The 72089-nt window shown below is 44.8% G+C and overlaps 1 long non-coding RNA gene across 1 annotated transcript; it reads right to left on the bottom strand.

Moving 5' to 3' along the window:
- Window positions 1-24085: 24085 nt before the first annotated feature.
- LOC129654882 (uncharacterized) lies at window positions 24086-55528 on the bottom strand. Its single transcript, XR_008715643.1, has 4 exons — window positions 55157-55528; window positions 53568-53670; window positions 52738-53013; window positions 24086-24427 (listed from the first exon to the last, which is right to left on the bottom strand). It is a non-coding gene; the product is annotated as an uncharacterized LOC129654882 (long non-coding RNA).
- Between the last annotated feature and the right edge of the window lie 16561 nt (window positions 55529-72089).

Here is a 72089-nt window from a genome sequence, read left to right as displayed (position 1 = left end):
GGGAACCCATTCCCAGAGTAGTTACAAGGAAAACTGGGGCATGTGTGTGCACGTGCACATGCGCACACACACACTCATCCACACATACATACCATGTGACTGCAAGCAACTTAAAACAAAAAAATTTTAATTGAATTTCGGGGCCTGGGGAAGATCTGAACCTATAATTATTTCTTAGCAAACTGCTGAACACAGGGTTTCTCTCCTCTGGGACGAGATGAGACGGGTAGCATAATGAACCCTCTTTAATTAAAAAATAAAATGTTTAAGGATAATCATATTCTTCCAAGCTACATTATTTTTTTTTAAAGGAAAGGAAGGATGATGAGAAAATGCCCATTTTCAAATGCCCAGTGTTAGGCTGCCACAGATGGCCTCATTTCTCACTCAACCCTCTAGATTCAAAGTTAGGTCCTCAAGGGAGAACTCGAGTCTCTGCATTATTCCCAGGAGGAAGCTAACTTCTTCATCCCAGCTTTATTCCCAATTCTCTTAAAATCAACAGGCAGATTCAATGCCAAATTGATTCTAGCCAAGGAGAGCTGCAGGAGGGGAGCAGAAGTTGAGACACCAAAACAGAGACTCTTTGCCCAACAGCCCTCTGACCTAATTTGATGCGATTCTCCAGGAAAGAAGTGCACTTTTCCAGACTTATGGAAAAGGGGGTGGGGGAGGGTTGGGGGAGGTGCTAAGAAGGAGAGGGTGGGACAAATGGAGAGAGTAGCGTGGAAATATATACACTAACATGCGTAAAATAGACAGTATGGACAGTGGGAATTTGCTGTATGACTCAAGGAAACTCAAACCAGGGCTCTGTGACAACCTAGAGGGGTGGGATAGGGTGGGAGGTGGGAGGGAGGCTCAAGAGAGAGGTTACATATGTACACCTATGGCTGATCCAAATTGATGTATGGCAGAAACCAACACAATATTGCAATTACCCTTCAATCTGTTGCTAGTTGCTGTCGTCTGACTCTTTGCAACCCCATGGACTGCAGCACACCAGGCTTCCTTGTCCTTCACCATCTCCTGGAGTTTGCTCAAACTTATGTCCATTGAGTCGGTGATGCCATCCAACCATCTCATCCTCTGTTGTCCCCTTCTCTTCCGGCCTTCAATCTTTCCCAGAATCCTTCAATTAAAAATAAATGAATTAATTAATTTTAAAAAAGAAGTGCACTGTTCATGTTTTCCACCACAGAGTCCTTCCCCAGTTCCTTAGGAGAGAGATATTTGGAATGTGGATATACAGGCAGAGGCAGGGAAATAGCAGATCCTGGGACTATGGAAGGGGCTGAGGGAAAGGCGGAGGAAGGCGCATGCTCTAATTAACAGAAAATGCTTCTCTTCAGAAAAGGGAACAAAACAAAGATGTTCATAGAACTAGACGCCTGAGTTCCACCTCTCAATGGGATCTGAGTTTATTGGTGGCCTTGGGGTACAGTCAGTGATCAACCACCGGGATAAATATGAGACATCCAACTCAGGATGTTGTTTTTTAATTTTGTTACTTTCATTTTCTTTGAATCCTATTTTCTCTTCTACTACTTCTGGGTCCAACACCCCTAATGCTTTAATTTCTGCATTTAATGGAGATCTCTTTATTCGAGGTAATAAGTAATACACTGGAAAAACTAAATGAAAATTCTATTTTTCCAGAACTTTTCCTACCCCTTTTCCCTGAAGAAAAAGTAAAGGTATAAGGTTCAGATAGAAAAGAATCCATCTGCCAATGCAGGAGATGTGCCAATGCAGGTGGAGAAGATCCCCTGGAGAAGGGAATGGCAATCCACTCTAGTATTTTTGCCAAAGAATCCTATGAACAGGGGAGCCTGGTGGGCTACAGTCCATGGGGTTGCAAAAAGTTGGGCACGACTGAGAGACTAAGCACAACATGCACAGTACATAAAACAGCTAAAACCTATTACTGTTGCTGATTTCACATCAAAAATGACTGGTGACAGGATGTGTCTGTACTTCCAAGCGCAGCAGGTACAGTGGCTACTTGCACAGCTTCTTTAACCACTTAAAATACATTACAGCCCTTTTCCTAGGCAGTGCAAACTTTTATTCTCATAGCTAAAAGGGGAACATCCACACTTGAAACTACATGTAGACACACACACACTGCTGCACCAGAAGCATTCACGCCGTGGCTGAACGAAGTGCTAAAGAGCCTGGAAAGCTACCAGTGGGGAGGGACCTCTCAGTCAACAGCCTAGAGAGCTTTGCCCTGGCCAGGTCTGCACCTGCCCAGGGAGAATTTTGGTAATTTTAATAAAACCAAATTAAATCCTAAAGTAAGACCAGTTGGTGATTCAGTAGAAATGGCCCCAGACCATTATGGAGTGACTATAAAATAAAAATTATAGATGGATAAGAATAGGAGCAAAGCAAATAAAATCATGTTAATGGAAGAGAGAGGGACCACGGCAGAGAGGAGGAAAAACTGCCAAGTGTGGAGATGGGAGCTGTTGACAGGATTCTCCAGGTGAAGAAGCTTCTGAGATGCGAGCCTGAGAAGGACAGAGAAGAGAATTGGCACTGAGCTTGGGATTCATCCATTTGAGAGGAAAGGCTGGGCGGGGGTGAGGGGGAAGGCTTGAGGGAAAAAGCCTCCCAACCAAGCATGGAAGGGGCAGACGCGTGAGGTGATGGAGGAGGTGGAGGGATGTGGGGCGGGGAGGGGAGAAGGCCGCTGAGATCCCGGCTTTCAAGGACCTTCTCTTTACATCAGGGCGACAAGTTTGGCTATAAGACACTCTTCTGGGTACTTGATGTGCATGTTTTACTCTGTTCTCATGACATCTTGTGAGAAATAGTCTATTATTCAATTCAGATTTAGAAAGTGAAGTTCAAAGAGTTACATAACTTGCCCAAGGTCCAAAAGCTAGAATGATCAAGTCTAGGATTTGAACCCAGGCTGAAGCCCACTTCACCATACTCTTTCTAATGCTGTGACAGAGACTGACTTCAATGCCGGTGTTTCCCAGAGAGATGTGGTGGGTCTGGAAGGATGCTCAGCATTAGGCCATCCAACTGACTGCTGCTCATGCTAAATCCTGCCCTCCCTGGACTCCTTCCCTCACCTGAGAACTTCCGTGGGCAGGGCCTCTCTGGCTGAGGTTGGCCTCTCTCTCCCCACCCCCACCCCTTCACAAGAAGAAGACATCAAAGATCGCAGCAGGGCCATAAAGAGAGGGAGGGTGTTAGAAGGGAGCCACCCTGGACTCATAAATTGGGCGGGGGTGGGGGTGGAGACCCACCCATTTGTCAGGGACACTGCATCTCACTTTCCCCAAAAACTGAGATGTCAGCTTTTGCTTGAGGGCAGGGCACTTAAGCAAAGTGCAGATGGCTGCAGCGAGAGGCGGGGTGGGAATAGGGGTGATGACTGGAGTCATTCTGACATGGAAACGGTGCCACCTCTCCACCCCGACCTTGTGAGGCCAAGACACTTGGCGGGGGGGCGGGGGGGGTCATTTGAGACCTGAGTTGCAGTTTCAGTTCCACTGCCCCGTGGCTGTGAGGAACTTCTTCCTGTCTCCTCAGTCTCTTTACCTTGTTCTGGGGTTGATCTTCGCTGGCACCCCCCTTTACCTTGCTGAGAAGTTCACTGGAGACCACACAGTGGAGGCAACGTACAGAGCACAGCTGAGTTCCCTGTGCCACAACCAGGCTACACATGTTGAAGGACAGCTAGAGACCCCAAGAGTATCAGTGGTCTCCCAGTCACCACCTCCTTCTACCATCACAGTCGACCAGAACCTCCAAACTCTTGTTGGGTGGTGTCTGAAACTGCAAGTCATGCAAATTCAGTTAAAAAAAAAAAAAAAAATGCCTGTGTCTTAGAGCTAAGTGCAATCTCCTCCATTAGCCTAGGAGCGTCTCAAGGACAGAAATCAAGTCTTGTTCCCAGATAATTCTTTCACTAAATGGAGAGCTCTGCACACAACGGGGACTCTTGAAATGCAGTCAGCAACATCTACATGGATCAAGAAGTCCATGTTCTCCTAGGCACACTGGAGAATCACAATTAAAATTCTCCCTTCCTCCCAATCACATTCACCATAGAACTGCTTTTTTTTTCTGAATCACCGTAATTATCAACAAGCTTTTATTAAATATGGTGCTGTGCTTGTTGCTTGGCATGACAGATATCACAGGTCCTGCCACCAGGAGACATGATATAGACATCTAAAAATATACAGAGTGTTGGGAGAGCTTGAGTTCTGGGTTGCAAATGCCTGGGTTCAAAGCTCAGCTCTGCCTCTTTTCAGTCATGAAACACTGGACAAGTTCTGTAACTACTCTGTACCTTTTTCCTCATCTTTGAACAAAGAAGACAAAAGGCCCTACCACACAGGGTTGATGTGGTGAGTAAATTAGATGATGCGCACAGAGCACTTAGGATAGTATCTGACACATAGCAAGCATGCAACAAGGTAACCATGGGAACCAGTTTCTGAGCAGAAAAGTGGCCTGATTAGGGCCATGTTTTAGGAAGACAAATCTTGCAGCAGAGTTTAGGATTGTTACAAGGGAGAAAATTGTTTGCTTTTTACAGCAGATAAAGCTTTTACAGCAGATAAAGCAAAAAGGCAAGGACAGCCTGAATCAGAGCAGAAGGAAACAACAGCTCTTCTTACTCTTGGAGCCTTGACCTCCCAGAGAGACCAGGAGCAACCACTATTATTCAAAAGCTGATGTGAGAAGAAAAGGCCAAGGAAGTTGGTAAAGAAAAGTATGAAACCTGAAAAGTATGAATTCTGTTTATAAACTCATGAATTGATGTTACACTGGAAGTTTCTAGACAGCTTTCCAAATCACATATAGCTATATAGATACAGATATAGATACATTGATAGGTAACCCCTACCCCAACTCCCACTAACACAGAACTAGTTGGGATGGTAGCAAAAGAGATTATATTAGGCCTAAGATCTGGGTTCGATCCCCTGGAGAAGGGAATGGCTACCCACTCCAGTATTCTTGTTTGGAGAATCCCACAGACAGAGGAGCCTGGCAGGCTATAGTCCGTAGGGTCGCAAAAAGTTGGATATGACTGAGCGACTAACACTTTCACCTTCAGTTCAGTTCAGTCGCTCAGTTGTGTCCGACTCTTTGCAACCCCATGAATCGCAGCACACCAGGCCTCCCTGTCCATCACCAACTCCCAGAGTTCACCCAGACTCACGTCCACTGAGTCAGTGATGCCATCCAGCCACCTCATCCTCTGTCATCCCCTTCTCCTCCTGCCCCCAATCCCTCCCAGCATCAGGGTCTTTTCCAATGAGTCAACTCTTTGCAGGAGGTGGCCAAAGTACTGGAGTTTCAGCTTTAGCATCATTCCTTCCAAAGAACACCCAGGGCTGATCTCCTTCAGAATGGACTGGTTGGATCTCCTTGCAGTCCAGGGGACTCTCAAGAGTCTTCTCCAACACCACAGTTCAAAAGCATCAATTCTTCGGCGCTCAGCTTTCTTCACAGTCTAACTGTCGCATCCATACATGACCACTGGAAAAACCATAGCCTTGACTAGACAGACCTTTGTTGGCAAAGTAATGTCTTTGCTTTTCAATATGCTATCTAGTTTGGTCATAACTTTCCTTCCAAGGAGTAAGCGTCTTTTAATTTCATGGCTGCAATCACCATCTGCACTGATTTTGGAGCCCAAAAAAATAAAGTCTGACACTGTTTCCACTGTTTCCCCATCTATTTCCCATGAAGTGATGGGACCAGATGCCATGATCTTAGTTTTCTGAATGTTGAGCTTTAAGCCAACTTTTTCACTCTCCTCTTTCACCTTCATCAAGAGGCTTTTGAGTTCCTCTTCACTTTCTGCCATAAGGGTGGTGTCATCTGTATATCTGAGGTTATTGATATTTCTCCTGGCAATCTTGATTCCAGCTTGTGCTTCTTCCAGCCCAGCATTTCTCATGATGTACTCTGCATAGAAGTTAAATAAGCAGGGTGACAATATACAGCCTTGACATACTCCTTTTCCTATTTGGAACCAGTCTGTTGTTCCATGTCCAGTTCTAACTTCAAGATAAAATAAATGACAGACATGGAATAGTTCAGTGGGCTTCTGCTGCTCTGCCATCTTTGAGCACCAGTCATCTAGCCTCATGTTGACAGTACGGCCCACAGGTGGGGGCCTGGAGAGAGTAGCCTCTGGAGTTTCCTTCTAAACCAGACTGCTTAGAACATTCAATATTTCATCAACAAAATATTATCAGGTTGGCATATCTTTCCCAGTTTTCTTAATATTTTCTTATCCTTGCAGTTAGATTTAGGTTTTTTTAGACCTCATTTCTTTCTATTTTTTTTAGATCATGCTGTGTGGCATGTGGGACCTTATTTCCTCACTCAGGAACTGAACCCATGCCCCCTGCATTGGGAGTATAGCATCTTAATCATTGGACCACCAGGGAAATCCCCTCTACCTCACTTCTTTTGGGGCCCATGCCAAGACCATCTTATCCTCAACCATTCATAAGACTTCATAGGAAAATCTGTATTCCCCACCCTGGGAATTCTTCAGAAAGGACTCTCTCCTTTCTTTCCTTGTTGGACACAGATTTTCAGCCCCCTCATAATGGCCACTAGACTTTAGTCAGATACCACATGTGTCTCTGTCGCTAACGAGTTCTATACCCTTGAGGAAATCACATTAACTGCTCTGTACCTTGGTTTCCTCCTCTGTCAAACGAAGGTTAGAATTCCGTTACACAAAGCTATTGTATGATTATAAATGAAAGCACTTTGAAACTGTAAAATGCTATTAATATTTAAATGTTTATTATTACTACAATATTTACCCATTACAAGACAGAAAAAAGAGGGAGCTGGCAGGGACTCTGACCCCAACCCTATTTTTTTTTAATTAATCAATTTTATCTTTGGCTGTACTGGGTCTTCACTGCTTTTGCACGAGCTTCTCATTGCAGAGGCTTCTCTTGCTGTGGAGCACAGGCTCCAGGCATGCAGGCTTCAGCAGTTGTGACCCACAGACTCAGCACTCCACAGCATGTGGAATCTTCCCAGAGCAGAGACTGAACCCGTGTCCCCTGCATTGGCACGCGAGTTCTTAATCACTGCACCACCAAGGAGGGCCTTCTATTTTTTTTTAATTAAGTTTTATTTTTGGTTGTGCTGGGTGTTTGTTCCTGGGCAGGCTTTTCTCTAGGTGCAGTGAGCGTGCCCTACTCTTTAGCTGCAGTGTGAGGGTTTCTCATTGCTGTGGCTTCTCTTGGGGAGCACAGCCTCTAGAGCACAGAATCCAGTAGTTGAGGCACATGGGCTTCAGTAGTTGAGGCTCTCAGGCTCTAGAGCACAGGCTCTATAGTTGTGGTGCATGGGCTTAGTTGCTGCATGGCATGTGGGATCTTCCCGGATCAGGGATCAAACCCGTGTCTCCTACATTGGCAGGCAGATTCTTTACTACTGAGCCACCAGGGAAGCCCGCCAACCTTATTTTTTTTAATTTTATTTATTTTGGCTGTGCTGGGTCTTCGTTGCTGTGTGGGCTCTTTCCAGCTGCCTTGATAGGCGGCTTCTCTCTAGTTGGAGTATGCAGGCTTCCCATTGCAATGGCTTCTCTTGTGGGGGCACAGAGGCCCGTGCTGGCTTCAGTAGCTGCAGCTCCCAGGCTCTGGAGCACGGGCCCAATAATTGTGTCACATGGGCTTAGTTGTTCCGAGTCACGTAGGATCTTCCCGGATCAGGGATCAAACCTCTTGCATTGGCAGGCATATTCTTTACCACTGAGCCAGGGAAGCCCCATCCCAACCCTCTTTAGACTTGCACATTTTGTCATTTTTCTAAATCAAACTGCCTTTTTTAAATCCTCAGAAAACTGGAACACTGATGTTTTCCAAGAGGGTAACACCTATGCGACTGGTAGACCGGGCTAAAGCAAGTATTGTGTCATCTAAGAACAGAGATTTAGGGATCTTTTGTGCACCAGTATGTTTGGAGGATCACAGGGCTTCCCTGGTGGCTCAGTGGGAAAGAATCTGCCTGCCAATGCAGGTGTCGTAGGTTTGATCCCTGGGTCAGAAAGACCCCCTGGAGTACAGCATGGCAACCCACTCCAGTATTCTTACCTGGAGAAGCCCATGGACAGAGGAGCCTGGTGTGCTACAGTCCATGGGGTCGCACAGAGTGGGACACGACCAAGTGGCTGACCACCACCACACGCATCTGTATGTGAGCTTCTGCCATTGTCACTTCCTAGCTGGTTTGAGAGGACTTTTAGCCTCCACACTCTGTGCAGGAGGCTGGGACAGGAGCTATATCTGGGATATGAGGGAGTGTAAACTCTGCCCCAGGATGTGCAAATGAGGCCTAGAGAGAGTAGATCAGAGATCCGGGCGCCGTGCTTTCTCCCCCAGTTGTAGTTACAGTAGGATTGGCAGATGTGGGCTAAGGAGAGAGGGGGAAGGAGTAGAGCTTCCAGGAGCCCTCAGGGCAGTGACTGTGTTGAACTACGTGTGTTTAGAGTCAGGCTGATGGTTGTCTGGCTTCCCCAAGGAGTAAACAATAATAACCCTGATCATCTTCAACATCAGGAAACGATCATTAGTGTCCAGCTCCTTTTCTCCCTTCCTCAAGAGTAAGGGTCCAAGCTGCTCCCATTTTGTAGACAGAAAACTGACTCATTGTGAGCTGGGGAGAGGTACCAGGTTTGGAGAAAAGTTTCAGGTGTTTCTAGTTGTTATTTTGTCCAGAGGCACAGGTTTAGCCCCATAAAGATCTCTATCCAGCCAGGGTGGATGCCTGTCTGAATTTTGGCAATGGCAACAATGGGAGGAGGCGGAGCAGCACGTGGGCCCTGTCATGAGAGGGCACAGGGCAGAGTGGAGCAGCTCGGCATCCCCAAGGGGGTGACACTCGGTGGATTGGAAACTTCTCCTGTTTGGAAAGCTTCAAGACTCTGCATTCCCAGCGACTTCTTTCTCCACAATTTTCTTGCAACCAATGACAAAGTACCAAGTCTTTCCTCTTGGTAAGGAGTCTCATGAAATCTAAAAGGAAAGAAAGAAGGAACCTCAGGACAGCACACTTCTCCCTTTTCCCCCAAATTAGGGAGAGGGACAGAAGGGAAGCACCTCATTCAAAGCAAGCCTGTTTACCAGCTGCCAGCCCAGACACACCCCCAACAAAATGCCATGGAGAACGATGTCGTGACTCATGGCTTGGCAAGTACCGAGATCATGCCCCGGGCTCCCAGATACCACACTGGCTCCTCCAGGTCGCTCTGGCTGGATCTCCTCCTCCTCCTTTTCCCCAGAAGCATTCCTCATCTTGCCGTCTCTTCCCAGCCCCTCCTCTCCTCAAATCATTCTCTGCAGTGAGAGGTGGGGGTGGACAAGCAGAGGTAGAACTGGGATTCGAGTTAGGGTTAATTTCAGGATCAGGATTAAGGATGGGATTAGGAATGGAGTTAGGGGCTTCCTTGGTGGCTCAGACGGTGAAAGAATCTGCCTGCAATGCAGGACACCTGGGTTCGATCCTTCAGTCGGGAAGATCCCCTGGAGAAGGGAATGGCTACCCACTCCAGTATTCTTGCTTGGAGAATCCCATAGACAGAGGAACCTGGTGGGTTACAGGCCATGGGGTTGCAAAGAGTCAGACATGACTCAGTGAGTAACACTAGGGATGGAGCTACTTTGAAACTGGGTTTAGTCAGTGGACTTTTGTCGGTAGAGACAACAAAACTCTACTAACTTATATGCATTAATGTCTTGGGGTAGCAGAGGGTTAGATGTCTTGGCCAGAGGTCCACGTTCTTTTTTCTTTCTTCTTTTTTTGGCCACACAGCATGCGGCATCTTAGTTCCCTGACTAGAGATAGAACCTGTGCCCCTGCATCGTAAGGGTGGAATCTGAACTGCTGGGCAGCTGGGGAAGTCTCAAGGTCTGCTTTCTTTGAGATCAGACTAGAAGAGTTAGAATCTGGTTTAGAAGGAAGGAAATGTCAACACTTAAACAAAAATGTACTCAAGAATCACTTCCTAGGAATCTGAGCAAATGTTTCTGGGAATCAACTTCATCCCTAAGGATTGTAGGTACCATAAAACCACTACATCCGTTCTCCAGGCACTGGGCAATATTCTGTGACTTCACCTTGATCTCAAACTTACAACTTTCTAGTACACCCAAGAGTCTTTCTTGGATTTCTTCTCCTAATCCCCTCCTGCTGCCGCTGCTGCTAAGTCACTTTAGTTGTGTCCGACTCTGTGTGACCCCATAGATGGCAGCCCACCAGGCTCCTCTGTCCCTGGGATTCTCCAGGCAAGAATACTGGAATGGGTTGCCATTTCCTTCTCCAATGCATGCATGTATGCTAAGTTGCTTCAGTCATGTCCGACTCTGTGTGACCCTATGGACAACAGCATTCTCTAGGCAAGAATACTGGAGTGGGTTGCCATTTCCTTCTCCTAATCCCCTCCTAGTCTTATCCAAAGAATTGTTCCACTGTCCCATAGTCTCCAAAGCACCAGGGCCCTGACATTTGGGTACCTCGGGCACTGTCTTGGCAGTGAGGCACAAAGCATGCTGGGGCTTCCCAGACTGAGACATCTGTCAGCAACCTCAGGAGGCTCCCCTTGGGCGAAGGACAAGACGCATTGCAAGTTCTAAGCTCAGTTTTCAAAGACAGGAAGAAAATAAAGTAGGAACAACTAGTGGGCAGTAGCAGGGCACGGAACAGGAGGCTTCCCAGGGGCTCCTCCAGGAGAATTTGGTCCATAAACTGATGCGATGCCACTGGGTTGGATCGCTAGAAACCTACACACACGAATACACACCAGCACCTTTTTACATTGCTCAACCCAGAAAGATGAACTAGCAAGCAGCCCACCAGTGCTACGCAAGCAAAATCTCTTCCATTTCATAGGGGCCTGAATTTGTCTTCTTTCTCTCCAAACTCTCCTCCCACATCTGGCCCCTTAGGTGCTTGGAGATCCTCCCGCAGAGGGACGAGAGGGTTCGAGGCTGGCACAAACCCCACCTCAGCCCTGCCCTCCCCATGAGCAGCAGCAAGACGGTGATTAGCTGCTCTCCCCAAGGCTCCAAGGTAAGGGAATTTTTTTCTTTCAAACATGTCACATCTGGCACATCTGCTTTCCTAGCAATGATGCATCCCAAGGGGTATAATCAACAGTTGGGGCGGGGCTGGGAGGCAGGTCTGTACTGACAGAAGCCTGAGCTAGAGATGCCAAGAGCAAAACATAAGAACAGCCACTACCCCCACTCCCATTCTACCGCGGGGGCTGAAGATGAGTCCTATCCCTGTGCATCTTCCTGCCTTACAGCCAGGTGCCCTCCTCACAGGACAGATCTATTTTAGGACACAGAGATCACGCATAGAGCACTTTGCTTTGGAAAATTATATAATCTTTTCTCCTGTCCACTCCTAAACTCTCCTATTGGAATAGGAAGGGAAGTGGAAGAGAACTGGTCATCCATCCCCCTGCCACAAGTTCAGAAGCCCTGGTAGTGGCTCCCACTCTTCCTCCCCTACTCCTAGTAGCCACCTTCATCTCTTCTCTGCCCACCCTAACTCCTTATTCTTTCTAAGCCCAATTCCTCACTGCAGGGAAAATCTCCCTCCCCATCCAGGATGTAGTGTTTCAAGGGGCTACCTAAATGCCTCCTAGCAACAATTGGATGAAACACCATCAGCACTTTTATCCTTCTGCCCATTGGAACAGCCCTCTCCTCCACCCCCCACTTCCCTATGACTTCTTCACTTAAGACACTGCCTGTCAACTTGGCAATCTGCTACCTTCCCTGCAAATGTCTCCCTTTCTACCTTCAAGGTCATTTTTTTCTTTCTTCAAAGACATGGTCCTTTCCTTTCTTTCTGGTCCTAATCCACCTCTCCCAAACAGTCCCCCACAGTCTCTCCTGAAGGAAGTCCTCTGTCAGTAAGTCAGCCATTTTGCTTCTAATGGTGTCTCTCCATCCTCCATCACTACCTAGACCTCACCCTCATCTTACTATGTCTGCGTGTTTGTCATTATCCTGGGTATCACAGTGTTCCCATCACACCTAGAGTCTCCCTCTTGTGCCCTGTATACGCCAGTTTCTTGATGCAGTAAAGGAAGGTAACTGAGCAAGAGAAAGGCATAGGGTCTAATACCTACTCTGCTCACACAAAAAGACATAACCAACATATATACACGTACACACATGCATACAAATACACATACATACACCAAGTCATCCCAAAGATGACTGAGCTTGTCAGGTATAAATCATGTTTGGGTTTCAAATGCAACAGTAATTACACAGTATCTTAACTATCTGTGCGAACTGTCAGAGAAAATATATTGGCAATTCAGGGGAAAGAGGAGGGGAGGTTTGGGGCATCCATTGAACACCACCCTCTCCTTCTCTGAAGTCATCTGGAGATAGGACAGCACAGAATGGCAGAGACGTGCTGGGGCCAGTCCCAGCGCTTCAGAGCCTAATGATTTTTTGGGTGAGTTGTGCTGTCACAAGCTCCCAGGGAGGAGGGGACAATTCAAGATGAATTGTAGGCATCCCCAGTCTCTGAAGGTATTGCAAGCAGCAGCAGGAAGGATTTAGGCTAAATTTTCTGAAGACAGTCTGACAAAACAGTGGCCCCAGAAAGACTGAGTCCTTCCTCTGTGAGTTTGGGGATCATCTGAACCCTTGGCATCCAGGCAGAACTAGATCCAGACTATTCCAGAAGGGGAGTGATATTTAGAACATTCAATTTTATCTTTTTTAAAGGAATGAATTGGTTTAAACATTTATTTATTTATTTTGGGCAGTGACGGGTCCTCATAGCTATGCACGGGCTTCTCTTGAGTTGTGGCAAGTAGGGACTACTCTTGGTTGCAGTGCATGGGCTTCTCGTTGCAGTGCTTTCCCATGTTGCAGAGCAGAGGCTCCAGACATGCGGGCTCAGTAGTTGTGGCTCACAGGCTCTTGAGCACAGGCTCAGTAGTTGTGGCGTACGGGCTTAGGTGCTCTGCAGCGTGTGGGATCTTCCTGAATCAGGGATCAAACCTGTGTCTCCTGCATCAGCAGGCAGATTCTTCACCACTGAGCTACCAGGGAAGCCCCCTAGAACACTCATTTTAAATGTAAAACATATTCATATATGTAGGAAGTCTCCGTGTCTGAGATTAGGATTACATTACTTCTTCTTAGTTGTAGCTACAATTTGGGGCACTCCTCCCCCAATTATTTTCTCTGCGAACACTCCTCCCTGCCCCAGACTGACATTTGCTTGGGCTCCTCTTTTCCTAGAAGCACTGCTTACCTGTGTCCAGCCTACATTTCATACCCATCTTCCTGCCAGTGGTCTTAGGGATAGCAGACTGATAAGTTTCAGAAGGAGAAAATGTATGTAGGGACAGTGCAGGGAGTGGGACATGAGAGATGGGAACCAGACTGAGGAGGGAGAGGCAGATTGGGGGCAGGAGTGCAGGCCTAGTGTTGAAAAGCTCATTGCTGCAGGGCAGAGGGGGTGACAGGGGCAGGCGGAGAATGAAAGAAGCAGATTTCTCGTGGCTCCTCTAGCCCACCTCTTGCCTTTGGACAGACTTCACACACACACAATTGGTTCCCCACCAACGTCAAGCCAGGGAACTGTGTCATCTAAAGCTGAGAAAAGAATACTGTATCAGGAGCTGGTTTATGAACATTTCTACTGTGAGTGTGTGTAGGTGTTCCGGTGACTTTGTGGGCAAGAGGAGAAGGAAGCTGCTTGGACAAAAGGCTGTCATATATGGCAGCAGAGGGCAGGGCCTTCTTCATCAGAGATGTAGGAAATGCCGATGGAATGTGTCTTCCCAGAATGATTCTGGATAGTCTATTTTTATATGTTCCCAGATCTTCTTGACCTAACCAACTAATAAAACAACACACATACACACACACACACAAGTACATTGTATTATTACAAACTTGTATAAATAGTAACCCCCAATTCCCTAGTTGGCATCTGGATGAATCCCATTTGGTTCAACACCCCAGCTGTCCCTCTAGGCCACAAGTTTCTCTGTCAAAGGAATAAGATCCTCTCCATTTTTCTCACCTGGGGACTTCAAGTTCACAAGCCCTATTTTAGTCTTGGTCTTACTATCAGTATCTCATTGCCCTAGAGTGGACATTTTAACTATACTGTAAATGACCACTCTATTTAAGGAACAAAAGTAGTATGACAGTCACACGAGCCACAGATTCAGGACAGACCCTAATGGCCAGAACAGCTTTCACACTTCCTCGGTAGGGTTATTCATATGCTGCAGGCAGGCAACTAGAGAAGAGAGAAGGGATTGCTTTTTTAGTTTGTGGAAGAGAGCTCTCCAACCCAGCCCATTCTCCAAATTCCTAGATTCCTAAAGATTCAGCATTCCTGAACTCCAAACACTGGAGTTTGCAGTGCTGAGATCTCCTGACCTGTCCCCGCAGAGCCGTGAAATTCAGTTATAAGGCAAACAAGGCCATGTTTGTCCCATAAAACCACCATGTGCGAGCTAATTAAATGACACCATAAAACAGAGAGATAAACGCAGGCGGCAGGGAGCTCGCCTAGAGATGAAGATAGGATCCGATGTGTGGCTGAGATAAAAACAGGCAGGAGAAGAGCTGTGAGTGAATATCCCCAACCCCAACCTCAAGATTCTTCAGGAGCTTCCATGCACAAGTGAGGGGCGAGGGAAAGGAGGGTTTGAAGATAGAGAAAAATTACACGAGGCCTAAACGGAAAGATGCTAGCAAAGGATGTAAAGTGGGCTACACAGATGTGGACCTCCCCATCCTGATACCGTCACTCATGGAGACTCTTACATATTATAGTTAAACGGATTTGCATATATACATGAAGTCATATGTAGAGATACAGATACACATAAGGAGTTTCATAAAAACACCTTCTACACAAGATAATTCTCCATTTCACCCCCAAAGTGAGTTAAGCATCTTCCACTGCAATGCAGGGATGTGTAAGTCATGACCGCAGGGATGTGTAAGTCATGACCACAGGGATTTCCTCCAGCCCTAAAAGAGTCTTTGACTTTGTGATCTCTGAGCACACTGAGAAAGAACATTTTAAAGTGACATATGATCACTGCTTCCCCTAAATAGTAACCCATTGAGAATGTCACAGAAATGATGGGTACCTAGAGAAAAAAAAACTCACGTTTGTATCTGGTCACATGGCCTCGAGTTCTGCTGTTTGCAACAGCAGAATGGATGAGGGCTATCACTGGGCAAGGTGCCTGTCCCAGAGGAATACCGTGGCAGGTGAGGTTCAGGAACTCACAGAATTCTGGAAATAAGCTTCAAATTTAGCTTCCTTCATAGATCTTCTTAGACAAGTAAGAGTGAGTCTCAGGAACTTCTTCCTCCCTTCTTCCAGGCCTCACTGCTCCATCCAGGCTCACATCTCATCCAGAGAAGTTCAACTAAAAGTTCAATTCCTCATGCCTGTGCCCTTTCCCAAAGATATTCCCATTAGAAGGAAAAATTGGAAGTGAGGGAGATACCAGATCAGTAAGACAAACTCAGGGATAAGGGCCTTCTATACACCAAGCACAACTGGAGAAGCAAAAATGAATGACCCTGAAGAAGTAAAATTGTCACTATTTGCAGATGACCCGATACATATATTGTTGCTGTTCAGTTGCTAAGTCATGTCTGACACTTAGCAACGCTGTGGACTGCAATATGTAGGCTTTCCTGCCCTTCACTATCTCCCTGAGCCTGCTCAAACTCATGTCCATTGAGTGGGTGATGCCACCCAATCATCTCATCCTCTGTCACCCCTTTCTCCTGCCTTCAATCTTTCCCAGCATTAGAGTTTTTTCCAGTGAGTTGACAATTCACATCAGGTGGCCCAAGTCTTGGAGCTTCAACTTCAGCATCAGTCCTTCCAATTGATATTGTATGTAGATAACCCTAACATTTCCACCAAAAAACTATTAGAACTAATAAGTGAATTCAGTAAAGTTACAAGGCCGATATATAGAAATCTATTGCTTTTCTATACACTAATAGTGAGCTATCAAAAACAGAAAGCAAGAAAACAATCTCAATTAAAATTGTTTAAAATTGCATTAAAAATGAGTAAAACACCTAGGAATACACTTAACCAAGGAGGTGAAAGACCTATACTCTGAAAATTATAAAACAGTGATGAAGGAAATTGAAACTGATACCAAGAAACAGAAAGATATCCCATATTTTTGGATTGGAAGAATTAATATTGTTAAACTCTTCACACTATCCAAAGCAATCTACAGACTTAATACAATCCTTATCAAAACACCCATGACATTTTTCATAGAACAAATAACCCTAAAATGTATATGATAATCTAAAAGAGTGGATGCATGTATATGTATAACTGATTCACTTTGCTACACACCTAAAACTAACACAACATTGTAAGTCAACCATACTCTAATAAAACTTTTTTTAAAAAATCATGGAACCACAAAAAGACCAAAATCTCAAAGCAATTTTGAGGGAAAAGAACAGCTGGATGGATCATGCTCTCTGACTTCAGACTATACTACAAAGCTACAGTAATTAAAACAGCATAATTCTAGCTCAAAAATGGAGAAGGCAATAGCAACCCACTCCAGTACTCTTGTCTGGAAAATGTCATGGACGGAGGAGCCTGGTGGGCTGCAGTCCATGGGGTCGCTAAGAGTGGGACACGACTGAGTGACTTCACTTTCACTTTTCACTTCCATGCATTGGAGAAGGAAATGGCAACCCACTCCACTGTTCTTGCCTGGAGAATCCCAGGGACGGCGGAGCCTGGTGAGCTGCTGTCTCTGGGGTGGCACAGAGTTGGACTGAAGCGACTTAGCAGCAACTCAAAAATACATATATGGATCAATGGAAGAGAATAGAGAGTCCAGAAATAAGCCCATGCACCCATGGTCAATCAATCTACAGCAAAGGAGGCAAGAATAGACAATGGAAAAAAGACAGTCTCTTCAATAAGTGATGCTGAGAAAACTGGAGAGCTACATGTAAAAGAATGAGATTAGAACATGTCCTCATATCATATACAAAAATGAACTTAAATGGATTAAAGATCTAAATGTAAGACCAGAAGCCATAAAACTTCTAGATGAGAAGATAGGCAGAATGTTCTTTGGCATAAATCATAGCAATATTTTTCAGATGTCTCCTATGGCAAAAGAAAGAAAAGAAAAAATAAACAAATGGGACCTACTTAAAAGGTTTTGTAGAGCAAAGGAAACCATCAACAAAATGAAAAGGCAATCTACTTAATGGGAGTTCTTTTGCAAATGATGTGACCGGTAAGGAGTTAATACCCAAAATATAGAAGAAGCTCATACAACCCAATATCAAAAATAAAAAAAACCTGATTGAAAAACAGGCAGAAGACCTGAAAAGACATTTGCCAAAGAAGACATACAGATGGCTAAAAAGCACATGAAAAGATGCTCAACATTACTAACCATTAAAGAAATGGAAATTAAAACCACAATGTTACCTCAACCTATCACCTGTAGGAATGGCTATCATCAAAAATTCTACAAATAACAAATGTTGGCAAGGGTATAGAAAAAGAGAAACCTGTACACTGTTGGTGGAAATGCAAATTGATGCCACCACTGTGGAAAACAGTATAGAGGTTCTTGAAAAAAAATAAAAATAGAACCACCATACGATCCAGAAATTCCACTCCTGGGTATATATCTGAAAAAAACAAAAGACTAATTCAAAAAGGTACATGCACCCCAATGTTCATAGCAGCATTATTTACAATAGCCAAGTTATGGAAGCAACCCAAGTGTTCATCAACACATGAATGGATAAAGAAGATGTAGCATATACATACAATGGAATATTATTCAACTAAAAAAAATGAAATTCTGCCATTTGCAACAATGTGGATGGACTTAGTATTCTATTTAGTGAAAGAAGTCAGAGAAAGACAAATGATGTACAAATCACTTATATATGGAATCTAAAAATAAAATGAATGTATGTAACATAACAGAAACAGACCCACAGATACAGAAAACAAACTAGTGGTTACCAGTGGGGAGATGGAAGAGGGAGGGACAAGATAGGGGTATGGAATTCAGATGTACAAATTACTATGTATAAAATAGATAAACGACCAGGATAAATTGTACAACACAGGGTAATATAGCCTTTATTTGGTAATAACTTTAAATGGAGTATAATCTATAAAAATATTGATTCATTATGCCATAAATCTGAAACTAATATAATATTGTAAATCAACTATACTCTAATAAAAAAAAAGACCCTGATCCTGGTCTTGAAGCATACACCTCTCCTTGGGCAAGGCTATCTTTGTCAGCGATCCAAAAGGAGTCCCATATTCCAAAACGCTAGCCTCAACTTTCACCATTCTCTACTGAGTTCTTTTTTGTGCTGAATGTGCAGAAAACTGGAGCCCTGAATCACTGGCAGTTGAGGAGATGGTCTCCCTGGACACTTAGGTTCCTTTCCTGGCTCCACCCTGTCTCCCTGGGCAGTTCTGGACAAGTCATGGACTCAGTTTCTCTGCTTGGAAAGCGGGGGAGGCTCCCACTGACTAGTTCTCAACTTCACAGAGCAGCTTGGTGATTAATGGGTTAATGTCCGTGGGAGGCTTTGAGCTCTTGGGATGAAAGACACCCTAAAGCCCTGACTCTATTGGAAACTGCCCAGCCAGCAAGATACCCTGAAACCAGAAAGGGGGCCTTTGATCATATATTAAGGGTTGTCTTTGGAAGAATGAACTAGAGGGGATGAGTTAAAACAGCAGCAGAAATTAAAGTAGCATGAAAAAAAGAGGACTTTCTGGCTCCTGGGTGGAGTACCTTGCCCTGGAGTTGTTTTCAGATTTTTCACTTGCCTATAGAGGGGGGTGGTCTGAATCATTTCTGGAAGCTTTTTTTGGACATCCTATAGCCCACTCCATGTTAGCTCGTCTCTGACAGATATTTAATATTTAAGGTTAAATATTTAACCTTAATGTCTCCCTCCATTCCACATATGAAACTAGCCACCTCTCCCACTGCACAAGTTGGTAACAAGCATAAATAAGAATGGTCCACTTACTTTAAAAATTGTTTTAATCATTTTAAAAAGTTAAACGGGGACTTCCCTGGTGGTCCAGAGGCTAAGACTCTGTGTTCCCAATACAGGGGGCATGGGTTCTATCTATGATCAGGGAACTAGCTCCCACATGCTTTAACTAAGAGTTCACATGCTGTAACTAAAGATCCTGCATGCTGCATTGAAGATCAAAGATTCTGAGTGTTACAACTAAGGCCTGGCATAGCCAGAAAAATAAATAAATACCTTTTTAAAAAGTTAACTGTATAGAAGAATTTTGCTATAGAATTTATCCAAAATCTCAAAATACTCATTATCAGGATAAAGCATAAACATTGAGATTTCAAGCTTGGTTATGGGGTCAGGCTTAAGTTTAAACACTGGCATTGCCATTTGCCAGTTATACAACTCTGAGCATCAGTTTAATCAACTGTAAAATAGCAATAATAAAAATTCTAACTTCGTATGATATTGTAAGGATTAAACTGGAAAATTCTGAGACTACTAAGAGTTGACAAGGATGGTAGAACAACAGGAACTCTCAGATAACTCTTTTTAGAGTGAAAATTGGTACAAATACTTTGGGAAACAATTTGGCATTACTGAGTAAACTTGAATATTCACATATCCTCTAACCCAGAAATCCCACAACGAGGTATAGACCCTCCAAAACATGGGCACATTTGTACTAGGATACATGTTTAAGTCTGTCCAAAGCAGCATTGTTTTCAATTGATTAAAAACTGGAAAGGATGCAGAGCTCTGTCAACAGTAGAATGGACTAAATATCAGCTATTCACACACAATGAAATATGTATGGCAATAACAATAAACTACAGCTAAAAGCATATTCAAAAGCAGAGACATTACTTTGCCAACAAAGGTCTGTCTAGTCAAGGCTATGGTTTTTCCAGTGGTCATGTATGGATGTGAGAGTTGGACTGTGAAGAAGGCTGAGCGCCGAAGAATTGATGCTTTTGAACTGTGGTGTTGGAGAAGACTCTTGAGAGTCCCTTGGACTGCAAGGAGATTCAACCAGTCCATTCTGAAGGAGATCAGCGCTGGGATTTCTTTGGAGGGAATGATGCTGAAGCTGAAACTCCAGTACTTTTGGCCACCTCATGCGAAGAGTTGACTCATTGGAAAAGGCTCTGATGCTGGGAGGGCTTGGGGGCAGGAGGAGAAGGGGACAACAGAGGATGAGATGGCTGGATGGCATCACTGACTCGATGGACATGAGTCTGGGTGAACTCCGGGAGTTGGTCATGGATAGGGAGGCCTGGTGTGCTGCGATTCATGATTTGCAAAGAGTCGGACACAACTGAGCGACTGAACTGAACTGAACAGCTAAAAGCAATGATGTGAATGACTCTCACGTATAATATGCTGAGTAGAAAATGTAAGACGAAAGAACACTCACAGTGTGAGTGTATTTATATAAAATTCAAATGGGACAAAACTTTGTTGTTTGAATATATGTTGTTATATAGTAGCTAAATTGTGTCCTCCTCCTTGGACTGTAGCCTGCTGGGCTCCTCTGTCTACGGGATTCCCCAGGCAAGAATACTAGAGTGGGTTGCCATTTCCTTCTCCAGGAGATCTACCTGACCCAAGGATAGAACCTTCATCTCCTGCATTGACAGGTGGATTCTTCACCACTGAGCCACGTGGGAAGCCCCTTAAGGACACATACATTGGTACTAAAACCATTATGAAAAGCCAGAAAGCTATTATTACTAAATACAGGATAGTTACCTTTGGGAAAGGGAAGTGAATGTGATCAGAAAGGGGGCTTCTAGGGTGGTGGCAAAGCTCTTTCTTTTCATGAGTATTGGCTCCATGACTGTTTCTAGGTGCCACAGTATGCATTAAAATACACATATGCTCTTTATACACTTTAATGAATATGTGTCATATTTTACAATTTAAACATAAAAAAGATTTAATTAGATTACATATGTAGAGTGATTAATAAAACGTGTAGTGAATACTAAGCTCTCAGTGAATGTTAACTATTATACCCATTATTTATCCACCACTAGTTCAGAAATTGTCTGTACTCTTTCCCCCATTAAGCGTGGTAGATATGTGGGTTTGTGTTAATCACATTTAGTTGCCTACTATGTGCTGGGCTTCCCTGGTGGCTCAGTAGTGCAGGAGATGCAGGGTTCTATCCCTGGGTCAGAGGAGCCCGGCCAGCTGCAGTCCCGTGTGTGTGTGTGTGTGTGTGTGCTCAGAAGCTTCAGTTGTGTCCGACTCTTTATGACTCTATGGACTGTAGCTCACCAGGCTCTTCCGTCCATGGGATTTTCCAGGCAAGAAGACGAGAGGGTTGCCATGCCCTCCTCCAGGGGATCTTCCCGACCCAGGGATTGAACCCACGTCTCTTATGTCTCCTGCACTGGCAGACGGGTTCTTTACCACTAGTGCCACCTGGGAAGCCTGGCTACGGTCCACAGGGTTGCAGAGTTGGACGGGACTGAATGACTGAGCACGGACATGCACACGCACGCACGCACGCACGCTATGTGCTGCACACTGTATGAAGGAAAGATGAACCAGAGAGCATTCCCATCCAAGATGCTCACTGCACTGATCTGACTGCACCCAGACAGCTCCTGCTTCCCAGACTAGCAACTTCTCTTTCCAGCTACCTGGGTCAAATGTCAACTTCTCAACGATGATGAAATCACAAACCGGCATTTGTGTCTAGAAAGAAATCTCCACTTCAAACCACCCCTCCTGCATCCTTACCAATTGTATTACTGCCCCAGACAGTGGGTATCCACTCACCCCGCTACACACACACCAGATGCAGTCATCATCCCATCTGCCACACCCTCCACTGTGGCAGAGAAAAAAAAGAGCCATGACCAAAAAAATCTCCCCAGTGTCTGCACTAGCCTCCTCCTCATGGCTTCCCACCCCAACCCCACCACCCCAGCTTCAGGGCACAAAATACATTATGACCCGGGGCCTTCGTTTACATGTAACAAACAGAGGTCAATTTATTTCTAAATCACTTTTTTTACGGCTCTATTGAACTATTTGCCACATTATTTATACGTTAATGGGCCAGGCCCCTCTGGGAAGCTCCCCATCTAATAAATAACGTGCCAAATCATTAAGCAAGGTGATAAAATCAAAACCATTTAAAAATACATCAACCTGCGTTCCCTTCCAGTGAAATAAGCTCCAGGGGACCAGAGAAGGGACGGGGGAGGGGAACCATCTTCTATTACTGAGTTTGGTCAGGTGTAGGGTTTTTTTTTTTCCTCCTCTGGGCTGGAGATAAAAATCAGAGCTGAGAAATCTAGATAACCTGGCCGCTTACCCATATCCCTAGCAGCTAAGAGTGAGAGGAAGCGGAGAGGTATTCACTAGGGATGGCTTCCCGCCAGAGGAAGAAGGGGCATCAGATTCTACCTCCCACCTGCCCTGTAGTCTATTGGAGGTAGACAGAGGAGCCCAGCTGGGCAAAAGAAGTTACATCTTCTGTCTGGGAACTAGGAGTTAAAAAGAAAATCCACCGAAGCCCTTTGCCTTTCTACCTGTTTCCCATCACTATAATTCTCTCTTATGAATCTCTGTATTTACAATTAATCTGAGTCACAGAGAACACTAATAATAACAATTACTCTGGCTACCCCTCCCCCATTCTCCACCTCTCACCCTAGAGGGCTTTCCACACCCTTCTTTACCACTAACCCCCTCAGAAAACCTGTCCCAAGCTGGCATAGCAGTGGCAAGAAAACCTAGGCTAGAAGACTTACTCCTGAGCACCCTGAGGATTTGACCTTGAGTTCCCAAGGGACTTGACCTTGAAGTTCTTCCAAGTAGTCCAGAGAAAAAAGGCACAGGGGAACTCTTCAATCTGTCCCTACCCTGAGGCTCCCTGTGGGTAGACCCCTGCCTTAAGTGTTATAAGGAATGATTCAGCTAGATCATGCCCCCATTGATGAGAAAGATAAGACCCCTCCTCAGGACTCTGAAAACAAACAGCAATACAACTGAAGGAAATACAGGTTGAATATCTAAGCAGAGAGGGCAGGCAAAGCAAAGACATTATCCTTTGAATAGGAGAGGTTTAAATAAATATATAAGTCCCTTTTTCAAGGAAACCAAACATTGTTTATTTTGATCATAACAAGAACCTTAAAAGGTAACTATAGATTCAAAGAAGTAAAAAGATTTAATCAGATTACATAACAGATAAGTAGAGGGCCAGGGCTTGAATCCAGGTGTGACTGTCTACAAAAGGCTGTATTCTTTTTATTAAATCATTATGCCAAGGAGTACAGATGAGCTTTGAGTTGGGTTCTAAAGGAAGAGACCCATAGGGATAAACTAAGAGAACTAGGGAGGTAGGGTTGCCAAATAAAATTCAGGATGCCTGAGCCTGATTATTTCATGGGACACGCACTAAAAAATTGTTCATTGTTTATCTGAAATTTAAACTTAATTGGCATCCTGTATTTTCATTTGCAAAATCTGTCAACCTTAAAACAAGCAATTCTTGGGACTTCCCTGGTGGTCCAGTAGTTAAGAATCCACCTTCCAAGGCAGGGCACATGGGTTTGATCCCTGGCTGGGGAACTAAGATCCCATATGCCACAACTAGAGAAAGCCTGCATGCCACAATGAAGACCCAGCCTAATCAAAATTAAAAAAAAAAAAAAAATTAAAGCAAGCAACTCTTAAACCTTAAAGCAAAGCCAATGGCCTGAGTGAGAGCTCCAAAGTGAAGGGAAATAAAGCTTGCAGAAATGAGAAATAGGTTTGCCTGCTTGGTACAGGCAGTTCCATACTGGAAAGTCAAAAACGAGGGAGATGATGTCATAGCCAGCTGCTAGAAAGGTCTTGAAGAATGAAAAGTTTAGACTTCATAGGGAATTGTTGCTTCTAAATTGTAAGCTTTGAGGAAAGGACAAAAATAGTTTCACAGAATTTAGAACTGGAATTTAATTTATAAAAAAGTAACACCTTTTATTTATAGATTATAGTTTTCAAAGCACTGTCACATACATTTCATTTGCTCCTCATATAGGCAATGGCAACCCACTCCAGTACTCTTGCCTGGAAAATCCCAGGGACAGAGGAGCCTGGTGGGCTGCAGTCCATGGGGTCTTGAAGAGTTGGACACGACTGAGCGACTTCACTTTCACTTTTCACTTTCATGTATTGGAGAAGGAAATGGCAACCCACTCCAGTGTTCTTGCCTGGAGAGTCCCAGGGACGGGGGAACCTGGTGGGCTGCCGTCTATGGGGTCACACAGAGTCGGACACGACTGAAGCGACTTAGCAGCAGTAGCAGCATACCCCTGGCATGGTAGACAAATGGATGTTATCTGCTTCTGTTGGGTCTGTTCCCCCTCAGTCTAGCTGGTCTCCATCCTTCTCTCTACCACCAACATCCTGAAAGGCACCCCACTGCCTCGCACCCCCAACTTTACCACCCTCCTGAAACTGTGCTCACAGGGTCACCCATAACTTAGCCAAAGGCTTCTTTTCATCCTGCATCCCACTTTACCTTTCTTTGGCACTAACATTGTGGACAACCTCCTTTATCTGTGATACTATTGACTTTATTTTTCTGGGCTCCAAAATCACTGCAGATGGTGATTGCAGCCATGAAATTAAAAGACGCTTACTCCTTGGAAGGAAAGTTATGACCAACCTAGACAGCATATTCAAAAGCAGAGACATTACTTAACCCACAAAGGTCCGTCTAGTCAAGGCTATAGTTTTTCCAGTGGTCATGTATGGATGTGAGAGTTGGACTGTGAAGAAAGCTGAGTGCTGAAGAATTGATGCTTTTGAACTATGGTGTTAGAGAAGACTCTTGAGAGTCCCTTGGACTGCAAGGAGATCCAACCAGTCCATTCTAAAGGAGATCAGTCCTGGGTGTTCATTGTTCATTGGAAGGACTGATGTTAGAGCTGAAGCTCCAATACTTTGGCCACCTGATGGGAAGAGCTGACTCATTTGAAAAGACCCTCATGCTGGGAAACATTGAGGGCAGGAGGAGAAGGGGACAACAGAGGATGAGATGGTTGGATGGCATCACTGACTCAATGGACATGGGTTTGGGTGGACTCCGGGAGATGGTGATGGACAGGGAGGCCTGAAGTGCTGTGGTTCACGGGGTTGCAAAGAGTCAGACACGACTGAGCGACTGAACTGAACTGACTGATCTCTTGTTTCCTCCTACATCTTGGATCACTTTTTCTTGGTCTCCATCACTCTTCTCTTGTCCTTCCATCCCCTCCTTGAACTAGATATTTCAGAGTTTCCTTGTTTGATCTTCTCCTTGGGTGATTTCATCCATTCTATTTTCAGTCACTGAACGTATGCTGATGACTCCCAAATTTACATCTCTCATTGGTTTTCTAGATGATAGGTTTGGATTTTAAATTGCCTCCTAGAATTTCTACTTTCTATGTGAGCTCAGTCACTCAGTCACGTCCAACTCTTGAGAGCCCATGGCTGTTTCAGGGCATTCTCCATGCAAGAAGACTGGAGTGGGTTGCCATTTCCCTCTCCAGGGGATCTTCCCAATGCAAGGATGGAACCCATGTCTCTTATGTCTCCTACATCGATAGGCGAGTTTTCATCACTGGTGCTACCAGGGAAGCCCCCAGCTCTATTCATCCTCCTACTGCCACCAAATCTAGCCATCTTCTTCAATTAATGAATAACTCCCAATTACTTACAAGATAAACTCCAACTCCTCACCACACTCGTCCATGGCATACAGTTATGGTGAAATTTGGTCTAGATCAGGAGATGGCAAACTTTTTCTGTAAAGGACCAAACAGCAGATATTTCAGGCTTTGCAAGCTGCATATGGTCTTTGTTGTACATTCTTCTTTGGTACTTTTTTCCAGTACAACCCTTAAAAAATGTTTGAAAAAAATTTTCTTAGCTTGAGGGTTGTACAGACTTAGGGTCACAGTCTGCCAACCTGTGATCTAGGACCAGAACTCCAAACTTATTCTCTTTTCCTTGTTTTCAGAAGTTAAAAACTTATATGTGTAGAGCATTCACAGCTTAAAAAATTTCTCTAGTGCACTTCATTTTATTTGCTGTCACTTCTTTGAACTTTAGTGGTACCTCCTTTATGATATACCCTCCATTTCACAGCTTATTACTCTACTAGGCTGTTTGTGAGAATAATGGTTATCTCATTCATTTTTTATATTCCATAGCAACCAGCCCAATGTGTTATTGATAATGGGCACTTCAAAAAGTTTGTTGAAAGAATTAATAACCTAATTTAAAATTTTTGTTTAAATAGGAAAAGTTGAAGAAGGATCTGAAAGCTGAACACTCGGTCAGCAGATGTTCTTCTGGACTGTAAGGAGAGCCGTGGGGACAGGAAGGAACGGCGAGAATGAGAGAAATCCCTCAACACTAAGATCTCTGCTTCCCCCACTGGGAGTCCAAGAGTTGAACTGCCCAAGATTTTTCGAAGAGAAGACCTATCTGGTTTTCATTGCCTGTGGGTGTCTTAACTGCTTCAGTGGAGCTTCAGAGGCCTCCAAGGCAGATTGAAATGAAATCAGAGAACCTTATATTTACTGGGGGTCCAGCTTCCCACCTAAATAGCTACAGTCAACTCCCTGTTATCTGGGCTTAGGCAGGAGAGCTGTAACATGGCGCTTACCAAGTCAGCAGAAAAATTAAATAATTTCTTCTGGACTTCTTTGTGCAGCATTTTTTTTTTAACCTTCCAAAAATGTGTCTTTGCTTTCAGAATTTCTTAGGAAGTATGTCTCATAAGTACACCTTGCTGGGAAATAAAGGAGAAAGTAGCCCTGATTAGGAAAAGATTGAATGAGAGAGTTGACAACCCTATTCCTGTAGCTAATCTGAGGCCTGGGGGGGGTTAGGGCAAAAGTCATTGCATTTTAATATCAGGACCTCAATAAATGTTAATAAACTTATCAATCTATTCTTCTCCCATATCTTCCTGTCTTCTCTTATTAAATCATGCATTTGGAAGTGTCTAACAAGGAAGAATTCCAAACATCTGAGCCTGGACATTTCAGGAGGCACAGCTAATCAAGGGACTACAGCAAGAGCCCTGAGGCTGGGTCACTTTCATACTAAATATCTCAGTCTAATTCAACTTGCAGCTGCAATGGAATGGGTTGCAGATGCCTCCACCAGTGCATCATCAATCAGTAGACATACCCAGAGCCTACAGTAAACATGGTTTGCACCCAGGAAGTGTAAAGCTACCCTCTCATCACTTAGGCTCATTTCTTTGCACAAGCCTCACCAAGATGTGTCAATACAATTGGCCAAGTGTCAACTCCCTTTTTTCTTCCAGGAAGAAGCTGACTTGTATGACTCACAGAACTGTTTTAAACAAATGTCATATCTATTCAGGGGCTTGTTGGGTGACTCGGTGGTAAAGAATCCACCCACAATGCCGAAGATGCAGGAGATGCCACGGGTTCGTTCCCTGGGTCAGGAAGATCTCCTGGAGGAGGGCATGGAACCCATTCCTGTATTCTTGCCTGGGAAATTCCATAGAGAAAGGAGCCTGGCAGGCTACAGTCCATAGGGTTGCGCAGAGTCAGACATGACTGAGGTGACTGAGCACTATTCAGGAAATAACTCTGACAGCTGGGGACAACATGAGTCAGAAAATGGTTGATACAGAAACACAGTAAACAATGTGTAGGGTCTTACTCCTCACCCTGTGATCCAGGGACCAAGAGCATCAGCACTTCAGTTCAGTTCAGTCGCTCAGTCGTGTCCGACTCTTTGCGACCCCGTGAATCGCAGCACACCAGGCCTCCCTGTCCATCACCAGCTCCCGGAGTTCACTCAAACTCATGTCCATCGAGTCAGTGATGCCATCCAGCCATCTCATCCTCTGTCATCCCCTTCTCCTCCTGCCCCCAGGCCCTCCCAGCATCAGAGTCTTTTCCAATGAGTCAACTCTTCGCATGAGGTGGCCAAAGTACTGGAGTTTCAGTTTTAGCATCATTCCTTCCAAAGAAATCCCAAGGCTGATCTCCTTTAGAAAGGACTGGTTGGATCTCCTTGCGGTCCAAGGGACTCTCAAGAGTCTTCTCCAACACCACAGTTCAAAAGCATCAATTCTTCGGCGCTCAGCCTTCTTCACAGTCCAACTCTCACATCCATACATGACCACAGGAAAAACTATAGCCTTGACTAGACAGACCTTTGTTGGCAAAGTAATGTCTTTGCTTTTGAATATGCTATCTAGGTTGGTCATAACTCTTCTTCCAAGGAGTAAGCGTCTTTTAATTTCATGGCTAGCCTATTAAAGTGCAGAACTTTGGGCCCCATCACAGATTCACCGAATCAGAATGAGCATTTTAACAAGGTCCCAGGTGGTGCATATGTTTATTAAAGTTTGAGAGGCACTCGTGTGTTGGATGAGATTCCGCTACTTAACAGCTATGTGACCATGGACAAGTTATTTAACTTCTTCACAGCTCAGTTTCCTCGTCCGTAAAGTTGGGATAATAATAGTATCTCCTCAAAGTTGTTGTGAGACCTTAGTTAACACATGAAAAGTGCTTAGAATTGCACCTCACACCTGGTAAGCATGCAGTTAATGTCAGCCAGTATTACTCTTGGCTCTGATGCACTCCTCAAACTCCATTAAGGGGAACTGGCTGAACTTAACGGGACAGGATAAGAGAAAGTAGGGGAATACATTCTATGTGTGTGTGGTGGGGTGAAGAGAAGGGCACTGATTACAGGAGGAATAACTTTTTTGGTTAATAACAACAAAAAAATTCAAGGGAGACAGCATATGGCCAAGCTGGGGCTACCCAGAGCCCCAGAAGAGTGAATGATGGATTCATTCATATTCATTCATTCATATGATGGATTTATCAGTAGATACAACGCCAGGCCTACAGAGTGGTAAACAAGACAGACAAGGCTCCAGCCCCTAAATTAGGGAAATTCAGAATTTCTATTAAACACTGACAAGAAGTGAAGGCCTGTGGATGCTATATACCGCAGCCCATTTAGACAGCCCAATTATGAGCCCTTGGAAATTTGGTTTGACTCTCTGCCCAGATCTTATCAGCCTAGAGTCTCTGTTACTCTTCTTTCTTCCATATCCCACACCCACTGTCATGGGAAGCAGTCATGCCGCTCTCATTGGCTGTGTCGACTGCTGAGTGGAACACGCTGAGAGTAAGGACTAGCCTGCTCAGAAGCCAGTTGTCCACATTGTCCCAGTTTTCTGGAACTGTCTTTCTTTCATTTTTCTTTCAATCATTGTTTTTCTTTTTTCTTTTATTTATTTGTTTATTTTTTTCTTTCTTTTTTTAAATTTTATTTTATTTTTAAACTTTACATAATTGTATTAGTTTTGCCAAATATCAAAATGTTTTTCTTATTTTTATTTTATATGGTAGCAGAGTCCATTAACAATGTTGTATCGGTTTCAGGTGTGCAGCAAAGTGATTCAGTTATACATGTATCTATTTTTTTTTCAAGTTCTTTTCCCATTTAAATTATTGTTATCACTGCTATTTTGATCACCACTTTTAAGGACTTCCTCCTAGAGTAAGCACCCCCCAAAGTGGATGTTTGTCAGGCAGGAGCAAAGGCGAACTTCATAGTTTGGTAGCAGAAGTCAGGATGTTCCTAAGAAAGTCCTCAAAGCCTTGGTTGTATTTCTTGGTTTTGTTTGGCAAAGCCTGGCCCCTTTGTAGGGACTGGAAGCTAAGATTGCTCTCAAAACTGGTTCTGGAATTGTCTTTCTAAAACATAGATCTGATCTTGTTACTCCTCTGTTTGGAAACCCCGAATGGTACACAAGGCTATTCACACTTTAGCCCCAAACTATTTGGCAGTTTCCTTACAAATTATTACCTCTACCTAGTGCAGTGTGCACTCTACACCTTAATTACAAGAGTGGTTAAAGACTGGGGCTCTTTTCAGAACTAGGTTTCAAATCCAGGCTTTATTGCCCACTATGTGTGTGAAATTGGGCGAGATACTCTACCCAAGCCTTGGATTTTGCATCTGTTAAATAGGAATAGCAATAATGAAATAGTAATTTTTAAAAAAGCTAATATTATTCTGTATTAAGTACTATTCTAAGCACTTTCCATCTATTGAGTCACTTCATCTTCACAACAGTCCTACCTCATAGCATTGTTGTAAAGATTAAGTGTGTATGTACCATGTAATACACATGAAGTAATATTAACTGCTATTATTATTGATATTAATATTACAAAGCAAAAAAGCTTCATTGTTCATATTCCCTGTCCCTGAATGACCAACTCCCTTTTCTGAGCTGCAAACTCTTAGCATTCTTCCAGAAACCTCAGCTTTTTGAGTTCCTATACACATAGTACTTTAAATATACCCCCCTATAGTTCACTTATCCTAGTACATTGAAAATAGTCTTTGCCTGCTTTTCTCTACCACCAGACTGTGAGCTTCTCAGCAGTAAATATCCTGTATTATTTACTTTATGTCACTAGGGCCGACTCTAACATAAGAAACATAGCAGGTACTACATGAATGTTAGTTCAATGAATAAATGAAAGTCTGACTGAATAAGTAAATACTTATAAGAAAGGACCTAGCGTGGGAAGTCCAAGAAAGGAGTTGGGGAGTAAAGCAATCTAGATAGCTTCTGCCTGTATCCCCTAGCCTCTGAGCAGCAAAGCCATTCCCCAGCCCAAGCTGCCTCACATGTCACTGGATGGATTGGATCTCCCCATCAAGAACACTCCCCAATCCCCTCTTGCTGTAGACACACCACTTGCCTCTGGCAGTGACAGAAATAAAGAGGATTACATCATTTGTTACAACAAAATGGTTATTACAGTAATAAGTATAATTAGCATCAGACAATTACAATAATAACATATTTCCTTGCTGCAGAGGTACTTTTTTAAAAAACAGGTTTATTTAATACCCCCCCCTCACACACCCCCAAGAGGAAAACAACTCTTTTCGGGAAGAGCAAAGGCCTCTTTCATTCTAGTGAGATGCTATCTTAATGAAGGAACATTATTGACAAAGCCCATAAAATGGGAGCAGATTCCCTTGGAGCAAAATCTCCTTTGCTCTCTCTGGTTTCTTGGGGGAAAGGAAAATCTTGTGCCTCTCTTTCTAGGGATTAGGAGAACTGGTTGAAGGATAGAAAAGATGAGGCTGGGGAGAAAGAAAGAAAGGAAAGGAAAAAACCCTTCTCAAACAACTAGAGCTTAATACCCGTTGTTGACAATCTCCCTTGTTTTCTTCCTGGTTGGATGGACCTGGAAGGGAAGACAGTCTATTTATTTATAGAGGTAAATAAGTGGTATAATTTCTTTATAGAGGTAAATACGTGTTTTAGGTAGTTTTCCAAGCTCCATAGGAGCAAGAAGAGCCTAGTGCACAGAGCCCCAAGAGGAGCCTGAAGGTGGGTAACAAACAAGGCATAATGCCACTCCACGTGCACAAGCCCGTGTGAGATGCTTATACTACATCAAGTTTGTTATCTCCTGCTTTTGTTCCGAAAAGATTTGGGGGAGCTTACAATAATCTGTAATGCAAAATGGAAAAACTAGATAGATGAGAAAATTAGGATACACATAAACATTTCAAAAACGTGACATATACTGGTACTTCCCTGATGGTCCAGTGGCTAAGACTTCAAGCTTCTGATACAGGGGGCCCAGGTCTGATCCCTGGTCAGGGAGCTAGATGCTCCCACATGCTGTGACTAAAGAACCCAAGTACTACAGCTAAGACCTGGCACAGTCAAGTGAATAAATAAAAATAAAAAAATATTTAAAAAATGACATATACCTAAGTACATGTACAGTTTCCATACATACCTACAAAAGGATACACACCTGATATACATACATAGACATGTACCTTGTACATAGCAGGCTCTCAATAAATACTTGGTGAATTACTGAAACAAACTCACCCCAAAGACAAAGAAATGTAAAAATAAGTGACTTGAATAGATATAGCCTAAGATACAGAGAGAAATACGAATAAATGTTCATATATAAAATATATATGTGACCCCATGCCTTGTATATATAAAACAGACCACTCTCTAAAAATTGAACCTCATCCTTTTACAATAGACACAGCGATAATTAGACATATGAACACTTTTCAAACTCATATATACACATAAAACATGGCCACATTTCCACAAATATGTGCAAATGCACACTTACTCATATAAACACACATTCATACACATAGACAGGTGCATACAGAATACTCACACACACAAACAGAACAGAAGTCAAACAGAAACAGCTATGAAGACACACGTCTTTCCTCATCATTCTTATCTTCTCTAAGTGATGGTGCCCAGAGGTACACACTTAATTTAGGGCTCAAGCTCATCACACCCAATGCAAGAAAAGGCAAAACAATTGGGCCACCCACCAGGGACTCTGTCTCCAAAGCCATCCACATATGTGTGTGTTCAAGCACCCTGGAAGTTCAACCTCCCCTGGAGAAATGTGTGTTGGCCTACTTTTCCAGGTGCTTCAGATAAGCTCTTCTTCACCCTCATTGACTCTCAGCACCAAATCCATCCCATCACACTTCCCAGGTGAGCATTTTTCTATTCGCCTTGAATTTTCAGTCAAGTAGGTTGCCCCATAAACCATGGATACCCGCTCTCCACACCCACCCCATCAGCAGAGAATATTCTCTTTCCTCGCTTGATGTCAGTGCTCCTCTCTTCCAAGGAGCCTTCTCAGAGCTTTCCCTTAAGACATTCAGCTGCTTATGGAACACTCACGTTTTCTTTCCATAAACAGCTTTCCTTTCCATAATGTCTAAAATGCATTTATTTCAGCTTTCTTAAATCACATATTGGTTTAATGTCTTATTCCATTATCCACGTGTCCTTTATGTCAGGATATATATCTTAGATTCAAAGTTTCTGATCCTTAGGAGATTGGGCCTCCCTGTGGATGCCTTTGTACAGTGGCCAACACTTGTTGGGTATTTTCCTTCTATCCCCCTCTATCTTCAGATAGACTCTGTCTTAGATGTTTCAGGAAGATACATAGAGTTCTAAAGAAGTGTGCTGCTGCTGCTGCTAAGCCGCTTCAGTCGTGTCCAACTCTGCGCAACCCCAGAGATGGCAGCCCACCAGGCTCCCCCGTCCCTGGGATTCTCCAGGCAAGAACACTGGAGTGGGTTGCCATTTCCTTCTCCAATGCATGAAAGTGAAAAGTGAAAGTGAAGTTGCTCAGTCGTGTCCGACTCTTAGCGACCCGATGGACTGCAGCCCACCAGGCCCCTCCATCCATGGGATTTTCCAGGCAAGGGTACTGGAGTGGGGTGCCATTGTAGTGCCCATCTTAGGGATTCTCAGAGTAATGGTAAAAACAAATATGAAGAAAGAAACAGAATAACAAGGGGAAAATTCTATAATGTCAGAGCCAGGACAGGATTGAAGGATCATTTAATTCAGATCCCTCATTTTTCTAGTGAAGGAATGAAGGTCCAGAGAGGGGAAGTGACTTGCCCAGAGTCACCTAGAAAGAAAAGTTCAGGTTCCTATCTCTTAGTTCAGTATTCCTTCCACTACATCAGCATTCCCAAAACTTAAGTTGAGGAAACACTGATGTCCCCAAAACTGACACCAGGTTTTTCTCTAAAAGGGTCTGCTAAAAAGGGTACTATGGTCTAAATAATATTGTATATGGTGTCCCCTGTTAGAGATTCAAAATGCATATCAATATGTTAAAGGTTCTGAGAAGTCCTGCAGTTTAAGAATTTTGCCCAGTGTTTCCTCAACTGACCTGTTCATGTAATACTTTTTAAAGAAATTGCTATTAACATCACGTGGGACTGTTCTGACAATTACACAATTTAGGCAACACAGCACTTGTCTGAATGCAACAATGAAGAGGACCTGAGTTGAATTCCTTCTAGAAAAGACAGAACTGATCACAATATGAATGTAAGACTGCCTTCTTCTCTATGGAGGACAATGTGAAGCAGGTTCAATGAAGAGCAAGGTGGTGAAACCGAGCAGGACTTTGATTGGCTCCTGGGCACGGAAGCCTTTCTCTGTCCCCCATACCTTGTTTGTAGGGAATAGACTTCAATATTCATGACTTTACCTGAGTCCCAAAGGGCATATCCAAAGAGTTGCTCATCCAGGAAGGAAGGAGATGCAGAGATAGGGGAGGAGGAGCCAAAGATACAATATCCAGCCCTGCAGCAGAGTCCAGGTTCTGCCCCAAGGGATACACATAACAATATCTTTAAATTTGTTATAGAACTAAAGCCCCCAACAAATGGAAGATGTCAGCTTTCTTCTTTTCAGAGAAGACCATCTGAGGCCAGATTAAAGGAGCCAGAGAAATTCATCAAGAGATTACCTGAGACCAGAATAAAGGAATGCAGGCTCTGCACACACCCGAATCTTACCAGCAACCCCACCCTTGAACCATTTTGCTATAAAACTCCTCACCAAATCCTCCTGGTGGGACACAGTTTTTGAGGACAGGGAGTCTGATGCGTCCCCCTTTGCCTGGCAAAGTAATAAGGCTCTACTTTCCTACTTCCCCTGAAACTGTCTCCAAGGTTCAGTTTGGCGCCAGTGCACAGAGGCCAAGTTTTCCGCGTCAGCAGAAGAATACTACAAGAGGTGGAAATGATTGATCAAAGACTTAATGAAGGGAGAGGGATAGGGCTCAGAAACCAAGTTCTCCCAATGGTAGAAAAGGAGGAAAAAGGTGTTATTATTACTACTACAAGATGTTATAAAAGGGGGGTTTCAAATCATTCAGTTAGAAGGTGAAAGTAGCAGCATTCTCCAGAAGAGAAGTCAGCACACCCCCATCGTGAGAGGCCAGAGCTCACACACAGTAGGCATTCAGTAAATATCTGTTGAGTGGATAAACCAGTGAAGCAAGCTGATTTACTTCAAGTCTTGGAGAGAGCTCATGCCAAGTGAATTCAAAGGTACTGCTCATCTTCTGCACCTCCAGGGAAGATTAATGTTCTATGGGAAAGAGGAGTAGGAATCTATATCCAGATACCCATAACCATTGGCTCCCTTATTTCCATAGGGTCTGAGGGGTTTTTCCTGGCAAACCCCAGGAATGAACTGAGTATGGCTGGTGGAGGGAATGAGTCAGGTTGAGCTGTTTGTTTGTCTTCCAGGGCAGGGACATGCAAGGGTCAATAAACACACTGGAGCCTCTTTGACTGGGCCTTGGAGCAAGAGATCAGCTTGTTTGTTCTAGGGAATTTGAACTTGGGTCAAAATGGCTCTCAGGGCCTCCCTTCCCCGGGGTAGAGACCTCCAGGCGACAACTGAGGTCATCTGCTGGGCAGCCAGGTGCTCCGCCTAACAATGCATTCCACAGAAGAAAGTCCTTTCACCAGCTATTTTTTTTTTCTTCACAACATGCAGTGGATATGCCAACCTTCCACCTACTATCTGCAGGGTGTCTCATTTAACACAGGCCACAAAATTGGTTACAGTGTCAGCTTAAGGCTATAGCACATCCAAGTATGTTCACATGCTTCCAGAATCCCAGGACTACAGCCTTAGGAAACCATTTCAAATACATCCTGCCCTCAAAGCAGGATCGCCATACCCACCTATCTCTAAGTCAGTCTTCTTTTCTTCTTTCCTTTTCCCGATCACAGTAAGAATTTTAACTTTCTCAGGCTATCCAATCCCTGCTAGTCAGGCAACAATATAAAATTCCCGCTATGTGTTCCAAACCTTTTTATTGGGAAGTTCCTAATCTAGGTAAATTGAAAGTGAAGTGTTAGCTGCTCGTGTCTGACTCTTTGCGACCCCATGGACTGTAGCCCTCCAGACTCCTCTGTCCATGGCATTCTCCAAGAATACTGGAGTGGGTAGCCATTCCCTTCTCCAGGGGATCAACCCAGGGATTGAACCTGGGTCTGCTGCATTGAGGGTAGATTCTTTATGGTCTGAGTCATTGGGGAAGCCCAATCTAAGTAAACTGATAAAACTTAAATTTCTAGAAGCTGACTTGAGAATGCTTATTAAGCAACAAAGCCACAAGTTCAAACCAACAACTGGGCTGAAAAGATAGAGACCCAAGAAGTATTCGAAGACAAAAGAGGTTACTTCAGGGAGCCTTCCTGGATGAGGAGCTATGAAGCTAGGTTAGAGAGGAAGAAGGGAACAGAGGGAAGAGAAAAGTCAGACTCGACTGAGCCTGGGGATGGAAGTGGTTTAAGGGACATTTCAGAAGCCAGAAAATGTGTAGTATGGACAGAAGTCCAGTAAGCAGCTTGGTTTGGCTAATAGACAATAGGGAGGGACAGAAAAGAACTGAGTGGAAGGAAGTTGATATAGGATCCTTGCAAGTAAATGTAGAGTTTGAGTGTGACAGGCATAGCGAAGTGTAGTATTAAATGTCTTGAAGTAGGAGTCAAGAGACATGGTTCCAGTCCTAAATCTGTGACCATCTGTAGTACCATAACTCTTAGTCTTCTCATCTGTAAAATAAGGACATTGGATCAGAGGGTCCCTTGCAGTTCTGAAACTGTAGGATGCTAAGGTACAAGCATTTTTTCCTGTGGTCATGTATGGATGTGAGAGTTGGACTGTGAAGAAGGCTGAGCGCCGAAGAATTGATACTTTTGAACTGTGGTGTTGGAGAAGACTCTTGAGAGTCAAGGAGATCCAACCAGTCCATTCTGAAGGAGATCAGCCCTGGGATTTCTTTGGAAGGAATGATGCTAAAACTGAAACTCCAGTACTTTGGCCACCTCATGCGAAGAGTTGACTCATTGGAAAAGACTCTGATGCTGGGAGGGCCTGGGGGCAGGAGGAGAAGGGGATGACAGAGGATGAGATGGCTGGATGGCATCACTGACTCGATGGCCGTGAGTCTGAGTGAACTCCGGGAGCTGGTGATGGACAGGGAGGCCTGGCGTGCTGCGATTCATGGGGTCACAAAGAGTCGGACACGACTGAGCGACTGAACTGAACTGAAGGTACAAGAGACAATGAGGACTACAATGGCGGTTCCTGGACAAATCCATTTAATATTTTTTCCTTACAAGACAAGTCTAAGTTCCCTTTATCCCTGCTACTGAATTACAGCTTGAGCATATTTACTACATCAAAGATTAATCCTCTAAACCCGGCAAGCTCAATGGTTGAGCAGCAAGGAAATATCTCTATAAAGAGAATAGACTCTATAAATTATTGGTCACTTACCTAGGGTTGTTACTAAATTATTTTAAAAGGATATATATTCTGCTCCTACACCCTCTCTTCTGTCTTTCTCAGACTAATTGCTTCCTGAACTAAGAAGGGTGCCCAGATGGAGACCTGGGAAGTTTGATATATTCTGGATCCTTCAACGACTGAGATTCCGGATGATAAATAAACTGCTCAGTGGAATTTGAAACAACCTACTCACAGACTTGAAAGGAGTAGAAGGGTAAGTCATTGAAATTGCCCTCTTTTCTCTTCTAAGCATTCCAAGCAGCAGAATAGTTCCACTGGATTCCACGAAGAAGTGTCAGTTTTCCCTTGCTCTTGCCTCGGGCCTTATCACGTGTTTTTTTTGTTTGCTTGTTTTTTGGCTGTGCTTGGTCTTTGTCAAGGCATGCGGGCTCCTTGTTGCTGTGCACAGGCTTCTGTATTTGCAGCATGCGGGCTTCTCTTGTGGATGGATCACAGGCTGTAGGGTGCTTGGGCTCAGAAGTCATGGATCATGGGCTTAGCTGCCCCGAGGCATATGGAATCTTAGTTTCCCCACCAAGGATCAAACCCAAGTCCCCTGCATTGAAAGCTGGATTCTTAACCACTATATTACCAGGGAAGTCCCGTTACATTGTATTTAGATGTTTCTTTTTCTGTTCACCACTCTAGACTGCAAGCTCCTTGATGGCAGGGATTTAATTTTATTTATCTTTAAATAGAGCTTGCTATTCCCTCCTGGCCTGAAGAGTTTCTATTGAAAGATCAGCGGTTATCTTTATGGGAATCCCCTTGTGTATTATTTGTTGTTTTTCCCTTGCTGCCATAGGACCCAGCAATCCCACTGCTGGGCATACACACCGAGGAAATCAGAATTGAAAGAGACACGTGTACCCCAATGTTCATCGCAGCACTGTTTATAATAGCCAGGACATGGAAGCAACCTAGATGTCCATCAGCAGATGAATGGATAAGAAAGCTGTGGTACATATACACAATGGAGTATTACTCAGCCATTAAAAAGAATACATTTGAATCAGTTCTAATGAGGTGGATGAAACTGGAGCTGATTATACAGAGTGAAGTAAGCCAGAAAGAAAAACACCAATACAGTATACTAACGCATATATATGGAATTTAGAAAGATGGTAACAATAACCCTGTATGCGAGACAGCAAAAAGACACAGATGTATAGAACAGTCTTTTGGACTCTGTGGGAGAGGGAGAGGGTGGGATGATTTTGGAGAATGGCATTGAAACATGTATAATATCATATAAGAAACAAATCACCAGTCCAGGTTCGATGCAGGATACAGGATGCTTGGGGCTGGTGCACTGGGATGACCCAGAGGGATGGTATAGGGAGGGAGGTGGGAGTGGGGTTCAGGATGGGAACATGTGTACACCCGTGGCGGATTCATGTTGATGTATGGCAAAACCAATACAATATTGTAAAGTAATTAGCCTCCAATTAAAATAAATAAATTAAAAAATAATAATAATAAAATTAAAAATAAATAAATAAATAGAGCTTCCCTGGTGGCTTCAGTTTAGTTCAGTTCAGTCGCTCACTTGTGTCCGACTCTTTGCGACCCCATGAATTGCAGCACGCCAGGCCTCCCTGTCTATCACCAACTCCCGGAGTTCACTCAAACTCACGTCCATCGAGTCAGTGATGCCATCCAGCCATCTCATCCTCTGTCATCCCCTTCTCCTCCTGCCCCCAGTCCCTCCCAGCATCAGAGTCTTTTCCAATGAGTCAACTCTTCGCAGGAGGTGGCCAAAGTATTGGAGTTTCAGCTTTAGCATCAGTTCTTCCAAAGAACACCCAGGGCTGATCTCCTTCAGAATGGACTGATTGGATCTCCTTGCAGTCCAAGGGACTCTCAAGAGTCTTCTCCAACACCACAGTTCAAAAGCATCAATTCTTCAGCGCTCAGCTTTCTTCATAGTCCAACTCTCACATCCATACATGACCACTGGAAAAACCATAGCCCTGACTAGATGGACCTTTGTTGGCAAAGTAATGTCTCTGTTTTTCAATATGCTATCTAGGTTGGTCATAACTTTCCTTCCGAGGAGTAAGCGTCTTTTAATTTCATGGCTGCAGTTAACATCTGCAGTGATTTTGGAGCCCCCCAAAAATAAAGTCTGACACTGTTTCCACTGTTTCCCCATCTATTTCCCATGAAGTGATGGGACCAGAGGCCATGATCTTAGTTTTCTGAATGTTGAGCTTTAAGCCAACTTTTTCACTCTCCTCTTTCACTTTCATCAAGAGGCTTTTTAGTTCCTGGTGGCTTAGATGGTAAGTAATCCACCTGCAATGAGGGAGACCTGGGTTCAATCCCTGGGTTGGGAAGATTCCCTGGATGAGGGCATGGCAACCCACTCCAGTATTCTTTCCTGGAGAATCCCCATGGACAGAGGAGCCTGGCAGGCTACAGTCCTTGGGGTTGCAAAGAGTTGGACATGACTGAGTGACTAAGTACACAGCACATCTTTAAATAAGACCTAGCATAGTGACTACCACATAGTTGATCCTTCCTTGTTCAAGCCTGAGTACATAGATGAAGAAATCATTATCTGATTAAAAAAGACTGTCTAGTATCTAGCCTTAGTCTTCTGCTACCACAAACACTTACCTCTTTCTGTCTACAGGGCCAGTTAATGACACCTCCTTGCTCCTGAGTTAAATGTCTAAACCCTCATCCTGGTACCTGATAAGCATCTTCATCACAGCTCTGACCACACTCTATTGTAAATGCTCTACTTATCTGTCTTCTCACCCACCTGACAGCACTAAAAATGTGGATACCTTGACTTATTCATTTTGTACCCCTTGTTCAGAGTAGTAGCTATTACAAGTAAGGCAATTTGTTGAATTAATCAAAAAAACACAGAGGTTTATATTTTCCATGTTATAACCAAAGAAAGAATCCTTTAGGAGTTTATTAAAGATCAATCTCTATGATGTTGTGCTTAGACCAAAGGAGAGGCTTGTGGAAGCAATTGTATGGCTATTTTAATGATCTAAACATGCTTCATAAAAACAAAAGTTGTCTATACAGTTCAAATAGGTAACTGTTCACCTCTAGTATTTTGGAGTAGTATTAATTCAGTGTCTCAATTGCACTATGAGGAGTGGGGAATGGATTTAAAAAATGCAGACACAGCTCTGTTGTCAAGGATGCACAGACTAAAACACATCAATGAGGGTGAACATAAGAAAGATGAAGACCATCAGTGCCGTACACTTATCCAAAGAAAGGCATCAGGCAAGGGGAGGCTCTGGGGGTGCTTGGCTTGGGAAATGGGAAGAGGTGGCTAATCATTCAAGTTTTGAGAAACTCTCCTCTTATTGGCCCAGGAGAGCTTCTTAGGTATAGGGAAGAAAGCACAGACTGCTGGAAGAATGAGGAAAAGACCATTTAATAGTTTGAGGGAAATCAAGGCCAGACCCAAAATGTGAAAAAACTGCCCCAAAATTATGAATGAGGAAGGCCAAGGTAAGTGGTGGTGAAATAGGAAAAAGAGGCCTGATATGTATGGCTGAGTCCTTTTGCTGTTCACCTGAAGTTATCACATTGCTTGTTACTTGGCTATACTCCAATACAAAATAAAAAGCTTTTTGTAAAAAAGAAAAGAATAAAATAGGCCTGATTCAAAAGTGTTAGTCTCTCAGTTGTGTCAGACTCTTTGAGATCCCATGGACTGTAGCCCATGAGGCTCCTCTGTCTATGGGATTCTCCAGGCAGGAATACTGGAGTGGGTAGCCATTCCCTTCTCTAGGGAAAATTCCCGACCCAGGGATCAAACCCAGGTCTCTTGCATTGTAGGCAGATTCTTTACCATCTGAGCCACCAGGAAAGCCAATGAAAGGGTCTCATGAATTCTTCTGAAAGTTATAGGTGTGCTGTAGGTGAACACTAGGAGAGATTGATGAGAATGTGAACTAATTAATCAACTGGAAAACTGGATGACCAGACTGTAGATGATCCATAATGGAATCTATACTCCCAAGTTATGTGACATCTCCCACTTACCCACCTCTGCCCAAGGGGCCATTTCCTCTAAGAATAATCTCCTCCTTTTCAGCTCCGTGTTTGTCTCCTCCAAGAAGCCTTCCATAGCTAATGGAATGGAAATGCCTTTCTCCATCCACAGCAATTTGGATCTTGGCTGCTCTACATGCTACTCATTCATTTCCTGACCTTTTGTCATTCACTGTCTACCTCTGGAGACTGCAGTCTGTCTCATCTTTTTTAGAAGGGTACCCAGAAGAGAAAGCATCTTATCCTCCTTTGTGCATTTTGCTTCCCAAAATTGTTCATGGCAGGAAAGCACAGACCACCCAAGGAAGACAGCCATCAGATGGCTCCATTCCCCGCATCACAGAGTCTGTGATGGGCTCTTCTCTCACACTGGAGTTATGGAGCAGGAGTTATAGCTCTCCCTGTAAAAAGTCATTATAATTATGAAAAATGTCTACGCTCCTTCCACCGTTTAGGCAAAGCCTCTGGCTGTCCCAATGAGCAGAGATTTAAGATCCTGTTCTCCATAAAGATGGCTAGATAGCTGTAGAGATGGATGTGGTAACGCCTAATTGGTCACTGTTGACTCATCAAATCTGTTTCAGAAGCGGGACTGGACAGTCTCATCTGATAAGGGAGGGCTGAAAACAGCTCAGGAGGGTGGTGGCAAGGGGTTCTTTTCACCATTTTGTCTGTGCTAGCTGCCCCCTGCCCCCACCCGTTTCTGATATCTCTTTGCTTGGGATTTCTAAGAACAGTAGATTCCACCGTCTTTCTCAGAAGTACCTTCATTCAACTTCCCAGTACCGTAGGGCTTCCTTTAAGTCTAATCTTGATCTCTTATGCTGAAAGTCCTGGTTGTTTCTGCTCTGGCCTCATGAAGGCCTGTATTTTCCTCTTTGTGTGTGTGTGTGTGCCTGCTTTCAATACTTTATTTTTTAAAAATAAAGTGTTTATTTATTTATTTGGCTGTGCTGGGTCTTAGCTGTGGCACATGGGATCTTTAGCTGTGACATGTGAACTCTTCATTGGGACACATGGGATCTAGTTCCCTGACCCTGGCCCCTGCATTGGCAGCACAGAGTCCTAGCCACTGGACCACCAGGAAGTCCTGCTTTCAATACTTTAAATCACTGGTCAGCATCTTCTCTAGCCCCCTGCTTCCTCTGTCATCACTCCTCAGTCTTGATCTTGCTCTTCTACATATTAATCACAACTTTCTTAGTGATAAACATTTTTCAAAATCTTGTGACTTATAAAGCACACTCTTCTAGAATCCGTAATGACTATCGCTTGGTTCAGAGTGGGTAAAATATATTATTCAAACAATAGTGCCTTTTGGCAGCAAACAATGTGGAAATATAGGCCAAACTCCAGGGGTCTATCACTAGGAGGTAATAACTGATCCAGTGTAGAAGTGAATGAAGAAGACAGCACTGTTCACAATTTGTGGCTTTAAAAGCAAGGGAAAGAGGTCAATCTGTGGTAAAAGTAAGACTTTTAAGATGGTAGAGGGTGTGAAATCTTCATTTCAGGCTTTTAAACACAAAAAACCATCCTCCTGCCTGAGTCCGAAAATATTTCAAATGGTAAAGATAACTTCCTGGGTAGATGGGACAGAATGACTTTTCAAGCAAAACCTGTGACTCTTCTTTCTTCCTAAGGAAGATGATTTGGTTTGTGAAAATGGTAAAGGAATAGTGTTTTTCCTAGGAGTAAAGGTGCAGAGGCCAAGGGCAAGATGGGAAATAAGGACTGATTCCCTCTGCCAGTGGTGCTCCCCCTCCCACCTACCCACCCCGTCCAGGTGGATGCAATTGAGCAGCAACTCCATTTGTTCAGTTCAGTTCAGTTGCTCAGCCGTGTCCGACTCTTTGCGACCCCATGGACTGCAGCACGCCAGGTTTCCCTGTTCACCAACTCCCAGAGCTTGCTCAAACTCATGTCCATTGAGTCGATGATGCCATCCAACCATCTCATCCTCTGTCTTCCCCTTCTCCTCCTGCCTTCAGTCTTTCCCAGCATCAAGATCTTTTCCAGTGAAACTCCATTTGAGCTACCCTGAAAAACACTCTGCCATCATCCAACATTATTACTGACCAAAGCCCAGAACATCAACCCCACCCCTCCCAGGCAGAAAAGTAGAGCCTGGTTATGACCTGTATGTTTATTCACTAAGAGCACATATTCCTTAAGGTTGTCCTCGGTATCCTTCTGTCTCTGGAATGCTCCTCCACCTCAACGACTCGAGTCAGAGATGAAAATTCTCTTCATTTAAAATGCATCACAGAAGGTGCCTCTGCCACTTCCCTGGTGTGACATCTTTCCTCTCTCTGTCCTATAAACCTAACATCACTCCTGGGCAGCCGTAGTCCAAACCCATTTCCTTTTCTTCTCCTGCCTACCCACAGAGTTGGTCGTCCAAGCTCTCTTGGACCAACCACTCGCCTCCCCATTTCAGTCTTAGAGATGAAGGTCAGACCAGGTGGTTAGCCTCCATGCCTAAAGTCTGAGTGCTCCTCCACATCCAGATCCTCTTGAGACACAGGGGCTAGAAATGAGTCTGGTTTCTGTCACTCCATGCACCTCAGAGCGGCTGCACCCACTAGAGAAGGGGCATTTCCTAGTTTACCGAGCTCGTGCAGGGCTACCTGCCCAGCTCCAGAGGGAAGATGGCAGATAGTAAAAAGGAACCTCGCTGATACCCATCAGAATCCAAGGCAGATAAAGCAAGGCAGTTTGCCATTCCTCTGAGGGCCTGACACTCCCTGGAGGGACAAAGGGAGCTGGGTACCCTGATCATCCAGAGTAATTGCTGCCGCCGCCACCCTGACAATAATAACCCCCGAACTACAGGCAGCCCTTTTCATCTGAAAGATCTCAAAGCTCCTAGCCGCCAGGTGCTCATTAAGCCCTCTTGGATGAGGTTGGCCTGACGGGTCTGAGCCTTGCTACAGACGGTCAGGGTCAGGGGGTGACTCAGAGAACCTGGGGTGCCAAATGATGCAGAGGAGGGGGCCCACCACCTTCCTACACGTGGGAAAATGATTCTCCTTGGCCCAGGTCTGAGTCTCGACTCCAGAGGAATGAAAAGGAGACTAGCTCCTCCCCCAGCCCTCTACAAGCCAGGTCATGTAGAATGAATCCAACACAGAGCTCAACTACCCCAAATACCAGACAGGACTGTTTACACCCCAAGAACTGGTGGGAGTCACAGGGAAGTGGGAACGGGCACAGGGAGTTTTGAAAGAGAAAAGCAGAAATGAGAGACACCTTTTCTCTTCCTGGAAACAGCCCCTGAATCAAGAGGCTGGTTCTGAGCATGACCCTGGGTAGCAAAGCAGGGAAAGGCTAGTCTTCATTGCCCTGATATCAAAAGAGGAAAAATGTATTTTTCTACAGAAATGGCCTCTGTACAAAGCCTGAATTCAGAGTGAGAAGGGGGAGTTGTCATCCACTGAACTCTACACTTATCATGTGTAGGTCAGAATGTGAGTTCTGTTTACCACCTATTCTGCTATCCTGTCTCACTTGAGAGCCTCCATCAGACCACGCCAGAAGTTACACGGATCAGGTAAATGAAAACATCCCCACCTGCCTCCCTAGTCCACAGAGATCACTATACTGAAGTGAATCCAAAATCATTTTGAATGGCTCTTTCTGACACAGACCACAAAGCCTGCCTTTAGAAAAATGGCCCACAAACCAATTCCATGGACCATTTGGATGGATCATTAGACAGACAATCTCAGAAAATCATATCCTTCACTCACTCCCTTTCTCTATTACAACTACCACAACAAAAGTTGAAAGGCCTTTTATCTGATGGCATATGTGGTTTTGAATAGAGTCATATCTAATCTAAAAATAAGCTACAAAATAAAGGTATCTTGGGTAACAATTTGAAAATGCACAAATGGGCAAGATTGCAAGCCTGTCTTGTTCTCTTTAGATGACCCAAAGCTAAATCACTACTGATTCATCTAGTAGCAATTGTTGGAATTTCAGGTATAGGTGCCTTCAAGAAAACGGCCTTTATTGTACAGCAAAAACTAACACTACATTGTAAAGCAATTACACTCCAATAAAAAAAGAAAACTCCCTTTATTGCACTAACTTTCATACTCCAAAACTAGAAGATGAGAGCAGACACACTTAGTGGCCTAACCTGTGGACTGGGAGGAAGATCATTTCCTGAGTGTTAAACCTGGAGAGCCAGTGACTTAGAAAAACATTGAGGGAGGAGAAAGAGTCAATAGTTCCAGCTTGCCTCTGGAAACCAAAGCCCAGGAGACTCCAAGAAGTCCAAAGAGCCCCAGACCTGTTGTTTAACAGCCCCAGACCTGTTCCTAAAGGTTTCCATCTCTCCACAACTCTACAGTCAGGAGAAATATCAGAAGTATCCTCTGTTTGGGGGCTTCCCAGGTGGTGCTAGTGGTAAAGAACCTGTCTGCCAATTCAGGAGACTAAGCAACAGGGGTTCAATCCCTAGGTTGGGAAGATCCCCTGGAGGAGGGCATGGGAACCCCCTCCAGTATTCTTTCCTGGAGAATCCTATGGACAGAAAAGCCTGGCAGGCTCCAGTCCATAGGGTCGCACAGAGCCCATCACGACTGAAGTAACTTAGCACGTACACATGCATCCTCCATTTTTATTTAGTATACTCCTCAAGGTCATTTTTATATTCTTTTGCTCCTAAAAAGGACCTGCCCCTACCCTCCAACCTCAATTCTCCCAAGAAAAAAAAAGGAGAAAGCATCCATTTGCCCAGAAATCAGGGGTTCCCACTCCCAACCTCGAAGAGGTGAGAGAGGCAGGGGAAAGACACTCATTAGTAAGTTGCAGGTGCTGTTACTAGGGTATTATTTATTATTTGTTGGCTGCCAAGGCTTCCCTGAGCCTGCAAAGACAGAGCCATTGCCTCGGGGGCTGCAAAGTCTGAGACAGACAAACAACACACAACCCAGGCATGAAATCCGCCCCACTAAGGAGCTAGGGGCAACCTCAGGGATCAGAGCCACCCTCTTCTTTGGGGAGTCCTCTGCCTCCTGAAAGTCTTGGGGAAGGTACAGATGTTCAGGGCAGAAGTTCAGAGAGGAGAGGGCTGTCCATGGAATGAGAGGGGTTCCAGAGAAAGGAACCCAGGCGCAGGTTGAGGCAAGAGGTCTTAGAATGGTGTGAGAGGTAGGAGGAAATGAGATCAGGGTTACAGGCTGGGACAGCAGGCAGAGGAGGCGGGTTGGGGGGAGAGGCATTGCTGAACGGATGGGGGAGGCCAAGAGATGTCATCAGCTGTTGCGTGGGGGAGCACTGATGCCAGAACTCAAGTTGTGGCAAGAATGGACCGCCAGAGGTACCAAAAGATTGAGAGTTTCACCAGAGGCAAAGAGGGGCGGCTTGGTCACTGATAATACCCTCTGTTGAGATGCTATTGCTGCATGATAACTGGTCCATCCCCAGTAAAAAGCAGGCAACAAAAGAAAAGGCTAGCACCTGGCATTGAAGGGCTCTTCAAGACATCTGGTCATGTCTCCCTTTGCTGGGAGAAGTCCAACCATCTCAGAGATGGGTGAAAGCTGTTTAAGTCTTGCCCGTGATGGCTTTCCCTAGGAAAGTCATCTGAGAGCTCAGCATCCCCTGGAATCTCTGTTCCATATCCCATCTTCTTGGTCTGGCCTCATCCTCTGTGCAGACTTCACTAGTACAAGGGAGCTTGTTAGGAGCTTTAGCAGGGAAGACTTCTCTTGTCTAACCAAAGACAGCACTTCTAACTAAAAAAAAACACTTCCTGACTTTATTTTTTTTAATGTGCAGGTCAAGAGGGACGTGCATGAAAAAGAGAGGGAAACAGAGCCTCCCATCCAGTCAGCAATGGAAATTGACGAGGTGAGCGCCATCAGAACCACACTCAGCCTTCGCACCCCACACAGGGCGGCAGAAAACAAGGCCTGGGCGGAGGACAGAAGGGACTCTGTCAGCTTCCTTACTCTCAGAAGTCCTGGGCTCAGGCTAACCTCAGCACCTCCACCTTTGAAAGATCTTTTCTCATTCAGAAAAGGAGAATAGCAATTACCCTTCTTCATTTCGCTACCCCAGAAATTGGTTCTACAAGCCCCAAGCCAAGGTATCAAACTCCTGAGCCCCCTGTAAACTCAGCAGTCCTGGGTTTCGTTTGCTGGTCTCTTCCCAAGAATCCCAGGCTGCACCAAGTGAGGAACCTGAAGACAAGAAACCTGCCCGGGTTTATTTATTTCTGTCCTTCAAAACCCGCACCCATTACTCAATAACCTTGGAGGGCTCGCCTCCAAACACCGCAGGACAGCCCTCTCCTGCTATTCATGCCCAAGCAGAGAGGCCAAACGCCAGCCTTCTGCTTTAGACTCACTAGCGCTACCCGCAATGGGATGGAAACTTGCTAACAGTCTGGTCTAAAAGGGCCCTAGGAGACAAGCCAGGACATCCCTTCTGCAGGGACAATTACAGGGTCATCGTGGAGCGCGGGTCTGCCCTCCTGCAGTGTGTTCCCAAACGGTGTGAATGGAAATGTCTTCTACCCCATGCACACTTGCTCAGTCGCTCAGTCATGTCTGACTATTTGCGACCCCATGACCGGAAGCCCACCAGGCTCCTCCGTCCAAGGGATTCTCCAGACAAGAATACGGAAATGGGTTGTCATTTCCTCCTCCAGGGGATCTTCCCGACCCAGAGATTGAACCCGCTTCTCCTGCACTGGCAGGCAAATTCTTTTACCACTGAGCCCCAGGTTCCTCCAAACTGTCAAAGCCCCTAAATACCATAAGAAGTAGCCAAGACTATAAATCTCTCTGTAAGTTTCCATGTTCACCCCAAATTTTGAAGTCCTACACCCTGTGAACACTGGGAATGGAGAACAATAACCTAGACTATCCAAAAATATTTAATAAATTTTCCAAAATCCATGTGGCTCTGAAATATTTTATTCAGTGTTTTTGCACAACGCGTGTTTATCTGTGTTATTTAAGCTGACATTAGATTGCTCTTCCCTAGCACACGCTTGCTTAGAGCTGGGGGTGGAGGGGGAGCAAGCCCAGGGTCACAAAGATGTCCTAAAATGAAAACGAAACAATTGTTCATGTTAAAAACTATTGCCTACCGAATCCTCATAGTCACTGTATACAGAGAAATCCAGAACTACCATGCATCCACCAGGGGGCCAGCTGGCCAGCAATCCTTCCCAATAGCAAACACTGGGGCTGAGGGAAATGAGATATTATTACTAATCACTGCAGGCTCTGAGGGCACTGGAAGGTCTACTCTCGTATTTTAGTGGTGGAATCAATTCTATACTTCAATTGGTTTTCAATTTGACTAATTTATTGAAAGGAGGAAAGGCAAGCAGGCCAGGCACCGTGGAAGACTTCCTAATAGAAATGGGGATCTATTATGCTTTAGCATCTCTTAGACTGATTAGCTTTAAAAGCATAGAATCCATCCTCTTTTTCAAGCTAGATTATAAGACAGTCTGTCCTGAGGCCGCGAGACTGGTAAAAGGACACTCTTGCTCACTGTCTTGACTCTTCTCTCCTCAGGGAAGCAGATTCAATATCCAGAAGGTGAGGGCTGCAGTGTTATTTTACAAACCAGCCCTCCCTATATCAACGCCACTTACTGTACTGGAAGCCAGTATTAAGTGAACCACTAGCGTAGTGCATCAAAGGCTTATTGAATATTGATTCCCATTTACGTGACAGCAAAATGGCCTAAGAAATCTTCTCTGGATGCCTCAGCTCCTTGATAAAGAGGGTGTTAGTTTTGTTTTATGAAGCCGGGATCCCAGCCAGTCACATCTTATAGCTCCACTTACTTTTATTTAATAAAAACAAAGGACGGTATGAGTGAGGAGGGGGGGTGTGTTGTGTCATGTTGTTTTTCAAGAGGATTCGATCTGTGAGCAAAGCAGGAGAAACAGGAGTTAGACTTCAGGGAGGATTTTGTCATGGGCCAAAAAGGGAACAGAGACATCCTAAAATGAGCCATCTCGAAGACATATATATAGGGTTCCTTCTTCCAAGAAAACAGCAGATAGGGAAGGGATTTTGCTGGCTTGCAAGTACCATACCAGCAAACAATGAAACAGACTACTCTGGCAGCAAGGGCAGAATCACAGAGTCTGTCTTCAGGGAACCAGGATAAAAAGGTTTCCATATCCCTTCTGTATATGCCAGGTCTCCCTAGCCCAGCCCTTAGTGGGAATTCCTACTTAATCTCCAAATTTTACAGAAAAAGAGATTCCACTATTTTCCCACCCCTAGTTTCTAACAGAGAAAAATTCCCTAATGTTAAGCCTTAATTCTATTCACCTCTTTTTTTTTAAGTTTTCCATCCTAGAAGATAAGCTACAATACTTTTGTGGGAAAGAACAGACAGCTCCATACCTGAACAACATGAGGGTGGGGTGGGAAGCATGGAGAACAGGGGTCAGGCTTAGAAGGTGAACCCTCTCCTGGATCCTCACCCCCATCCCGCTCAACCTCAACTCTTCAGGTGAGACACCGGACAAAACTCCTCAGTGTGGAAGACCACAGAAGCCACCTCTCCTAGCGCCTCTAACTGGATGGGGTACAGAGCAGACAGATGCCAAGACTGGAAACAGAGCACAGAGGGAGGGTGAAACAGAGGAGCTGGGGAATGCCCACAAATCGGTCAGCCTGCCAAGAGCCACTGACCCCGTTTTAATATCCCAGAGGTTGGAGGCGAGAGCAGAAATCACAGGCTCCAGAAAAAACAATCTTTGAAAGAAAATTGCCTGTCGCAACCAGAGATATATGAAAGCGCTGTTACAGTCGGGGGGAGAGACTGTAAAACTACACCTGGTTATTGCACGGACTGGCTGACACCATGATGCTTTTGCACAGCAAACAGTTTTGTTTGAAATGAAAAATCCCTATGGACTCAGGTAACTAAGATGGTGCTGGATGAGGTAAGTAGAGAGAGGAAAAGTGGGCAGGGCTGCTCCAGCTTCAGCGTAGAAGCAGATCTGGGATGATTGGGTTGATACTGGGATGACCAGACTGCAAGGAGGAATGAGAGGTGGGACCAGGACATGGAATTCAAGTCCCACAGTAGCCAGAAGCAGAAAGAAAGCAGGAAATTTCTGGCCCCAGGGATTTCACACCAACTTCCTCAAGTAAACTCTCCGTCTCTCTCCCCTGACAGCCTTCGCACTTGCGTCCTGTCCTTCCCATCTGACTGTGTCTCTCTCTTCTTTCACTTACCTTCCACTGTTCCCCTCTCCTTTGCCCATCTTTGTATCTTTCACTTTCTCTCTGCTTCTGCCTGGTTTTTACTATCTGGTCCTCTAACTTACAACTATTTTTGTGTCTTTGTCTCCATGGTGTCTTTGGCTTTTGTTAACCCTCCTTTCTTCTTACGTCAACCTCTTGTGTCTGTCTACTTGGACATCACTCTCCCTGATTTTCTCTACCAAAATCATAGACAGGGAATTCTAAGAAAACTGTTCACTACCTTTTTGTGAAACACTTGCTTAACATTCTTTTATTTAATCCTTACAAGTCTGAAAATTAGGTCTTATTATCCCTCTTTTACAGACGGGAAGACAAGAGCAAAGACTGCTAAGCAGCAGAGCCAGGATTTAAACCCAGAACTGCTGACTTCAGATATCCAACCTTAACAATTAATGGGCAAGAAAAAACAAACAGAAAATGATAAGAGGGTAAGTAGATGCCCTGGAGAAAACCACAGAGACAGGAGCAGGTAAATGTTCCAGACCAATCAGTGGGAGCAACCTGAAGTCCTTAACCTGCCTGCCTTCAGGCCCAATGGACCAATTACCAGATCTGTCAAGGAGATCCTCAGCTCTGTCCAGACTCAATAGAGAACCACTAGCCCCAAGAAGAGCATCCTCCCCTTAGGCTGGGCCTAGTCTTTCCTAAACCTCCTCTCTAATTGAGCCCTGAAATTCTTTGGGGAGGGGGGGGAACTGGCGCCTTCTGCCTTGGGATGACACTGTCTCCACAGCCAGACATCTGTTCATTTGTTATGTGTAAATATAACATCATCAGAAACTGTGTTGGATCACAAAATTCTCAGGCTGGAAGACAAGCTTTTTTTTTTTTTAATCTATACCTAATAAATCTCTTTTGTTGTAAAACTACAGTCCTCTCCATGTTCCCCGTTCATGTTTACAAAGTTTTCCTTAGCACTCCTGTTCTCCCCTGCTAGAACTGAATCTCGGTCGCCAGACTTTGCCATCCAATTCTCGGATAAGCAATGGCATCTTCTAGCTCCCACGAGTGCCTGGCGTGTGCCACAGAGCATGAGATGGGATCTCTGTTATCTCAGCGTCATTACAAATGGAATAATTGGTCATAAAAATTATGCAGCCTGTTGGAAAAGAAATAACACACACGCTCATTACAGATTTCTGAGATAGCTTCTCCTGGCTAAAATTTCATGTTTCTCCACATCCCAGTCACCACCAATATCCCCTACTTCCTGTGCCCCAAACATTGAATCGTCTCCAGAAAGAAGCCTGAGACAGAATACAGACTCAAAGCTATAGCCGCATCAGAAGTTTTCCTCAACTGAACCAACATAACCTGACCTAGAAGTTGAGGAGTTACTTCTCTCATAAATCAAAATCTTAGATACTTTTTGAAGTGGAAAGGCGGGGGGGACCTCCTTAAATTTCCTCTTCATCAGCCAATCTGTATACTGACACTGGTATGAAATGAGATCCAGAGAAAGGAGGTGCCGTTCCGAGGGCAGGGAAACTTCAGTTTGATGGTGAAAATGGGCGTGTTTAGGATACGGACATACTTGGAGCACAGCGGTGGTTCTGAGCTCCCAGAGCTGGTGTAAAAAATAAGAGGGAGATACACTGGACTTCCCAGGTGGCGCTAGTGGTGAAGAAACTGCCTGCCAATGCGGGTAGATATAGGAGACCCAGGTTTGATCCCTGGTTTGGGAAGATTCTCTGGAGGAGGGTGCGAGGAGGGTGCGGCAACCCACTCCAGTATTCTTGCCTGGAGAATCCCATGAAATGGCTACGGTCCAGAGCATCGCAAAGAGTCAGACACAACTGAAGTGACTTCGCACACACACTGGTAATAGATGAAACGACCAGCCCCGTGCCACCCCACAGAGAAGAAACAAGGAGTGTTATTATTTATTCTGAATGATGAGATGCTGGAAATCTACTATCTATAGGCATTATCGATATTCTGAAAGGCACCCCAGTGCACCCCACCTCATGGTCCTGACTATCAGGCCTCAGTGCCTCACCCTACTACTTCCAGGCATGCCTAACACCCAAGGATTAGATTATTACACGTGGTGAAATCAAAGGGCACTGCTCCAAAAGAGAAATGCTTTTAAATTTTTTTAAAATTTATTTACTTATTTTTGGCTGTGCTGGGTCTTCCTTGCTTTGCTGGCTTTTCTCTAGTTGGAGGGATCAGGGGCTACTCTCTAGTTGCTGTGTGCAGGCTTCTCATTGCAGTGGTTTCTCTTGTTTCAAAGCACGGGCTCTAGGGCATTCAGGCTTCAGTAGTGCAACCCCCGGCCTCTAGAGCACAGGCTCAGTAGGTGCGGTACAGGGGCTCAGTTGCTCCGCAGCATGTGGGATCTTCCTGGGCCAAGGACTGAACCTGAATCTTCTGTGTTGACAGGACTCTTACCATTGAGCCACCAGAGAAGCCAAAGAAATGTTTAAAAAAAATTTTAATTAGATTATAGTTGATTTATAATACTGTGCTAGTTACTGCTGTTCAGCAAAGTACATCAGTTATGCATATACATTTATCCACTCTTTTTTAGACTCTTTTCCCATATAGGTCATTACAAAGTATCAAGAAGAGTTCCCTGTGCTACAGAGTGGGTCCTTATCAGTTATTTATTTTACATATAATATAGTAATGTGTATATGTCAATCCAGTCTCCCAGTTTATCCCTCCCAATACTGCACTTTCTCCCCTGGTAACCATAAGTTTGTTTTCTACATCTGTTTTGTAAATAAGTTCATTTGTAGCATTTTTTAGATTCCATAGATATGCAATTATTATATGATATTTGTCTTTCTCTATCTGATTTCTTTCATCAGTATGACAATCTCTAGGTCCATCCATGTTACTACAAATGGCATTATTTGTTTCTTTTACATGGCCAAGTGATATTCCATTGTGTATGTGTGTGTGTGTATATATATATATATACCACATATTCTTTACCCATTCCTCCATCAATGGGATAAATGCTTGGAGATGACAAGAGACACACATGAGGCCTTTTGCTCAGGCTGTGGTCTGGAGGTCTCTGCTCTCAAAATTACCACTAGGAAAAAAACAAGAAACACATTTCTCCATCAATAGAGCAAAATTTAGAGACTCAGGAGCCCAGAAAAACATGGGAAAGATGCAGAGTAACCTCCTCCCATGACTCTGGGGGAAACCTCTCATTTATATTATTTTCCCACTCAGCAGGTCACCTCTTCTTCCCTAGTTTACCCCAAACTATTTTGCTCTCTGGGATTCCTAGGTAGCTCAGTGGTAAAGAATCTGTCTGCCCATGCAGGAAATGTGGATTCTATCCCTGGGTTGGTGAGATGCCCTGGGGGAGGAAACGGCAACCCACTCCAGTATTCTTGCTTGGAGAATCCCAGGGACAGAGGCGCCTGGTGAGCTACAGTTCGGGGGGCGGGGGGGGGGGGGTGGGTGGCGTGGGTCGCAAAGAGTTGAACACGATGGAGCAACTGAGCTTGCATGCACTTTGCTCTCTAGTTGCTCTATAATCCCATTCAAGATCTAAAAAGAGGCAAGGCCAGTAGTAGTTCCTGGCATCCTCTTCTGGAGATGACCAAGAAGCACCCAGCACTAGTCTAAAGAATTTCATGCTCCTACCTCCAAGTGTGCTCTGGACATCACAGTTCTACACCCGAACCTGGGAGAGCAAGGGAGCCTGTTGCCTCTCCCTGATTCCTGATGGGAGAGGGAACAAAAAAGAGGGAGGCTGGCTATAAGCCAAGCAGACTGAGAGACCGGTTCCTAGTTTTCCCAGCTGTGGACTCAACTTCTTGGAGTTGAGTGAAGAGTGAGACGAGAAGATTGCTATGTGAAGAACAGGTCTGACTCCTACACCCTGTCTCCACTCTGTGCTTCTCCGTACTCCCTCTCTGTGGGGTGAGGAGGAAGGAGGGAATTACACCAGCTCCTCAGCCATTCCCAGCCACAGTCAACCCTCCTACAAAATATGAATCAGCGTCGGTGGCGGAGACAGAAACCAGGAGGTTATTTTGAGATCTGTGAGTTCTGCCTCTCCCTAGGGTCTTAGGAACAAATGTCTGCTAGGGACAAGGTACCATTCTGAGGTGAACACCATCAGTCAACCTTCCAGAGAATTTTAGGGAGCTCTGTCCTACTTGGAGACAACTTGGAGACAGATGCCTGGGAGGTTCCCATGCCTTCCCCTCAAGAACACTGTCTCCTGTGCCCTCCCAGCCTCGCAGAGTCAGCTCCTAGCTTTCTAGGCAATTCTGATGGGGTTTCATAAATTCAAAGGACACAAATATCCTTTTTCCCCTCTTCAAAAATATCCACACAGTTTGAATCTAGTCTGGAGTGTTACTTAAGTAGCTTTTACTCAGGCACATCTACAAGATAAATTACGTATCATCCCTCCTTCAACAGAGCTTCTCTCCCTTTGTTACCCATGGGGTGGTTGTTCGGTCGCTCAGTCCTGTCTGATTCTTTGTGACCCCATGGACTGCAGCACGCCAGGTTTCCCTGTCCTTCATTATCTCCCAGAGTTTCCTCAAACTCACGTCCATTGGGTCGGTGATGCCATCCAACCTCCTCATCCTCTGTCGCCCGGCTTCTCCTCTTGCCTTTGATCTTTCCCAGCATCAGGGTCTTTTCCAATGAGCATGGGGGATCCTGTCCCAATGCAGATTCTGACTCCACAGGTCTGGGGTGGAGCCTGAGATTCTGCATTTCTAACGAGCTCTGCAGTCAGGCCAATAGTGCTGGAGCCCAGGCCACCCTGTGAGTGTGGAGGATCTAGGATGGACTAGGTGAACCCAGGGGAGAGTTCTGTGGGAGGCTCTTGCCTTGAGGTTGCCTCCAGTCTGAGAGGAAACTAAAACACAAAGAAGGCGAGAATGGGGTAAGAGCCGCCAGGCAGAACGCTACAGAGTGCAGGAGGGGTGGGTCACGTGATTAAGGCCGGGGCATCTTAGGACATCAGGGAGGATGTCGAGGCAGAAGAATGGAACAGAAGAGGAAAGTAGGGGCCGGCCGCACGGGGGCAAGGGGGAGGGGCAACACGTGCACAGGATCGGGGGAGGGCGGGGCAGGAAGAAGGACCCTGGAGCAGGAGCATGGGGCCAGGACTGCCTCTCAGAGCAGGGCGCTGAGCCAAGAAATGCTAGGAGCTCATTGGAGGTAGTCCATGGGGGCAGTGGAGATGGGTCTAGAAATTCAGCCCTAGGCCCTGAAATTTAACAGAAGAAAGAAAGCCTCTGTGGTCAGAATGGTGCTATAAGAAGCTAAGTCAAATGGTAGTGGAGGCATGCCTGGGGCTAGGGGCAGGGGGTGCGGAGTTAGTGTTTCATGGCACTGAGTTTCAATTTGAAAAGATGAAAGAGTTCTGGAGCTGGACGGTGGTGATGGTTGCACGACGATGGGAAGGCACTCGATGCCACTGAAAACCACACATATAAAAATGGCTTAAATGGACATTTTATGTTATATCTATTTTATCACAATAAAAAAAAGTTATAGTGGAGGCTGAGGTCATAAAAAAATGGCACTACTATGTAAAAATGACTAAAAATTTTAAAATTTAAATAGGACTAAGATCCAAGCCCACCCTAGACTGAGGAGGTGCTGGAAAATGGGCCTCTTGAAGTAAACTAAAACCTGGAACTCTTTCAACCCCAAACCCCATCCCCCTCCACTTCACTCTCCTACCATAATGCGTGATGCTTATGTTCTTAAGGATTTGAAAGAAAAACAACCACATTACAAATGGGTTTCTGTTGAGTCTTTGAGCTCGACCTGCTCATCTTGAGTCACTAGGAGCTGCTCCGCGGGCAGTGCACGGATCTCCTTGCTCAGCAGCCTGCAGGTGAGAGAGCAAGCCAACGATGAGGAAAGGCCAGCTCTTAAAATGCCCAGGCTCAGAGTTCTTGGGAATAGGCAGCTGTTTCCTGTCTCTGCAAAGGAATTCAGGAGAAAAGGGATGAGCTGAACTGGTAGAGAATGAAAACAAACTGTGAAAAGAACCTACCAACCATCCAAATTGGACACCTTCCCAAGAAGAAAATAGTGGCCACCCTAAGAGGCCAGAGGAGCAAAGAGACAGGTCTGTCTACAGTCAGAGGCGTGGACATGCTTGGGCTGGAGAAGGGGCTGCACAGAACAGAATGCCAGCACGCTGTGTCAATGTTTCTACCAGGCGCGGGCTGTAAAGTTGGCTTGCCTGAGAATCACGGATGAGCCTCAAGCCAGACAACTAGAAGAAATCCCTGACAGGATTATGCGGTTGAGGAGGGAGTCTGGGGAAACCAAACAAGTTTCCTCGGGTCAGAGAGGAGGCAGGTAGAGGAGAAAGGAAACCTTAGAAAAGTGAAGCAGCTCCCCTAAAACCCGTTATGTTGATCCGTCCAATGGAGAGACTCCAGAGCGATACCCTATCACAACCCACCCGTCAGGGTGAGCTCGGATAGCCAGGGTTCCAGGGAGCTGGGAAGATCCCGGAATCCAGGCAAGTTCTCTGCCCCTGAGCAGTTTCTGCCCCAGCTTTCTGCCTCCACCCTCTGTAGGTAATGGGGTGAATCCAGTGGCTGCTCTTAAGTCATTAACAGGAACAGAGCTTGATGATATTTTCTGACTCAGGGCAGCCTAGTCAGACTCTTAATTTCTCTTTGGAAATCCATCATCTGGGATAAAAGCATCACTACCGCTCTCCCATGTAATCCCGGGCTCCTCCCAGGTCATCAGAGAAATCCCCCTGTCTCCAGTGATAACGCCAAGGAACTACCTTGTGATAGAGGTGGTGGGGGGGGGAGGGGACGGTTGTTGGATCACTCCTTTTACTTACGTTCTCATGCCTAAGTGGTTAAGGACTCCTTTCTGAAGTCTGTCCTCAGTCCCTCTTACTTCAAGGAAAAGTATTTGTTTTCTTCAAGAAAAAATTTTAAAGGGACGTGGGTCTCATTGGCAACAAAGATCAAAGAACTGCTGTCTACAAATTGAGTACAGAGGGAAAAGACTAAAAGTTGATGTAATTCATAATTATTTAATATTCTCTTTTTAGCTATACTATTTATAGGCAAGAAAGGCTCTTCTGCATTTCCACTGAGAAGTTAAGAGGGAGTCACGATCTAACCTTCACAAAGTTTTTAGGGAACTATTACACCCATCCTTTCAGCCAGTCTTCACAAACATCCCAAGATATGGGAAAGCAGGTATTATTATGGTTATGAGGCTCATTTTAAAATACTTATTTGTTTACTGAATATTGAAGCCCAGGGAATGATCTGGACTGCAGGAGTTAGGTAACTAAAGTTAGGTATCAAGAAGAATTAACCATCTGTAGAAATTCTGAAACATTAGAAAGCAATACTAAGGGATAAGAGTCCATCCAACTTGTCACAGCTGAAAGAGGACTTTGGGAAAAGGTGGCCAGGGGCCTTCACTTGTCACCTTCTATCAGAATTGCTCAGGTGCTCTGTGCTCCCTCACACTGCTCAGAGCCTGTGTCCCCCAGAACCAGGTCCTCAGCTGGCTGGCACTTACCAGGCCCTCGGTAAGTATTTGACGAAAGAAGGGGTAGGGAGAGAGGAAAAAGGAAGGTAGGCAGGGCTGAGGGGCATTGGAGGGAGATTAGGGGAGGTTGAGAGGAAGCTCAAGAAGGAGACAAGACGGGGAAGTAGGGGAGAGCCCAGGAGCTACCATATACCCAGAAGGAGAAACAGGCTTAGGGGGCACAGGAGCAAGAGAACTAGGGGAACTAGGGGCCCCCAGGACACCAGTGGTACAAGATGGGGAGCAAGGTCATAGGGAAAAAGAAGGTTATGGGGCAATTTCTATGCAAGAAGCACAGTTGGTGCCTCCTTTTAGAGGTACCTCCTTGGGGATCCTGTAAGTCAGGGACTATGTTAGGTGCTAAGAAGAGGACGGCTAAGAAGGGAGTGTAAGACAGACAAGCAGGAGACAGATATTTTTGCAGCAGACATCCCACAGCAAATCAGCAAGGATAGAGAAGCCAGCTTTGGCAACCACTTTACTGAGAAGTCACTAGACAAGTCAGGCAGGTGGAAGGAATTCGGGGAGCACATAGAAGCTACTATGCCTAAGACATGATCTCATGTTGCTGGGCATCTGGGCGCCCACTTCAACTCAAGAGCTGATTACAAAGCGGGTAGGTCTGGGGCAAAAGTCAAGGGACTCTGGGACAGGAAGCAGGGTAGAATCTTCAATATGCTACGTGTCTTTTGGAGAGGAACTCAAGCTCGCTGGCTTTCACAGGGAAAGTGGATAGAGGATTTTTACCATATCCAGGCCTCACACTTTTGACACTTGAGCCACAGAAGCAACAGCTTCTACCAGCTCCCCGTTATCACCTTCTGCTCCCCGGATTCAATGTCCTCTGCTCAACAGCAGACAGACTACGCCAAGGTGCCTTGAAGAGCTGGAGAGATACAGTGTGTGAGAAACTGGTTCCTATTGCTGCAAGGAAATTTTCAGGAAGGATCACTGGACCATGGATACGCAAATTAGTCTCTGGTTTCAGAGGAGAGGTCCATCTGTCTATCTACAGATAAGGATGGCACTGCTCAAAAGATTCACTGAAACCCCAGACCACACCATTGGTAAGAAGGGACACTGGCTTCTACTGCATCTTTCCATCCACAGACTTCCTGAATGTACCTAGAGAAATCAGAGTAGATAATTCAGTTAACCTTGGAACTAGACTCCACCCCTATTAAAGACTCCTACTCTCACCCACCTCCCCATCCCAGATTTTGATTCTTTTGAGGATGAAAAGGAAGCAGTTCTCCCTTACAGCTTCTCCTGACCTGCTGCAGGAATCAGAATAGAAATGAAGAGTTTGGCCATCACCATGGAAACCAGCAGTCTCTATGGCTCCCCCTCTCACACACTCTCCCATCAACTCTTTCCCTCCCACCTCTAAGTCATATCCAGCTCACAAGATTCCTCTTTGTGACCAATACACTAATTCATTTGGAACAAAGAACAGAAAAATAGCTGGTTTGGGCAGCGAGGGAAGACTGACCCTTGGCTTTCTAACCACTCACCTCAGCTGAGATTCTCTCCTAGACCATCACACCTCTGCTCTCACGCAGATGTTCCTCTTTGCCCCCACCATCCATTTTCAGCACCCCTCTGAGCCCTTTGCCTCTTCTCACACGGTTGCCCCTATCCAGAACCCCTTTTCAATTGGTCCCCCAATATAGATCCATTTGCTTCATAAACCCCAGTTCACCACTGCTCACCCTCATACTGCCATCCTCCAAGTCCAAGCACCTTCACCCCATTCTTCACACCTCCCCATACACAGCCACTATTTCCACAGTCCCGGAGCCTCTCATCCCCATCCAGTTACCCTCCATTCTTAATGTTCTCCAATTCAGGGTCCTCATCACTTATTCTGCCCCACCCCCAGAATCTCAAGCACTCCTTAATGAAAAGGGGTCTTACAAAATATCAGTCTTTCCCATTATCCATTCCCCTTTCCCCGCTCAGTCTTAATTCATCTAAATTGGAGGTTTGAACCGTGGGCCCCTTGAGAGAAGAGGAGAGAAAGGAACTCTTTCTCTCAATGCTCCCTTCTCCTAACTTGGTCCTGCGTTGGTCCAGTCTTGGTCCCCACTGGGGGCTGTGAGAGTTAATTAGCCTTTTCCAGATTACTCTGAGATTCCCGAGACAGGCTCCAAAGACTATTCTGAGCTGGGAGGAATTTTATCAGCATCTTTTATGGTTTTGTTTGTTCTTCAATTTCTCCACCTTGGACTCTTTAGCTGAGTCTCTTCAGTCATAAAACAACCTCAAAAGAACAAGCTGAAACCAAACGACATAGATCCACCTTGATGCCTGCCCCTCATCCCACCCTGTGATGGGGAAGGGGTGCCTGGATCCCCAGGCTGCCCCTCACCTGCCCACCCACTCCAAACATGGTATCCTGCAGCCCCCCCATCTGGGAAAATGGAAGCAGAAGATGACTCAGGGGGTCAGGGAGGATCAAGGCTTGTTTAGAGCTTTGAGATCTCTAGATGAAAAGTAAGAAGGGTGGGGAGTTGTGAAAAAGTCAGCGTCTGGGGCTCAAGAGCAAATCACTGTCCACCCCACCCACCCACTTCCCAGACTGAGGTTCTTAGTCTTTCATAAATGGGTGCAAAACAGGTTTGCATCGAAGCATGAGCATTTAAGCTAGCCTGAACAGAACTGCCGGGCATTTACTTCTCTCAGGAGTTGAAAATTTAGAAGACAGACACGTCTTTTTAGGAGAGGCTCCATCTATTTCAGCAAGATGAGCTAAAAAATTTCCATGAAAGCCCAGTCTGTTACCGTACTGGTCAAGATCCAGACTTCAGTAGAGAAGAGGCTCAAGAGGGCTGAACATAGGGTCTTTTCAGTTTCCAGAGTTACTTAACCTCACCTCTCAAGAATAAGACAAGAAAAATCTGGTAACAACACCAGAAGACATTAAAGGTGGACTGATCACATACTCTCTCTTTCCCAAAGAAACCTCCAACTTTCTAGCTTTCCCTCCGGATACTTTTTTCCCTCAATTATCCCACCCATTTTCACAGCTTCGATTATTATTTCTATGTAGGTGAGTTCTCAGTCTATCCTTCCGTCCCTGACCACGTTCTCCCTAGTCTTCTACTTTCCGCATATGATGAATTTACCTAGTGGGGGTTCTACAGCAACTTAATCTAAAATGTAATTCGTATTATCCTCCAAACCAGCTCTTCTAACTTCCTCTTTTTCTTTAAATAGGACCAGTATTCTATCAATCACCAAAGCTGAGAACCTCCAGCTTCATCTTTGACTCCCATTTCCTGTACCCTCTTCTCCATCGTACCTACACTCCCCATCCCTATCCCCATCGAAGCCTATCAGTGACCAGGTTCTGCTTATTGTGCTTGTCACAGTGTTTATTCCTCCATCCTTTCATGCCTATTCCCACACCATTGTTAGTCTTTCAGCATCTCTCATCTAAACTTCTATACTAGCATCTAACTAGCATCCCTGCCTCTGTCTTTTTTCCAGGTTATCTTCCCATTGCCTCAAGAATAATCTCATTTAAGCAGTTTTTTTTTATGTCATTTCATCCTCTCCATTAGAACCTACAGTTCTGTCCATATCTCTTTCAGGGTCCTCATATGAACTCTCAGTGCTGGATAAATGGGTCACTCTTTCATTTATTCAACAAATATGCTTTAACATTTACCTCTCACATCTTTGGCATGTTGAGAGAGCAAATATGAATATACATCATTCTTGACCTTCAGAATCTTAGAGAAAGCTCCATTGAGTATCCCTAAAATACGTCTTTTACTTCTTGTTTCCAAGACTTTGTGCATTCCAACCATGTAGAATGTTCTCTTGTCCAGTCTAAAAGTTTTCCTTAAAATCCTACCTCTTCCATGAAGCTTTCCCTAGCCTTCCTGGCACAATTCTCCCTTCATTCTCAGAATTCCAATAGCATTCAGCTGTCTGTATCACTGGGCATGTCTTAGTGCCTTGGTGTATAGCTTCCCAATACTACACTTAAATATACGAATACTTCCCCAAATGAGGCGTCCCAGGTGGTGCTAGTGATAAAGAATCTGCCTGCCAATGTAGGAGATGCAAAATACGCGGGTTCCTTCCCTGGGTCAGGAAGATCCCTTGGAGTAGGAAGTGGCATCCCACTCTAGTATTTTTGCCTGGGAAATTCCGTGGACAGAGGAGCCTGACGGCTACAGTCCATAGGATGGCAAAGAGTCGGACACGACTGAGTGACTAGCGCTTTCCCTGAATGACTTCAAGCATCTGGAAGGTAGGGACTCTGGCTTTCTTTTTATCACCCCAAAAACATTTAGCACAGTGCCTTACGCACATGGTTGTGCCTGTAATATGATTGGAGACACCATACTGGCCAACAGAAAAGTGAATTTCCAGAATGGAAACACAATGTCACTGAAAAAAGCACCGGTTCCAAAATCAGAAGAAGTGAGTTTACCTTCCAGCTCTACCAGTTATTAGCTGAGACCTTACATTCTGAGCACAGTGTAGAGGGTTTTATGAGGATTCAACTTCATGAGAAAACACATGGAAAGAGTATACCAGTGCCTAGCACCTAATAAATGCTCAATAAATATTCGTTTCCTTCATCTCAGTTTGGTTCTGACAAGAAAGAAGGTTGGATAAAATAACCTTCTTTGGGGGCCTTCCAGCTTCAGCGTGTACAGGTCACAGGAATACAACCAAGGGAGAAGAACTAACCTACTCAATCACTGCTGGCTTTCTCGCCAGTCTTTATTCTTAAAATCCTCAGCACTTAGTCTGCTTTTTGTTATCACGTTTGTCATATTGCAACCTCTCCTCTCTAGGGAGTTTCTCACTCAACTTTCACTCAGGATTGCCCAGACTAGGAAATTGGTTCAAGAACTTCAAGTCTAGAGAATTTATTTATTCCATCCTCCCATTTCCTAGACCCAGCATCATCTCATCTCTTTTCTGAAGATGCTTAAGCCTTTGAGGATATTACGTCTCAGCGCTTCAATATCCCTTCAAGGAGCCCATTCTCATCATCAACCTCCACCTTTTCCAGCATCTCCCAGATACTGTGAAAATCTGGGGACAGTGGCCTGAGCACTGAAGTGGCCAGGATGGCTCAGGAAAATCTAGCACCTCCCTGTTCAGCTGAAATAGTCAAGTCATCCATCCTGGAAGGAGAAGTGAGTGAGTGATAGTTGCTCAGTCGTGTCTGACTCTTTGCAACACTATGGACTGTAGTCTGCCAGGCTCTTCTGTCTATGGAATTCTCCAGGCAAGAATACTGGAGTGGATAGCCATTCCCGTCTGCAGAGGACCTTCCCGACCCAGGGATCGAACACCACATCTCCTGCATTGCAGGCAGATTCTTTACCCTCTGAGCCACCAGGGAAGCCCCTGGAAGGAGGGGAAGTGATTAAAAGGTTCTTTCACTTTTTCTTTATTTTCACCTTAGGGTCTAAAAATAGACAAGGAAACACAAAACAGTAAAACCCAGGCGTCCCGACCCAGCGGCATCATCCTCTCCCGGCACCATCTCCACTAGCAGCAGCAACAGGTCTCCACCAGGACCGTGAGAGCTCCTCTAATGGGGAAAGGGGGAAGGTAGGGATGAGTCAGCGGGAGCTGAAACAGAGTGTTTTGTTCAGGGGAAGAAGTCTGATGCAAGCTCTGGGGAACAATGTGCTCCCTGTATCTTCAGCCCCTCCCCTGCCCTCCCTCCTCTCCCCACACCTCAGCCCGGTCACTGACCAGGCCTCTGGTCACAGCAGAAGCTTCCTAAGCCTCTGGCTTCCATCTAGCCCTTCCCAACTCAACAATCTTTACCGTCACCATTATCCTGACTTTTCTTCTTCTCAGGGGCCAGTAATGGCTCACATTCTTAATTTCAGATGATTATTCCTCAGTTTAAGCTTTAGAGTTTAAGTTTCATGCTGCGATTCCACAGTGCTCACTCATTGCTTTGAGCAAAGGAAAACTGTTTCTATTCTTTCTGCCTCCAAATCCTTAGACCAACCTCTGTCTGGCATGTCCTTTTCTTTTTTTACCTAGGTCTATCCCTTCCTTTCTTCCAAGCCCTGCTCAATATTCTCCTCTTCCGGGAAACCTTCCCCAGGTAAGCCAGATTTTCAAATGCAAGCCCCCTTTTACATTATGTACCCTTAGTCTCTGGTGCCCAGTTAACCATTTCATGTGCATGTATCTGTCAGACTCTAACTTGTATAGCCGATGTTCCTACTCCCCTTCAATAATTTTTTGAGAGTTTTATGTTCAGCATCAAGCATAAAAAGAATCCAAGTTGAAGCAGTTTAAAAAATGGAGTGAGCAGCCTGGGGAAGGAGGACGTAGGGCAGTGATGGTGTGGAAGATCACGGAGTTGAGAGTGTTTGATGTAGAACTGATGTAAGAGACAGCAAGTCATGAAAGTATGATCATCAAGCTTTTCTTCACTATCTATCTGCACAGACTTCTGGGCCTGGTTATACAGAAAGAAAAGACACAGATGGGCTTACAACACATTAAAGTCTCATAATGTAGTCATAATTGTATAATAAATAAAGGACAAATGAACCCCCCCAAAAAAAAAAATCAGAAGACTAGAGACTGAAATATTAAATTAGAATATCCCACAGAAGCCAGAAACAATTCTGAGAAAAGAGAACAAAATATATGCAAAATGAGAGGAGGGGACAGAGTTTGAAAAACAGAGTGGGTAAGGGATACAGGATGAGGCTGGGGTAGCGGGCTCCAAATCCATTCATAGTGAGACCAAAAAAGTCACCAGCTCTCCTCTAACTCAGAAGACACCTGAAATAATGAAATTCCATTGAAATAATGGAAGTTTTGGAATGCTCTGAAGGGTAGAAAAGAGAAAGGGAAAGCAAACAAGCAAAAAGGGATTGGACCCGTGTGTGCTCTGCTGTGTCCAACTCTTTGCAACCCCATGGACCCTAGCTCGCCAAGCTCCTCTGTCCATGGGATTTTCCCAGCAAGAACAGTGGGTTGCCATGCCCTCCTCCAGGGGATCTTCCCAATCCATGCATCGAATCCATGTCTCCTGTATCTCCTGCATTGGCAGGCAGATTCTTTACTGCTAAGCCACTGGCAAAGCCCCAAAGAAAGGAATGAGATTAGATGAGCCCAAGACAGGTAGAGAACGGTTCTCTCTGATCTTGGTCCTCCACCAGTTAGTCCAGTAATCCCAGTCCAGCATGGCTCCCTGGGGCATAGAACTGTTCCCAAAGAACTGGCTGCTTTTTGAATGAGTTTCGTCTCTTCTCCCCTACCCAGGAAACGCTTCTACTCCCCGCTGAAGTGCAGGACTTCATATCCTGAAATAAATCTCATCAATAGACCTCACAATTGTGACATTTTACAGTTTTCAAAGCATTCTCATATATCTGTTCTCGTTTGAGACCCCCCACTTCCTATGAATTTCTATCCCACTCTGTGAATAATGCTTAACCCCTTTTTAAGGGTCTAAACTGTATCACAGTTAGACATGATGCTCCTAGCACCTATTTCAAACTGCCTGGAACAGAGCTGTGGCTCAATAAACACCAAGAAATAAAGGATTGATTAATTGATCATATGTTCTCATTTCAACAGAATGGGATGATGTTTGATCCGAGAGGACTCAATAGTGTGGACAGGAAGGTAGTAAAAACAAAAAGCATACATAGTCACAGAACTGTTCCACAAATTCTCTGGTTAACGTGGACCTCTAAAATGTCTTTTCCTCCAATTTTAGCTTCTAAAAGAGAGAGGAAAGTAGTACTTGTTATATTCCTACTATGTGTCTGTAGTAGGTACTTATACATACATTATCTAATCAATCAAGCCATATGCCAACCCAACCCTTCCAGAAAGATTGCTTAGGCATTTTCTTTAATATTCTGCAGAGAGGTTGACTTAACAACTCACATATGGGGCCTTTCTACTTCTACTCTTAAGATTTTTTCTTTTGACTAAGGGCATTACTTTACGGTGCAATTTAAACTCATTTCCATTCAAAGCTTCCCTCTTATAATCCTTACCTTATCCCTCGCTCCCTTACTCAGCACCCCTACAAACATCCCACATATATTTTGTTTTCTTCTCCTCTGGGTTTCTTCCTCCCTTTTTCCACCCCAAAGGCAAATGACATTCCCTAAACAGCAAAAGGTGGAAGAAAAAAGAAGGAAGCAGAGGACACTGGGGGATGATGGAAGCCTTGAGCCCAGAGAGACTAACAAGGGCAAGAGGAGAGAGCCACCCGCCCTCCGTCAAGGTGGCTTTGCCTGCAGTTTTTATTATGCATCGATTTTCTTATCCATCTTCTTTAGAGCCTCTTAGATCTTCAGGCTGCGGCTGTTTCTCCAAATTGTCATTCACTCCAAGCTCTCTAGCTCCTTGCAGCAGCTAAGGGAGGGTGGCGGGGATTGAAGTTGGGGTGGGAGGGTGGTGGTGGGGGAGGTGGGGAGGTGGAGGGAGAAGGCAGCCAAGAGAGGTGAATGAGGGTTGCTTAGTAACCGTTGCCAAGGAGCCAGGACCAAGGAGCATCCCAAGCTGCCTGCTAATTCCAACCTACCCCCCTTCCACATCCTCCCCTCACTTAAGTTCTCTCAGGTCTATAAAACAGCTTGGTTATGTCACCTTCACCAGCTGCAGAGCCATTTCCTCAGCTCCTCAGGTGAAGGACTGCAGATTCCAGGAACTGAGAATCTCGAATTCCTAGACCTGGGCTGATTGTCACGGGCACTCGTCTCTCCTTCAGATGGCACAGTTAAAAACAAATTACTAATGTGTTTTAATTTGATAAAAAGAAAGATCCTGTCTGCAAAGGCAGGTTATGTGTACTGGTCTGAATTCAGAGGGTAGACATGGGGGCCAGGCGGAGAGTCAGAATAAGTCCATCACCCTAAGAGGATTTCAACCCCCTCAGGGAAGCTCCATTATTTGATCTGAAATTTTGTGAATCCCTTACATCAGGATCAATTCCAAACTAAAATGACATTTTAATTATTTAAATTTTGGATTCTCTACAAATTAGGATTATCCATGACTGCCCCATCAATTAATGCAGAGAATCCAGGAAGTACTACATAATATTTTTTAGCAAATTTACCTTATCAATTCCATTTGACTCAAATAAATATTAGAAGTTCACATCCCTTCAGGTGTAATAGGAGGGGTATATAGAAAAGAAGAAAAAAACCCGAAGGAAGTGGGGCTGGGTGAGTGTCATTGAGGAAAGCCAGTTGAGAATTCAAACTCTGCCAATAGGTGGTCCAGAAAGCAGATAAACATTCTGCCAGTAACCCCAGGCAACGCCGGAGCCACCACCTCTCCAAAGCTAGTTTAAAGGAGGTAAGGTGGTACCCTGAGCTCTGCTACCCTTACCACTGAGTGGGTTACCATTTCCTCCTCCAACTCAGGATAGGCAAATGGATAAATCAAAACCAGGAAATGCTCATCCAAAAACCCCATGTTTTATGGTCACCCAGCTTCCAGACCTGAGCTAATTATCCATGAAGTGAAGCCAGAAGGCTGAGGCTACCATTCTAGCGAACAACATGGACCAAAGAAGGAGACTTTCATTGAACTCCCATTCCTAAACTGACTATATGCATTCTTCTCATTCGATCCACAGTTTGTAATATATGCCAGATATTGTTCTCAGGACAGCCAAAAGGCTCTGGTCCAAAGGGTCTCTCAACCATCTTCCTGTCACTACTGAGAAAAATATATTCCAGTCCCCTTACAATCTACCAGAGTTCTCCACTGTTGAGAGTCAGTACATCTTTAATTTCCCTGATGCTGCTTCAGACCAAACGGCATCACTAAGGATAAGAAGCCTTTTTAGGGGACTTCCCCAATGTCCAGTGGTTGAGACTCCACCTTCCAATGCAGGGGGCATGGGTTCAAATGAACTAGGATTCCACATACTACACAGAAAAAAAGAAAGAAAGAAAGCCTTTTTATCTAAAGATCTCCAAAAGGTAGCCATCCAATATAGCACAGTGGTGGGTAAAAGCAAAGCTTTAGAGTCAGACGTACGTAACTCCTTGAGCAAGGAACACCACCTCTCTAAGCTTCAGTTTCTCATCTGTAAAATGAGAATCATATCACCTATTCCACTGAATCCTTATAGGACTGAAGTAGGTACAGTGTAAGCATGGTGCTCAACTAATAGTGGCTGTTGTTATCATCAGTGCTATCCCTGGTCTACTCAGGATTAGTGCATGCACGCTCAGTCGCTCAGTCGTGTTCAACTCTCTGTGACCCTGTGGACTGCAGCCCACCAGGCTCCTCTGTCCTTGAGAGTCTCAAGGCAAGAATACTGGAGTGGGTTACCATTTCCTCCTCCAATTCAGGATTAGGCAAATGGATAAATCAAAACCAGGAAATGCTCATCCAAAAACCCCATGTTTTATGGTCACCCAGCTTCCAGACCTGAGCTAATTATCCATGAAGTGAAGCCAGAAGGCTGAGGCTACCATTCTAGCGAACAACATGGACCAAAGAAGGAGACTTTCATTGAACTAGGATAGCATTGAAGTCCAGATCATAACCTTGGTCCATGCTGCCTGCTGCTAAGCCCACAGAACATTAGAAGTCCACAAACCAAAGTCTGAATTAGGAAATGGAGAAGGAAAAAGGGGTTGAAGAATATTGTTCTATGGGGCCAAGGAGTTTCCTTTGCCCTGACCCTTCAACTAACCACATTTTATTTACATTTCTGTCACCTGGGATTTCCCTAGCAGTCTAGTGCCTAAGATTTTCATTGCCGAGGGCCTGGGTTCGATCCCTGGTCTGGGAACTAAGATCCCACAAGCCCCACGGTGAGGCCAAAAAGTTTTCTTAATAATAATAATAAATAAAATAAAATATGAAAGTGAAGTGTTTAATGGAGATCACAATTTTGATTGGAGTCTCCTATTTCTTTCATCCCCTAATCCAATGAACCTGGACAGGATCACTTGACTCCCTTTCTTCCTCTATCTCCCATCCTCTGCTCCTCCCCCTACCATCTTTTGAACAAAGCTCCTTGGGAAAACCTGCCCATGTTCACTGGCATTAATGTCAGCCCTGGATCAGAATCTGCCTTGGCCTGCCCTGAGCTACATGCCCTGTCCTGTTTGCCTAAGAAGCGAACAAATAATGCTGCTGCCCACTGAAGGATAAACTCTAGAAAGGACTCAAACTCACAACTAGAATATTGGTACATCTAAGAAATTATTAACTCGGTCCCCAATAAAAATCTTGGCTCCCTACGTTCAGCAGTCGGCTTAACCATTTCCCCTGCCTCCACATATATTCTTGCCACACTCTTCTTTTACTCTTCCAGGCAGTGTTATTTCTGTTCCACCTCATTTACTCTGTACCCATAGCATAAAGTCCCTTATCAGATCTAAAACCAACCTCAGCTCATCTCAGGTTTCGGCCCTGGTGCAGATAGAAGAAGGTATACATCTATCCTGTATGCCTCCCACTTCAGGCATAGCAAGTGACCCAGCTTGGACAAGAACTTAGCTATTTGACATCAAGAGTTGTGTAGGTACTCTACTGTCTATGTATGATGATCACAAGTCTGTCTTATGTATGGCCTGAGCAGCTAAAGGGAAATGTAGCTCTTCCTCCTCCAGCAAGCGTCTCTTCTAAACAAAGTAGCCTGAGTCCTCTAGGTACATTTCCAGATGCAGCAAAGAGGTAGAGTTCATCTGGAACTGTGCAAGGATACAGGCTCCATCCTTGAGCAGAATGCCATTTGCAGAGAAGCTAGTCCCGGTGGGGTGGGATAAGGCCGAAGAGAGGCAAAGGCTACAGCTTCAATTAGAGAAACTTACATCAACCTGAGTAAGACCCTCTCAACAGACTGAGGTGTTCCTCAGCGTGACTAAGGAAGTCATGCCCTTTGTGAGAAAGAGAACCATTAGTCTTGAGCTAGCAACTGAAATGTGTCATCCCAACAGGAAACAGGGGTCAGGAAAGGGTTAGTGAATGTAATATCTCCAGGTACTGGTAGAAGACTCTTACCCTCTCCCAAGCCTCTCTTAATGGGACCAATCCTATATGAGAATCAGAAATTAATGCTATCGACTTGTGCCCAGAGGAGGGGGGAAGGAAAGTGGTCAAGAAGGACCCTGGCAATGAAAGAACTACCCAAAGATGCTGGGGCTCTGGGAGGCTGCATGCTCCTCACACTCTCGATTGTCTTCAGCCTTGGAGATGGAATCCAGGAAAGACGGAAGTGTGTGTTGGTTGCTCAGTTGTGTCCAACTCTTTGCAGCACTATGGACTGTAGCCTGCCAAGCTCCTCTGTCCATGGAATTCTCCAGGCAAGAATACTGGAGTGGGTTGCCATTTCCTTCTCCAGGAGGAATGACCAGAGGGGCTTTAAGTCACTTGGGGAACATCTCCCCCTGCCCCAAAGACCCAACACATTGTGTTAGTTGCTCAGTCATGTCTGACTCTTTGCGACTTCATGGACTGAGCCCACCAGGCTCCTCTGTCCATGGGATTCTCCAGGCAAGAATACTGGAGTGGGTTGCCATGCCCTTCTCCAGGGGATCTTCCCAACCCAGAGATCGAACCCAGGTCTCCTGTGTTGTAGGTGGATTCTTTTGCTGTCTGAGCCACCAGGGAAGCCCCTCCAAAGCCCCAAAGCCTTGACCAACTCCCCCTGGATCCCAGAATCTACTGAGACTCAATTAGGAGGTGAAAGAGAGTCTCTGAGACAGCAAATTGCCTCTCTCTTCTCTTTGTCTACCTCTGTCTCCATCTCTTCCCCAGCTTCTCACATCTTGGGGCATTATTTCAGAGGCCTCTGCCTTGATCTGTCTCCAAGTCTCTAGCAAGATCAAAGCTCTTAACACCTGTTTTGCTTGTCGACTCCTAGGCTAGAAAAGAGGGGCAGGGTCCATCCTGAGGCAAGGGGAGGGCCCTGACTTCCCCTCTTCCCAAGGCAGAAGGGAGGTTGGGAGATTGGGCCAAGGAAGGAACCTAATTGGAGGTTGGGTTAACAAAAACACCCGCTGATGGGAAGGCTGTTATTCTTATTCTGCTGTTGATTTTATTATTGTTGGTATTCAGGTTGTAAACTGAATTAACTCATCAGCGTAGTTGGGTGACAGTGACCAGAAAGACCTTTCCTAACCTCCTCATCTAAAGAAGACTCCCTGATATTCTTTATCACAAGACTCTGTTTATTTTCTTCCAGTATTTATCACAATCTATAACTATTTGAAGATTTGTTTTTCTTGCTTATTGTCTATTTTTAACTAGGAAAAGCTCTATATTAGAATGAGAGAAAAAATGAATGACAAATAAATAAATCCATCGTTTCATCCTTCGGCTCAGTCGTGTCTGACTCTGAAACTCCATGAACTGTGGCCCTCCAGGCTCCTCTGTCCATGGAATTTCCCAGGCAAGAATACTGGGGTGGGTTGACATTTCCCTCTTCAGGGGATCTTCCTAATCCAAGGATTAAACCTGTGTCTCCTGTGTCTACTGCATTGGTAGGCAGATTCTTTACCACTGTGCCACCTAGGAAGCCCATAAAAAAATTAGATATGTGCATAAATCTACCAGTGGAATAAAAAGTCCATAATAATATGATCTATACCTGAAAGTATCATATTCAGACTTTTCTTAATAATATCCTTAATCAATATCCATAATACCCCTACTTCTGCATCTCTACCCATGGCCCCTTTTCCTACAACTGTTATGTTACTCATTAATGTTACTTAACAATTCTAAATAGCACTATGGAGTAAATATAAAAATATACAGGGCACAGTCTGCCCACTCCAGAAGCTTACAGTTGAGGAAGGGAAGACATACAACAAACACAGCTGAAGACAGTGTAGCCTAAGACAGCACAGGATAAGACAGAAACTCAAAGGAGGGTAGGAATTCAAAGGAAATAAATTGCTTCTGGCTGAGGTTATCCAGGAAGGCTCAGGCAGGAGGTAACATTAA

This window comes from Bubalus kerabau, chromosome 1, assembly GCF_029407905.1.
Source record: "Bubalus kerabau isolate K-KA32 ecotype Philippines breed swamp buffalo chromosome 1, PCC_UOA_SB_1v2, whole genome shotgun sequence".
Classification (NCBI taxonomy): Eukaryota; Metazoa; Chordata; class Mammalia; order Artiodactyla; family Bovidae; genus Bubalus; species Bubalus kerabau.
The sequence above is the reverse complement of the archived record's forward strand: the minus strand, read 5'-3'. Positions and strand labels throughout refer to the sequence as shown.